Source organism: Panthera onca, chromosome B2, assembly GCF_046562875.1.
Source record: "Panthera onca isolate mPanOnc1 chromosome B2, mPanOnc1 haplotype 2, whole genome shotgun sequence".
Lineage (NCBI taxonomy): Eukaryota > Metazoa > Chordata > Mammalia > Carnivora > Felidae > Panthera > Panthera onca.
Genome location: NC_138343.1, coordinates 47360278 through 47432366, shown reverse-complemented (window position 1 = coordinate 47432366; position 72089 = coordinate 47360278). Strand labels below are relative to the sequence as shown.

Sequence of the window (72089 nt, the reverse complement as noted above, 5' to 3'; positions counted from 1 at the left end):
CTATGACCCTGGGATTCATTTTTCTGATGTTTAATAGAATGAATGAATCTGGTTTCCCTGAGTAACACGTGGCCCCTTCCAGCAGTCTTAGCGTTCCGTGATCTTGTTAGAAATGCAATTGTTAGGCTCCATTCTAGACCTACTAAATCAGAAATGCTGGAGGTGGGGCCTAGCAATTTGTTTTTAACAAGCCCTCTAGGGGATTGTGATGTAGCTAATGTTTAAGAACCATTGTCCTAGAAAATCCCTTGACTCTGGTAGGAGAGGATCAATTAGTGTTCTGTGTTTACAGCATCAGATTCTGGGTATTGTGTAAAACTTCCAGCTTTTCCTCCTGTATATGAAATAATAGATGAGGGCAATATGCAGATTGGATCAGAATATACTTCTAGTTCCATCACAGAATTAAAGACTTTAGACATTAGAATTGTAAAATCAAATGATTTATTATAAAACATTCATAAATCATACTTTAAAACCCGTTATATAGAGTATTTCCCATACTTAGTGAATCCAGAATTTCTTGATCATGTCACATTTAAAAAATTACACATTATATATATAAGTGATGAATCACTAAATTCTACATCTGAAACCAATTTTACCATATATGTTAACTAACTAGAATTTAAATAAAAACTCAAAATAAAAAAATAATTACACATTATATGAATAAAAATAAATCATTTAATCTCCCTGGTTCTCATCTGCAAACAAAAGTGATTTCAACGGAAGCTTATAGCTATAAAATCCTATAGTTTTGACATTCAGTAATTTAATACTAAAAATATTAGAATATTTATCATCATATATAACATATAATAGAGGAATGTATTACTATAACATTTCCACTCTGATGTTTTTAGCAATCCAAACACATTTCCTTTACAAGTCTCTTAAAGTTATGTTTTCATGAGAGTCTGTTTAAGGTAACACAAGCAGGTTTTTCTTTTATGAGAAAAATTTAGTAATAATTCTTGTGACCATGTTCTTTGAACATGGCACAATTCAACCAAGCATACAAATGTTCTTGCTATTGATAAGCCTCAGTAGTTAAAACCACTTCCCTGGAGAATCTATAAATAAAAGCATTCTCTGTTTTGTTATTTGGAAACACTTGACTTGAAAAAGATCTGTTGACATATTTTTTTTTTCCTAAGAAACTCCACCATGAAGATTCATCTCTTTTTCTTTATTCTGCTCTTTTGGGTCACAATTTTACCAGGTAACATGTAAATATTTATGGGCTTATTTATGCTAATTAATTTGCAGAATCATAAGTTGTTGCTTATTAAAAATATGGTAACAACATAGGGTTTAAAAATTTTTATCCTAAATGCAATGTGGTACTCTGGACTGAACCTGAGAATAGGAAAAAAAAAAGACAATCGTGGGGAAATTAGTAATATGTGAATAAAATTTGCAGTTTAGTTGATAGTATTATACCAATGCTCATTTCTTAGCTTTGATAATGTAGCATGATTGAGTGAGATGTTTACCATAATGGGAATTTCACCTCTATTATCCTTGCAACTCTTCTGTAAATCTAAATTGATTTCAAAATAAAAAGTTTTAAAAGATTAAATCAATACCTTAGTCTTATCAGCTTCATTCTGAAACAATTTGTTACTGAAACAATTCTTACTGGAAAAATTGTTCATTAGCATAATCAACTGGTATGGGATAGATGATTCAGTGCTAGACAAAGATCGATTTACCTTTTCCTTCTTTTTAGTCTATGCCAGTATACTACTTCCGATTATCAGAAGCCTTTCTTACTATTCTGTTCTTGTCATACAGGCAAATCATGTCTGTTGTTAGCTTTTCTCTATATATTTCTGGTCGCTGCCTTCTGTCTTTGAGTGCTACAGATCACATGAATGTTGAATGTAATACAAATACACAAGCTATATTTTTCATGAGATTTTTTTTCCACTCTCAAAGGCTACTTCCTCACATCAGGTATGTAACAAGATTCTCTCCTCCTGAGTTAATGTGTAAGTATGAATTTTACAGAAATAGAATAATACATTTTGGGAAAGAAGAGATCATTGAGTCTCAAACTTTCTATTTAAAGACCTTAAGACGTAGCTCAAGTCTACCTAACTGGCATTAAAATTAGGCTCAAAGTCACTCACTCTTAGGAAAAATATCCCTTTCTTGGTACCTGGCTGATTTCTTAAGGCCCAACAGAAATCATAACAGAGGCCTAAGAGAATAAATTAACTTATTCTTTCATTGTGAATACTGTAAAGTCTATCATGACAATCTAAAAATGTATATACTTAATAAACTGATACATTATCATTTAGAGGTTGCAAGTAGATAAAATTCTAAATAGGGGCCAACCATCAATGAAGTAACAAAGAAATACGGTTAATTGTTCATTTAACTAAGAGAATAACTTCCTTTCTTTCCATTCAAAACTTATTAGAAAATGATCTCTGGATCTTCTTTGCCAGCACTAGAAAGGGTGAAAAAGAAATTCTATGCAGATTCATATAGCTTTTAACATGTGATAAATCTTTTTCTTCTTTTAATTTCAAAATAGCTAGCATGATTAGACTGCGATGTCAAGCATTTTTATGTCTTAGGAACTTATTTTTTCTTCCTAACAGCTGTATCAGGTGCTCCTACCAATAATTGAAGTCATTTGTGCATTTATCAACAAACTGAAAAGTCATGTGTCCTGTAGACTTAAAGATTCAAAACCAGTTGGGGAGGGGCGCCTGGGTGGCTCAGTTAGTTGTCTTCATCTCCTTATTTTGGCTCAGGTCATGATCTCATGGTCTTGAGCTCAAGCCCCACATCCAGCTCTGTGCTGGGCATGGAGCCTGCTTAAGATTGTCTCTTCCTCTCCCCCTGTCCCTCCCCTACTTGTGTGTACGCACACGTGCACGTGCACATTCTCATTCTCTCTCTCTCCCTCTCTCTCTCTTTCTCAAAGAAAAAAAAAAGAAAAAAAAAACACCAGTTGGGGATACAGTGGGGAAACAGTAGCATAGATTACACCATCAGTGCATCTCTGTTATTAACTTTTTGCATATTTTTCTTATATTTTCAAAGTAAAGTCATTGACCTTGTTAATCACACATGTACCAAACTTTTAGAAAACTACCCTTACCAGCAACAACAACAAAAAAATTCAAAGTAAAAGAAATATGTCAGGATACATATTTTTCCGTACAAATTTAAGGAAGTATGATAGAAAATCTAGACATGTAGAAAATAATAAAACAATAACAATGCTGTCTTTCAACTTATAGCTCACCAACATGTGGGGGTTGAATTAAACTACACGAACTGAATTGTCATATGTGTGACTCTTTTAGAGTTCTTCAGTTGTTCTTATATCTCACCTGCAAAGTGTAAAAATCCTTACTCAAAATTGAGACAGAAAATTTTCATTCTTTTCTCACTCTGACTGTTATAGATGAAGAGATGTCCAGATAAAAGCTATTGTCTATGCAGGGAAATGTCTGTTGAAGTCATTTAGCTTTCCTCTTCATTTATAGAGGTTATAAATGCACCAAATGTCTAGAAATAAAGTATTGTTTCACTCCCAGGTATTGTTTGACTTTACCTGACAAACTGAAAAAAAAATATGTTATTGCCAATAATCCCTTTTCTTTAAATCTGACATATACTTTGAATGGGATAGTATAGCTTTGTGCGGCAAGAATTGTCATGCTTCCCCTCCCCGCATTTCCAAGGAAGTTAATGGTAGCCTAAAGGATAAAACAGCAGGTGAGTGAAAATAACAAGAAATATGGGTTGAAAAATGTTTAGGAAATGCCTTGTCCATTTCTAGCTTATATATTAAATAAAACTTTATATACTATTTAATGAAACTCCCTAGCATGTTAACATGTTAATAGATGCAGTATGAATGATACATACAAAATGCTTTGTGAGAGTCCTGAAAAAAGAGCTTACTTTCCTGAAAGTGATCCACAGACATATCAGAGAGAAGACAGTATGCAAACAATGTATCTGAGGGTGGAGACAGTTATGTTTGGCTTATCACAGCATCACAAGACAGTAATTTTAATCACTGAAAACAGCGTTTTCAATTAGAGGCAACTTTGCCCCCAAGGAGACATTAGGCAATGTCTGGAGATGTTTTCGGTTGTCACAACAGGTATTATTGGCATGTAGTGGGCAGAGGCCAAGGATGCTGCTAAACATTCTTCAGTGAACAGTATAGCATCCCACAGCAAAGAATTGTCCAACTCAAAAGGTCAATAGTGTTTAGGGGGAGAAAGCCTGCACTAGGGATTGGCTTAGCGTTTAACAAGGGGTGTACCTAATAGTTGAATGAGTGACTGGAGGCTTGCAAAGGTGAATGTCAGTGACCCAAACACACAGGCCTGGGGAATACTTATATTTTGAGCTGAAAATGACAAGAAAGGAGACAATATTTTTAGAAAGGTGAAATAAGACAAAGAATGAATAAGAGAAGGGGTGAGGTCAGTTTAAGGTGGAATATTGATCAACACCATCAAGTGTGACAGCCCTCTTGTCGAATACAATTCAGGTTTCTGTCACTGGCAAATCATACATGGGTTTGATAATAGTAACTTCTCAGAAACTATAGAATAAATAATGACATTTAGAAGTTAGCATTCAATCTGTGCAATGTAACTATTCTGCTGTAAAGTGTGTCATATTCTGCATTGCATCAGTTATAGTGAGAAGAGAGCTAATTTTAATAGAATAGCTAGGTTTTATATCAGCTCTGTATACCAACAATATAGAATATGTAGCTCTGAGTCCATATATTCACTGAGAAGTATCACTACTTACCAACAACTGTTGGAAATGCAGACAGCATGTCTAGGTAGAAAGGCCTGGCCTTTAAGGGGACTGATTGGAACACTAGACCTAATTATGTTTGCAACTAGTGGCAAAGTTTGTTTTCATACCACGAGTTTACAAAAATATTTGAATCTGGCCTTCAGTCAGCCATCTGCAATATTCAGAATTCTCCCACACCAGTTCCCTTTAATCTCACCACATGAGTAAAATGACGTGTCTACGAAAAATGCACCAAAACATACGGTTTATGAAAACAAATGGGCCAGCACATATAGTGAAATATAAACTTAAAATATATTTGGCTTGGAAAGAATCTTACAACCTATCAGACCAATATCTCCCAATTCCCCAAGTACCCCAACTATTTTAAATATAAACTTTAAGTGAAAATCAATTTCTAAATGATACGATAAAACATGTAGTTCAGAGCACTGGTAATATTAAAAATCATGTCATGGCTAACAATGGCCTTACCTCTAGTCATTCCCATTTGTTAAATCAGTGCTGTCATCAGACACGTGTCTAAGTTAAATAATTTCTTTGGGGATGTAAATCCCAAGAGACCCGGGGGAATTGTAAGAATTCAGACGAATTGCTTACGATTACCTGTCTCTCAAGATTTTAGAAAAGTAAAATAAATCTACAATAGAAGTCGCTTGCAGAACTCAAAAAACAGAACGTTGTGTCGAAATAATATTTTTGAAAGCAGAAAAGGGGGGAATTCAAAGGCAGTTGGATAACTGTAGAGCCCAAACCTGAGAGAAGATAAATAATGAGCACTTCTTGGGCTGTTGATTTGGGGAACTATCCTTGAGTTACTTACTGTCCAGTCACTTGTAAGGAAGCAAGCTGGCACACCTAACTTAGGTCCAAGGCACTTTCTAATTTTCAGGATTTACTTGCATCAAGGGACAGTACATGAGCTTAAATTTTCTTCAGTAAGATTTTCCCTGTCATAAATTAGAAGGGGGACATTTTCTTTTGACCTACACAATAATCTTCTACTTCTTGGACCTTCTCCTTTTAAAATATGGGTGTGTCATAGCTAAATTACTAATTTCAGTCATTCTTTCCTTCTTACAGCCAGAAAGAAATATCCCCAGTATGGTAGCTTGGATTTGAGGAGAGAGTGCAGAAAGGGTAATGGCCGATGTAAACTTGAGTGCCAGGAAAATGAAATTAGGATTGCTTACTGCATGCGACCTGCAACCCATTGCTGCTTGCAGAAGTAAAGCTGACAGAAGACAAGAAAGAGATACATGCTCCAAGAAGAGAGGACCAGTGTTACTAAGTCTTCCCAGAGTATACTTCAAGGCTTGTGTATCTCAAAGAATTAAATAAAATTTAACATTGAGCCACTCCCAAGTGGTTCTATGTCACACGTGTACCTGGTGCATTTACACCGCATTTTCTCTTGATCTCTTGGTACCAGAAGTAAGCAGAATTTATTTTATGGGAATCCCCCAAGAACTATCAAAAATTCTAAGTGCTTTGTGTGGGTTGACATAAGTAATGTTGTGAGAAACCCTAGGTCAGAGAAATGGGAGAAACATATTCCTGAAATGGAAGCCTCCAATGGAAATGTGCTGCATTTTCATCATTAAACACTGCTCTATAGATTATCCCATGAACGGATACAAATCCACAGGGCTTGTGAGACTAGGAATTGAGAATGCAGATCCTGCTCATGAGAGAAAGAGCTGAAGTAAGAGAAGGATCAGTATAAGAACAGAAAAGCAGAGGAAATCATAATCAGCTCCAGTTTCTGTCCTTCTTACGTATTTAGTGGAGAAAAATGTGTATCAGGAAATAAGAGAGGGAGTAAAAATGGAAGGGAAGAATTCCTTGAAGGAGAAGAGCCTATATGTAATTAAGTATTTTGACAAAGAAAGGCAGAAACTATGGCTAACTACTCATTTGGGCTCCGCAGTCCTCAGATAATTGTGTCTGAGGAGACACAAAGCAAAAGAAAGGAGAAGAGTGATCTGCAGTCGTGAGCTTTACTCTGTCGGAGTTCCTCTTGCTACTTCCTCTCAAGGGCCACTTTATCTCTCCCACAACACTCGCACCAATACATCTATATCAGACGGTTGGTATTAGAAAATGCACATCACACTTCTTTTATGAGTTTAGGGCTGCAACTTAGTTATTGGTATTCATTCAGAACTATTTTTAAAAACACCATTGATAGCATTACACAGTAATAAAACAGAAGCTTCCCTTCACCAAAAATAAAGCTGAATATATTTTTGTAATTTAACTAAGTAAAATGAAATTTATTGAGTGGATATATGTAAGCCAGACTTGGACGCAGAAGGAGATGAGAAGTTAAAGAATTACAGGCTCATTCTATCTGGATATTTTCCTCCTTCCTTCCTTCCTTCCTTCCTTCCTCCCTCCCTCCCTCCCTCCCTCCCTCCCTCCCTCCTTTCTTTCTTCTTTCTCTTTCTTTCTTTCTTGTTGAAGTATAGTAGACATACAGTATTATATTAGTTTCAGGTGTACAATATAGTGATTCGATAATTCTATATATTACAAAATGCTTGCCACGAGTATAGTTGCCATCTGTCACTTCTACTGATTTTTTTTATTAATGCTTATTTATGTATTTTTAGAGAGAGAGAGAGCACAAGTGGAGAGGGGCAGAAGGGAAGGAGAGGGAGAATCCCAAGCAGGCTCCACACTGCCAGCACTGAGGCCAATGCGAGGCTCAGTCTCATGATCTGGGAGATCTTGACCTGAGCAGAAATCAAGAGTGAATGCTTAACCAACCAAGCCACCCAGGAGCCCCTATTGATGTTTTTATTATGGCATCGCATTACATCTTCTAAATGCAGATTTGAGATGCATTATCTATTATGGTAACATGAACAGAGAAATAATTTTTCTCTATTTAGATAAAGTTTTTGGATTTACTTCCATCATAAGGGACTGTTTACTTTTTCATGTTTCATTTTAATAAAAATATGACTTCCTATTATGAAGCAATTACTAAGCATATGTTGGAGTCTCACATGCATTATCTTTCACATATTTTAATAACTTGAAATACACTTTGACTTCTCAAGTGTGTTCCTTTGTAGTATAAATATCTTCAAAGGTATTTTTACAGTATTTATTTGAACAGGGTTTTTCAACCTGAGAACTATTGTTATTTTGATCCAGACAATTCTTTGTTGTCCAGATCTCCTCTTCATTGTATCTTTAGCAATAGGATGTTTCTTAGTATCCCTAGCCTTTACCCACCAGATACCAATAGCTCCCCTTCCCCTAATTGTGACAAAAATGTCTACCTACATTGTCAATATCCCTTCTGGAGGCAAAATCACCCCAGATTAGAACAACCATCTTATCATTACATACTCATTCTCACAGAAATTTCAAAATTAAAAGTGGAAACAACAACCAAAATCATTACTGTTTCCAGGTAGCACATTTTCTGTGTCTTATGAAAACTATTTGAAATTTTCATGTTATTACATATGCACTAGAGATGATATATTAGTGGCCTGGAAAAAACATAGCCCAACTTTTGAATAATGAATATATGTTGAGAAGATTAATAAAATTAAATTCTTAAAATGAAAGCTCAAGTTACATCTTACCTAACCAGACACAATCATTATATTAAGATCTGTAATGTAGAATCGAGAAGCTTAGTATACTATTAATATGGAACAAATAAGAATTGAGTTTTTATTGGCCATCAAGAAGTGGCAGGCGATAAGAGGTTTCCTGGAAGACACCCAAGACATCTCCCCATATGAACTAGTCTATACTGGTAGACCCTCTATCTTTCAGTGCTTGACAAAGAAAAACAAAACCATCTATATTTCTGAGCTGGTCTTTCCTGCGGTCCAGTGTACATTCAAGCCAGCAGCCTCTTTTCAGCCCAAGGAACGAATGTGACAAACTTGAAGGAGAAATGTAAACCTATGGGCATCAATTAGGAAATTAATATTTTTACCTACAGAAATCTTTTAACTGTTTGTTGTGCATGATATTGATTAAACATTGTAGAAGCCCTTTTGACAAAGTTCTGCATCCAACTCCCTTAAAAAGAAAGATATGTCACTAATTATTCATACTGACCTCAGAGTTTGTTAACAACAACAACAAAAAATAAAGAATAAAAGGTAAATATTTACACATGGGAAGATTTCTGGAAACTTTCTTGCTCATGCATTTTAATTTTCATTGGGTTAATTGACAATACAGATAGATAATCCTAAATTAAACTGCAGTTGACCTTTGAACAACAGGGGTTTGGAGTACATGGATCCACTTCTATGTGGATTTTTTTACATAAATACAATATAGTATTACAAAAGTATTTTCTCTTTTTCATAATTTTTTCAATAGCATTTTCTCTAGCTTACTTTATTGTAAGAATGCACCGTATAAAACATATAACCTACATAATATATATTAATTGACTATTTATATTCTCCATAAGGCTTCTAGTCAACCGTAGGCTATACATAGTTAAATTTTGGGAGAGTCAGAAGTTATATGTGGATTTCCAACTTATGCGGGCGACAGAAGGTCAATGTTTCTAAGTATTGAGTTGTTTGTGGATCAACTGTGGTTAGATCTAGAGCTGGAAGTTTTACATTTTTCTGTCCTTTGGTCCAGAGTGTATTTCCCTTCACTTTTAGTTTTCTTTGAGTCTGGATTAGCAGTGGCCCTGATGAAGGAGGCACCATCAGGTGTTGGGTATTTTTGTTGTAGTCATAGCTCAATACACACCTGAATCAGTTAAAAGCATTCTGTTGAAATGAGGTCTATCATTCTGAAATCCCAGCACGGGGCTAGAGAGGAAGATACCGTGCATTCATACCCACCCCATTTCAGGATTTATTTCACCTTCATATCCTTGGGCAAGAATGAAATGCAATTCCAAATAGTAATTTATTTATTCAGACACTTGACTAATAATGGCTTGCTTCTTCCCAGGTATGATATTATGGGTTTTGGATTTGAAGATAAAATTACAGCTCTTGCCTTTTTTAAAAAAAAAGTTTATTCATTTATTTTGAGAGAGAGAGAGAGAAAGAGAGAGAGAGAGAGAGAGAGAGAGAGAGAGAGAGAGAGAGAGAGAGAATGGGTGGAGAAAGGGCAAAGAGTGAGGGAGAGAGAGGATCCCAAGCGGGCTTTGTGCTGTCAGCACAGAGCCTGACATGGGGCTTAATCCCAGGAACTGTAAGATCATGATTTGAGTGGAAATCAAGAGCCAAATGCTTAACTGACTAGGCCACCAAGGCACCCCTACAGCTCCTATTTTAAGAAACTAATAGTTACCAATAACAAACTGAGTTTTAAGTAATTATTCAAACTTGATAGAGTTCAAAATGAGTAAGACATGGGATGTGCCCCCAACAAAAGCAATGTCAGTTCATAACACTGACAATACATTAGACACTGCATTCCATGCCCCCCTCTCATTTATTTACCAATTCAGTGAATATTCTTTGAGAACCTACTATGTATAGCCATAATGTAATATGATTAGGACACATCAACAAACAAAACAGGCACTATTTCCTATCTTTGTGGAGCTCATATTCCAGAAGTGGAGACAAATACAAGCAGTAAACATAATAAATAAGCATTTTATGCTAGAAGATGATAAATCAGAGTTCAGGGACCCCAAAAAATGAAATTTGAGATAGGATTTTTCAGGAGGCTCTTATTGAGAAGGTGACATTTAAGTAAAAAAAAAAAATGACAGAGGCCAAGAAGCATCATGGGGGCACCCACGAGTTTGTGGGGAATGCTAATGAAGGTGGCTGGAGAAAAGTGGGTTGGGAGGAGAGTCCTGGATGAGTTCGTCAGGGAGGAAGTGTGTTGGAGGATTACCCAGAGTTTTTTAGGAACTAGAAAGGATACTGTCTTCTAAATTATGAGAGAAATCCAGTGGGCTTTCACCTGAGGAAAAACATGATTTAAATTTTATTTAAAAAAAAACCTCTCTGAAACACTTTCATGAGTTAGGAAATATTAACATATATAAGTAATACACTATGGTAGCTCACTTCAGGGTGCTAACAATAAAAACAATGAGTAATGGTAGGGTTCTGGGCAGTTAAAGTCACATTTTATGAGAGATTTTTGCCTTTAAGCTACTTTCTTTTATTTGCTTTTTAAAAAAAATGTCTACTTATTTATTTTGAGATAGAGAGAGAGTGGGAGTGGGGAAGAGGCAGAGAGAGAGAGAGAGAGAGAGAGAGAGAGAGAGAGAATCTCAAGCAAGATCCTTGCTATCAGTGCCAAGCCTCATGTGGGCTTGATCTCACAAACCATGGAGCTGAAATCAAGAGTCACTCAACTGACTGGGCTACCCAGTCAGCTACTTTCTAATCTGCTTTATTCCTATCTTCACCAAACTTTTTGAAAACCAGCTTCAACTCATAATCTCCTTTTATCACCTTTTATATACTTTTTTCCCCAATACATTCACCCATGTCAATTAACTGAAAATCTTCTTGCTAATGTTATCGATGTTTTCCTAAAAGCAAACCCAAAGTCGTATTTTAATTCTTTGTCTTGTGGACTTCTGCCTACTGCTAGAGTTGTTCACTGTTCTGACAATGTTTGACAATTATTTGGCGGTCTCATTTTTTTATATAAACCCCTTTTTTAAAAAAGTTTAGTTATTTATTTTGAGAGAGAGAGAGAGAGAGAGAGAGCAGGAGAAAGAAAGAGAGAGAATCCCAGGCAGGCACCAGAGCCTGACTCAGGGCTTGAATTCACGAACTGTGAGATCATGACCCGAGCCGAAATGAAGAGTTGGACGCTGAATCAACTGAGCCACCCAGGTGCTTCTTGATGGTCTCTTAAATTCAGGGGCCTCTACTGCTGTGTCCCTGAATCCCTTTTCTTCTTATTTGTTTCCCTGAGATTATCTTCTTCAGTGCAATGACTTCTGCTATCAACAAATATTTTTCTCGAATCTCCTTCCCGAATCAAAAGGTTCTTTTATTTATAGTTATGGAACTTATCTGACTGGCCTCCAATTTTTTTTTTTAATCCCAATATGTCCAAAACAGAGCTCATCTTACTCACAAAGGCTAAAGTCTGTGCTCCTCTTTTTATTTTCTGCTTCATTGATTGTTATCATCAACTGCACAGGATTAAGGGCTAACACACTTGTTACTGCTCTACTTCCTGGTATTCTTGCCCCAAATCCAAAAGTTACTTCGTTGGGCTGCTTCAAATTCACAAATATCTCCCCCTTTATTTGAAACCCCATGAACTTAATTATCTTTCTCATTATTTCTTATTTAGAATATTCTAACAATGTTCACCCAGCCTCTCTGCTACAAAATTTTCTCCAATCCCTTCGTTAAAGGGAAGATGGTGCTTAACGTTTCCATAGAGAATATGGAATTCATGAGAATTCTGCTCATCAGAATATTCAACTCATCAGCTGTGGAGGTCTTTTGCCACCTGTGCCCAGTTTTTCCTTCCTTGCGTTTTCTGAAGTCCGTGTCCATATCACTCCAGTCATGCTAAAAGTCACACCATTCTACATATATCTCACAACATCCACGTTTAGAATACATATATTCTAAGTGCTTCCCCTAATGCCTCAAAAATATGCTATTGGCTTCTCAAGGTGCAACTAAAAGTCACATCTTCTGTGAAATGATTGAACATACACTTGTTTGGAGTCCAACATAACTAACTTTGAAGCCTCTCCCACCCCTTTTACTCCCCGTGAAACTCTGTGCAAAGTTCTTTACTTCAATTGTTCTTATGGGTGAAATGAGAATGATCATACCTATCCCAAAGTGAGTAGAGCATTAAATCAGATAATGCACACAACTTATTTAGTAAAGAGCCTAAAATTTAACGAACGCTTAACAAAGCATAGGTTTTCCTAATGGCTGTGGTGGTAGTAATAGTAAAATATACTTTTGCAGTTTACAGCTTTTAATTTTATGCTTGGAGAAGATTTCTATTAATTCCTTAGGATTGTCTTTACAAGTGATATTGTACCATTTTTATGTCATCATTTCCCAACGAACACTGGTTTACTTTTGGGGGCAAGGAGCTTAATTATTGTATTCATTTTTTGCATCTGCATCTAGCATGGGGCCGAGTGCGAATAGCTGCCTACTTAAAGGTGTGTGGTATGAATCGCGAGAGAAGGTATTTTCTTCATTTAATAGCAAAAGTAAAGAAAATCAGTGAATTAATAAAGGTTTCCTCTGAAACCTGACACAAACTTATAAGCAACTCATACCAATGACAATAAAACTTATTATACTACTTGTGGGGCTACAGAATATGTCTATATCTGTTATCTCATTTGCCACACAACCTTCTTAAGTAGACATTACATACATTTTACAGTTGAAGAAATTAGTACAAGGGTTAGGTCATTTGCTCAGTTGACATAGGAAATAATGGATGGAGAGATTGTGATAAAGTCCAGAGAGTCTTTCAGTATAGAACACCAATTAAATATCTATGTCTGATATCATACTATTCACTCAATCATTTTGCCAGTTATTTACACACTTATTGAGTATGTATGTTTCAAGCATTTTACTACATACTGTAATAAATCAGTGAACAAGGCACACAGTGGACCTGACCTAACATAGATTGAAGACTAGAGGTTTTGGGAGCCTGGGTGGCTCAGTCGGTTAAGCATCTTGACTCTTGGTTTCAGCTCAGGTCATGATCTCACAGTTCATGAGCTGGAGCCCCTCATCGGGCTCCCTGCTGGTAGCATGGAGCCTTATTGGGATTCTCTCTCGCTCTGCCCCTCCCTCCCTCTCTCTCTCTCTCAAAGTAAATAAATAAAAAGTAAAAAATTAAAAATTAAAAAAAAAAGGACTGTGTTTACACTATACCAGGGGCATGTATGTTAATAGCACTGTTTCATCTGGGGTCACTTTAAAATGTAAATCCAAATGGAAGATAAAAACAAGTATGAGAATAAGCTGATTTTTGAAAGTTTATTCATCTTTTAACATTATAAGAGAAGTTTACATATTTTATCTCATTATATTTTTTAAAATTCTATTTAAAAACACCTCAATTTATGAGGAAATCAAGATCCAGTGGACAAAATCCTTTGCCCAATCTATCACAGCTAATAAATACAGCATATAGGATTGAAATGTACTATCTGATTCTGAAAGAGAATACTGTTTAAAACATATTTTAGAAACTTCTGACTATGGCCTTGCTCCTACCTTGATTTTAACTTGGACCCAGTAAGAGTAGACATCATCCAAAATACCGCTTCCTACTTCTTTTTTTTTTTTAATTTTGTTTATTTATTTTTGAGGAGAGAGGGAGACAGAGCATGAGCAGGGAAGGGGCAGAGAGAGAGGGAATTTGAAACACAGAATTTGAAACAGGCTCCAGGCTCTGGCTGTCAGCAAAGAGCCCAATGCGGGGTTTGAACTCACCAGCCTTTGAGCTGTGAGATCATGACCTGAGCCACCCAGGTGCCTCCTTATTTCTTTTTCTCTCTCTCTCTCCTTTTTTTTAAATGTTTCCCTTTCTTTCTTTCTTTCTTTCTTTCTTTCTTTCTTTCTTTCTTTCTTTCTTTTTTACAGTTACAGCATCACATCCTCAAACACCAATGTCCAGAGGTCTGTGTCTCATTTTTTTTAATATGAAATTTATTGTCAAATTGGTGAAATAAGTCATACAGAGAAAGACAGATTCCATATGTTTTCACTCCTATGTGGATCCTGAGAAACTTAACAGAAGACCATGGGGGAGGGGAAGGAAAAAAAATGGTTAGAGAGGGAGGGAGCCAAAACATAAGAGACTCCCCTTCCTACTTTCAACTCAGCCTTGCTATATGCATCATGAAGTAAATAGAGAAGTCATCTGCAGAGACGTTATTTGCTAGGAGATGGGGAGATATATGCCAGATATTTTACCCAGGAGGAAGAACACCCACCCCGCCCCAGAGCATGGGAAAAATAACATTTAACAAACTGTGGGGAGGCCATTGAGCTTTTAACCACTGGTTCCCAACAGAGATTTCTCTATCCATGTGTATGCAGGATTTGTTATGGGGCTGGGGTCCACAATAGACATACACCATATTTGTAGCACTTCACTCTTGCCCAGATGATCAGAAACCTGTCCAAACTATATAGCCCTTATCCATCCTGCAACTAGTGTTTACATATGTCTCTTATCAGGAAAATTAGTCATCATAGACTCATTTCTCCAGTGATATTAAAATGTGCAGAGATATTTATAGATAAAAGAGATGCTATGCATCCTTCCTCCGAACAGTCATTCATTTTTATTTTTATGTGGTTATCAATGAGTTTAAGTCACCTCACATAGCTATGCACTCATGGATAATATTTGTATGGCACTGTACAGTTTATAACATATTACATAACCAATTTTCACAAAAACGCGATGAGGTTGTGTTATTTTCTTTTATAATGTTCACATCACAGAGCTGTGACTCTAAAATGACATATTATTTGCAAATAAGTAAGAAGTGATGGAAGCAATTTTGTAACGCAAACCTTTTATTTCCAGATCATGCACTTCTATAGGTGTTTTCATGATTTAAAACATTTATATTCTTTAAAATAATAAGAAATTAAAAACAACAGTAGTATATTTTCATGTTACTAATGATCACTATAAACCGATATTTCTCTTTTCTGAATTTAACATATCTTAAAAGTCAACATGGATGTTGTGGGTTGACAAGATATTAGGGTCTCAGGAATGTTGATTAGCTTAAAAAGTACCTATCCCAGCAAAAGTTTTTAAAAAAAGTAAAATGCAACCATGCATATGTACTTCTCTACTTTTAGTTATATCAAATATGGGTCTGAAGGAACTTTAGATTTCACCAAAATTTACCGGTGACCAGGGGTCTGTCATCATAAATTAGCTTCCCATTCCCAAAGGAAATACATATATTCACATGTCAAAACCTTCCTGACACTCTCTTGCACTTTACACGTAACTTCCTTTCCTTTTCTACTAACTTTATTGACAACAATAAAGTTAGTCCATTTGAAGTATCTTCTACATTCGCTGCATTTGAGCTTTCTGACTAAATCCCAACCAAATGCTTAGAGAATACTAGGTACTCAAACACCTGCCCCATAGAAATGAAACACCATTCTGAATTTCATTTTGGTTTTATGCAGACAATTAGGTTCTATGAGTTAACATTATATAATGTTAATCTAAATTCTATTCAGTTTATTCTCTAAATTTTAATAAAATTATTTTGCTTTGTTTTTCCTGAGACACACATGGAAAATTTAATATTCAAAATATATTTGCAATAGCCATGTTTATTATATTCCATCATGCAGATAGGTGGAAAGACTTATCCAAGATAAGTAAATACTATGATAAAATTGGGGGGGTGGGCAGAAATAAGCCTGACACACAAGTCTCTTTTTTCAAAGGCATTAGTTGCAGTACAATAGAATCATTAAGAAAAATAAAATCCTAAGTAACTAAAATATTTGCTTCCATTTACTATAGTTTAATGTGTGAACCCAAAGCTGTGAGTTTGGAATCTCAGGATATCTTTCTTTTGCATTGTCTTAGATGACACAGCAAACTAAAAGATTAACATGAGGATTCTCTTTTTACTAAATACTAAATGTATATCAAAACTGTGTTTCTGTGTGCACATCTAATATGGTGTTGTTTCCTCAATAAATTATCAGTAAGTATCTCCATGTCTACTGTATTACAATTATCAGGATATACTGGGTAGGAGATAACAAAGAATCAGAAGAAGTCATAACTGTCACATGTGGTTGACATATTGGCCACAAGAATAAAAATATCATGACACATGCTTAAGAAAAATACATGTAATTAAGTACTTAGTTATGTTATTCATTCATTATTACTATAGACTGGTGAAAGGGATATATTCATTTGCTCTAATATAACGAAAGAAGATTTCAATTAAGAGTAAGATCTGGAATGGAGAAGAAAGCATTGAACAAATGATACTGTGAAGAGGCAGTCAGAGTAAGCTTAAAAAATTGAAAAAAAAACATGAAAATAAAAATGATAGGTTTTTAAAGAACTACAAACTAATGAAAGCATGGGAGAGCAAATCTGGTGTTAATAAAATAAGAAAAAAAGATAGGAAGGTGAGTACTGATATGGGCTGAAAGATAAGGACAGTAAGATGTTTGTAGCTCAGTCTCTTTCTGCAACAACTGCTAAATTGTGCTATAACACTACCTGGCATACCAGACTCTCCATCTCCCACATGCATGATCTCATGACCAAAACAGACTTTTTGTCTTCCCTAGGTAACAAGACTCCCAAGTGAAAAATGAGGTTGATGACTTTAGATGTCTTTCTTGATTGCAGCCAGAAGTAACTGAGCCAATGTATAGATTTGAAAGATGCAAAAAATTGAAAGGAATATGTAAAACATTTTGTAATGATCATGAGTATGATTACAGATACTGCATTAAATGGAGAAATCAGTGCTGCATATGAACTCTGGAAAACAGAAGTACTATTGAGCATCGAAGTCTGGAACAGAGATTCATCTTACCGACGCGAGAGTGGGTAGAAAGAAAACGTTTGCAACGTTTAATAGAAGCATTCCCTTTTAAATCTTCAGTACCACTGAAATTCTTTGAATTTCAGATGGATGAATGTATTAATTAAACAGAGGATCAGACTCTAATTGTGCTTATAATCCCATTATGGACATGTTGCCAATCAGATATTCATGCTACTTATCTGAGTTGCTCTGTTTCATTTCTAAATATATGTATAGGACTTTATTGCCAGTTTTACTATGAAAATCATGGTTATCTTCATAGATGCTTTCTTCCACACCAAAAATCTCCGTATGTAGTTTTAAATCTTTCTTAAAAGCAAATGCATGTTTTCTCTCTTTCAAATGTGAACCCTTCCAATCTTGGCTTACTTACTGATTTTTCATATGCATTTAACCAATTCCTATGAGGTGACAATTTGAGATGACACACTTTAGTAGTAGTTCCCTCAGGAAAAAACAAAACAAAACAAAACAAAACAAAACAAAACAGTTCCCTCAGTAGGCCAATGAAATACTATTCATGACACTGAAGAGGGATAAATATTAAGGTTTTTGAGAACAGCTTCCCTCTTATCCATGCAATCATTTAATCAAATGAAATCCCACAAGGAAGCTCAGTAATAACAATTCTTGTTCCAACAATTTAGGACTATGTTTGGCCAGCTCAGTCGGCTGCTCCTAAAGAATATGTCAGATTGAAGGAATCTTTAATTTTGTTGGAGAAGGAACTGGAATGCCACAAGCAATGTAGAGCTGCAGGGCAGCTCAGTAAGTTGATGAATGAACTTGACCAACTGCTCAGAACACCTATCTCCAAGGTCCACCATGAAATCTAGCAGGATTAGTTTTATCTAAAAGGGCGATGTTAGAGAAGTTTAGGTATCAGAAAATTTCACTTTTCAAAAGCAGAGCCCATGACTTTGCAGCTGATACACACATGGGATAACTTGGGGAATATTAGGGTGAGCCTAGGAAAGATAAAGACATTGAAAGGAACGACTGTGTGGTAGCAAAAATGAGGGCTCCCCTGGCCACCCTGAAGATCATATTATTTGCCCTAGAGATCCTCACTGAGCAGAGGGCGGCTTTTGTATTTCCACAAATTGTGCTGCTGTGGGGCATTTAGTGAGAAGGTGGCATTTAGTGTAACAGGAGGTTATTATTGTAACATACACCTTTGTGCTTAACAACTGTTTAGGCTACTCTACCTGACATATTTAAGTTATAATGTATACATATATTCATACATAGTGATACATATTATGACTTCATTTAATCAAGACACAATGGATGTCTGGACTGTTATGTCTAGAAAAATACTATTGTTTTTGTGAAAGTACAGTATTCTTTCTGACTACTAGCTCTTTGAAGATAACACTAAGAATTGAACTTTTCCCATACTTAGTAAGCCCTGAGAGGTGAGAATTTTCTGTCCTTTCATTTTAACAACATATGATATGAAAAGGAATGTTTTTTTATCTTATTTTTTTTTAGAGAGAGAGAGAGCACATGAGTGGGGGAGAGTGGCAGAGGAAGAGAGAGAGAATCTTAAGCAGGCTCCACTCAGCGTGAAGCCTGACATGGCACTTGATCTCATGACCCTGGGATCATGACTTTGTGTGACAATCAAGAGTGGGATGCTCAACTGACTGAGCCTCCTAAGCAACCTAAGAGGGAAAGTATTTTAATTCTTTTCTACTAAGAAATTTTCTACCATGCAATGTTTTTTTTTCTCTCTTTTTTTTTGATAACATTGGTCCATAAGGTCAGAATTCCATGAGGTAACGTAGAAATGTTTATATGACTATTTATACTGCTGAATTGTAGAAATAATTACTTTGTATCTTGAATTATAATACTCTAGACATCAAAGGACCATTAGATTAATACCATAACTACCACTCAGCAACATTTATTTATATTCTACTGTTGCTGGACACTACCTAGTTGGAGAAAATTTTAGATATAATTTTTAGCACCATATACTTCTCCATGGTGATAGCTTACAGATAGAAAAAATTCAATTTACCTGTTCTTTTTCTTTATTATTGCTTTATTATCGGTAGACTAATTTGTACTAATTGGACATTTTCTTCTCCATACTTCAGAAATATCATGTCCACTAGTGACCTGAGTATTATGTGTACTACCCTTCTAAATGTAAGTGAAACTGATTTTGTGAGTACTGAATGTGATACTTTGTAGGAGAGCTACTTCTTAGTAACATTTTTTAATCTAAGAGATATACCTCCAAATTGGTTGTGTTATCAGACATGCCTCTCCTGAACTGTTTAAGTACTGTACATAAATAAAAGTGTTTAAGTAATTTTTTACTTGAATTTTTTATTGTGATTCATGATTTATACTTCTTAATATGTGCCCTAATATACCACCACTTCCTTGAAAATTCTCTGGTATATGTTCAATAAATAGCTGTTAAATGAGTATCCGGAGAAGCACTGATTTTTCTGTCAAATGATCCTGAATTCTATCTTTTTTTTTTTTTTTTACCAGTAACAATATGTAACTGATTCAAGCTCCTTAGGTAAGTTTTCTCATCACGTTGAATCTCATTTTCCTAACCTGTAGTGGGGAGGGTTTCCTCTCTAAGCATCCTCTTATGTTCACCTATTTATGATTCTGTGATTTGTTTTTAATGTTATCCTTAATTGTGTCCATAGTTTTGTCTTTTTCAGATTTGTGATTCCATTTAAAAAATAACTTCTAAGGAAACAACTACACTTTTTTTTCTAAATTATGTAGTTCAGGATAGAAAACCTAGAAATGGACACACAACTATATGGCCAACGACTCTTTGACCAAGCAGGAAAGAATATCCGTTGGATATTCAACAAATAGTGATGGGAAAACTGGACACTGACATGCAGAAGAATGAAACTGGACCACATTCTTACATTTTTATACACAAAAATATATTAAAAATGGATGAAATACCTAGAAGTGAGACAGGAAACTATCAAAATCCTAGAGGAACAGTGGCAGTAACCTCCTTGACCTCGGTCATAGTGACTTCTTACTAGACACTTTATCAGAGGCAAGGGAAACAAAAGCAAACATGAATTATTGAGACCTCATCAAGATAAAAGCTTCTGCACAGCAAAGGAAACAACCAATAAAACTAAAAGGCAACTGACAGAATGGAAGAAAATATTTGCAAATGACATGTCTGATAAAGGGTCAGGTTCCAAAATCTATAAAGAACTTATGAAACTCAACACCGCACCCCCCCCAAAAAAAACCCAAATAATCTAGTTAAGAAATGGGCAGAAGACATGAATAAACATTTTTCCAAAGAAGGCATCCAGATGTCTCACAGACACATGTAAAGATGCTCAACATCACTCATCCTCAGGGAAATGCAAATCAAAACCATGATGAAATATCACGTCACACTTGTCAGAATGGCTAAAATTAACAACAGAGGAAACAACAGGTATTAGTGAGGATGCAGAGAAAGAGGAGCCCTCTTGCACTTTTGGTGGAAATGCAAACTGGTGCAGCTACTCTGGAAAACAGTATGGAGATTCCTCAAAAAGTTAAAACCAGAACTACCCTATGATCCAGCAACTACACTAGTAGGTGTTGATCCAAAGGATACAAAAATACTGATTTGAAGTGACACATGCACCATGATATTTATAGTAGTGTTAACAATAGTCAAATTATGGGAAGATCCCAAATGTCTATTGACTGGTGAATGGAAAAACTGTGGTACATATACACAATGGAATATTACCTAGCCATCAAAAAGAATGAAATCTTGACATTTGCAACAACGTGAATGGAGCTAAAGTGTATTATGCTGAGTGCAATAAGCCAGTCAGAGAAAGACAAATACCATATGTGGAATTTAAGAAATGAAACAGATAAACAGAGGGCAAAAAAAAAAAAAAGAGAGAGAGAGAGAGGCAAACCATAAAACGGACAACTAAAGCGAAAAAACTGAGGGTTGCTGGAGGGAGGTGGGTGGGGGATGAGTTAATTGGGTGATGGGCATTAAGGAGGGCACTTGTGATAAACACTGGGTGTTATATGTAAGTGATGAATCACTAAATTCTACACCAGAAACTAGTGACACTATGTGTTAACTAACTAGAATTTAAATAAAAACTTGAAACTGAAATGAATAAATAAATATAAATTATATAGTTCAGGGATTTGGGAGTCTAATCTAAATCTAAGCTAATCTAAAAAGAGTAGCTATGTAACGAAAAGGAGGGATTCAGTGCTCTAAAGGATGCAGCACCAACAACTGTGGGTCATATATACATACACATATATATGCACACACATATAAGAATGGTATAGGGTGATAAAAAAAAACATATGCTTTGATTCTCTACCCTCACACACACATACACAGATGTAAATACACAAGCCTGCCTAGATTCAGGTCACATTTTGGCAACTATGAATTTTTTTTTAATGTTGTATAAGAAAACCAGTATCTCTTTCTTCCTGATAGCAATTCAGTGGGCATGACTCTCAAAAACTCTATATTTTCATTTCCTCTACTTGCTGATTTTTCCAAATAATGGCCTAGAGAGACTGCACGGTGATCAAAAGTCCTTCACTGCCACAGAAAGCAAAGCATTTTAGTAACTCTCTACCTTTGGCTGCCAGGCTGGGGCTGGTGTCATGCAGGGTGCTTTCACAGAGATCTTCAAAACCAACCATTATACCTTGCACAGTTTCACCATGGTTCTCTTTGAACTTCTGCTTTACCGCAAAGTATTTCTTCACTGCCGTAATGTATATATCAGCCTTAGGATACTCACTGGCAATTTGAGCCTAAATTATTTATTATGAGATGCCAATGTTGTAACATATAATAAGAAATTATATTCTTGGGCATATTAATCATTTTTCTTGGCCTGACAAGTTCTCATTTACATGGGAAGCCAAGCTGTAAGGAATTTTCCTTTGATAAGAAAAGTCCAAAGTTAGACCCCTTTTCTTATCTTTTTCGGGAATGTTTCATGTAAAGGTCCTGGCTTTTAAATAGATCGCCTTTCCACATTCATGCTTGAGACTTCACATCATTGGGCAAAACAATACTTCGAATATTAAAAAAGAAAAAAACCCTCAGAGATTTCTGGTTCTGGTACAAGGGCAGCCAGAGAGGGAATTCAGAACCCTTACTGAATAGCCATAAGTTTTAGACAAAGTGCAATTTTAAAATTGTTATTACTTGTGTTCATCAGAATGAGCTAAATCGATATACCAGACAAAAGAGGAAACCAAAAGCTAGAGCGACAAAGGCCAGAGGTGAGGCAGCCCAATGTAGGGTGGAGGCAGGGAAAGTCCAAGGAACCCAGCAAAGGTCTTGCTCTTCTACAACTAGGTTATGAGAGACATGGTCACAGTTCTATGCAAGGCAGAGAATTGGAAAAAAAAAACAATGTTTATGATAGTGACATGAAATGTTATAGTTGTCACACTGAGGATGTGTAGGAAATGAAGAATGTATAGATACCCCATTTGGGGAACTTGAAAAATGAGTCATTAAGCTGGTCAGGAGAAGAAGAGCCTAGACTTTAGCCGGAGCAGCAGTGGTAGCAATAGAAGCAGTGGGGACAGGTGATCCCCTGATCTGAGAAGATGACAGGTACAAAATCACTGAAACAGCAATGACTGTCAGGGCCATGAACACACAGCAGAGTAGTAAGTCAACTCACAACGTGGTGAAGATTGACGAGCCACTTCAAAGGAGAACATAATTGGACATCAAACAGAATGCAAAAGCCACAGAAGGACCCTGTGGAGGACAGAGGAGACCTGTGGGCTGATGTCCCAAAGTAGAATGTCTATGACTCAGAGACAGGTTATCCAACAAATATCACCCACGTAGTTCCAATTTCCACAAGTAACTATGCTAGCTGGGAAGATAGTTTAAAAAACAAGGGAAATTAAGTTTTTTCAATGAAAACTGGAGATTCAGAGATCAAACACTTAAAACCACTACCCAGCAGACTTCCAGGGAATCAATAACAAACTTAACATCCTTGAAAACCACTAAGCTTTGGATGACACAATGAAGGTTCTCTTTAGTTTTTCTGAAGTATGTTGGGGGAGTTTTCCAGCTGTCGTCCTCCTTGGTAAGCCACAGATTTGATAATCTTCTAAGATTCAGTAAACGAAACTGTGAGCCACATGGATGAACTATAAATATGGATATGTCTCTTTTCCCAAACTCTAGAGAGCTTCATATATATATATATATATATATATATATATATATATATATAATCTCATTGTTTCTTTCTTTAAGAAACCACACCTTCCATGGGAATTTATTTCTAACATTTTCTTCTTTTTGGCACACATTTCTGCATATAAAAATAACAACCAAAAAAAGGGCATTCTTGAAGTTCTATCCAGGTGACTATATATGAACCAAGTAATAGGGCTGATAAAGAATCCAGGATTAATTCAGAAGGACAGGGCTAAATTTGTGACTGAGAACATTAGGATTGAAAGAGTTGGGAGCTAGCTCTAAGATTATTGTCAAACAGTAATCCTTTAACTTTTAATATCTTTAACCTTCACCTGATATAGAAACTTAAATTTAAATCACTATTTTATTTTCACTGGTAATATCTCTCCTCCACTACCAACTCTTGTTAAAGGTTTTCCTTTGCATATTATAAGAAAAAAATCTGAAGAAATCTGTACCCTTCTCTAATTGATTTTTTTTCCCCGCTCTGAACTGCTACTCACCTCACTGACTGGAGGGGAGAGAGTAACTGGAGAATTTCATTTTCCTAAAAACTGTGTAACCAAAGCCCATGTTTATATTTCTGCGCCTGTTTCAACTTCCACTACAATAAAACATACACTGATGATGGATGAAACAATTGTCATTGCACCAGTGTACCTCTGCTCTCCCATTATCACTGCACCCTGCGGAGCTCTCTTCACAGGACACCTGTGTGAGAGAGGACCTGAAGCACAATCCTGCTGAGTGAGTGCCTGCTTAGACATGTGCACAAGGGCCTCCTTACTCAGGGTGCTCCACAGACCAAGGGCATTTATAGCATGAGAGAGCTTGTAAGTAATGGAACATCTCTGCCCTGTCCCATATCTGCTGACATAGAACCTACTTTCCCATGAGAACCCAGGGTATTCACATGCACATTTGAGTTCAAGAGACACAATCCTAACAGCACGCTAGAATTGCATCCATCTACCAGTTAAGCTCTATGTTATTCCGCCCCCTCTCTTCCTCCTTTTTCTTCTCCCTCCCTTGCCCCTGAAGCATTTATTCTCATCTCTCAACTAACCTGCAATTTCTCTGTGGTGGAATCTTTGTTTTTTTGGTTTGTTTTTTTTTCCAGCATGTTAGATGGCAACATTGTTGGAGGATATCCGTGTCCCCTCAAGTGTACAGGTATCATGAGATAAAAGGAAAACTTTCTGCTCTAAACTCCCACATGGCTCTGTATAACATGTTGTCAGATTGTTCCTTAAGGAAGCACAGGGAGTTCAACCCAAGGCAACCAGAAGCGAGGAGGAGAGGACAGACATTTACCAATGATCAGTGATCTGGCAAGAGGTTAAAATGCCAGGCACAGGCTCTCCTTATCTGTGGTCAGATCTTAGAGGTAGGAGTTTCGGCAGGTTCCCAGAGAGGATAACTGAGTAAAACCGTGGGAGGAGTAAAGTGCAGGGAGAACAATGGAGAGGCAGCTGATGAGACCTTCATCTAAGCCACCATCTTTTCCCTCACAGACCACTGAAGTAGTCTCCAAACTTACTTCCCTCTCTACCCTCGCTCCTGCTCCCTTCCAAACAGTTCTATGAGCCAAAGTGAACTCATAAACTCTTAAATGGCTTCCATCAAACATATAATAAAATCCACCATTTCACTGTGGCCTAAAAAAGCCAGATGAGACTGATCGCCTCCCACTCCCTGACCTCCCCTGCTACTGGTCACGCCATCCCTCACCAAGCGCTAGGTCATTGGCCTGCATTTTGTTCCTTACCCACCTTATGCTGTCAGGAATATCTAACTTCGTGTCTCTGCAAGGGACCCCCTTTGTAGGCCACCCTCTTTTCAGGGCAGTAGAATTCATCGTTGACCATTTATTACAGTGTCTCTCTTGATAGTCTCTCTCTCTTAACACTCTTAAATTTGAGAAGAGCAATTCAATCTGAAAATTAAGTCCCAGGTATGGCTGTGACCAGGCTTATCTCGCCTAGTGATTTCTTTGAGTCTTGAGTTGTACCAATGAATAGTAAAAACTCAGTAACTTTTTTTTTAATATACCTTATTGTCAAATTGGCTAACATACAGGGTTTAAAGTGTGTTCTTGGTTTTTGGAGTAGATTCATCACTTACATACAATACCCATCCCAACAAAAGCCCTCCTCAGTGCCCAGTGTTCATCCCAACAAGTGCCCTTCTCAATGCCCACCACCCATTTTCCCCCCTCCCTTGCCCTTTCTCCCATCAACCCTCAGTTTATTCTCTGTATTTAAGAGTCTCTTACAGTTTGCCTTCCTCCCTCTCTGTTTGTAACTATTTTTCCCCTTTCCTTCCCCCACAGTCTTCTGTTAAGTTTCTCCAGATCCACATATGAGTGAAAACATATGATATCTGTCCTTCTCTGACTTATTTCACTCAGGATAATACCTTCCAGTTCCATCCACATTGCTGCAAATGGCATGATTTCATTCTTTCTCATTGCCAAGTAGTATTCCATTGTACATATAAACCACATCTTTATCCATTCATCAGTTGGTAGACATTTAGGCTCTTTCCATAATTTGGCTATTGTTGTAAGTATTGTTATAAACATTGGAGTACACGTGCCCCTATGCATCAGCATTCTTGTATCCCTTGGATAAATTCCTAGTAGTGCTATTGCTGGGTCATAGGGTAGTTCTATTTTTAATTTTTTGAGGGACCTTCACACTATTTTCCAGAGTGGCTGCACCAGTTTGCAGTCCCACCAACAGTGCGAGAGGGTTCCCATTTCCTCACATCCTTGCCAGCATTTGTAGTTTCCTGAGTTGTTAATTTTAGCCACTCTGACCAGTGTGAAGTGGTTTTGATTTGTATTTCCCTGATTATGAGAACTTTGTAACTTTTAAAGTTATTAATAAGTATCTTCTTTGTCAGGTTTGTGCATTATGTCATTTAACATGCAGTAGAAGTCAATAAGTTTGACTTATACTTGATATTAAAACACCATCTTATAGATAAGGAAACTGGATCTCAAAAAAGATCACTTAATAAAAGCATGCTTGAGGTTCAACTCCAGGTTTTGCTAATGTCAGAGAATAGGATCGTTCTCTGAAGATCAGTCAGTCTAGTCGAGGGGTCCTGATGGAGGTGATTTGTCAGGGGTATGGATGACCAGAAGTAGAGAACTGTATACCAGAGAAATACTTTATAAATCTTATTTCTTAATTTCTGAGAGTCTGTGGACCACTTTCCAAGGGATGTGAGCATATGGATGACAGCTTTCTATATTCTTCAGTTTGGTTTCAGCTCCTAAAATGCATTCTTACTGTGTGACCTCATATTAGTTTGCTGTGGAGCACAGTAAAACATAGAGGGTCAGAGAGCAAAGGGAAGAGGCATTAATTTAGGTCAGATCAAGTACTCATATTTGTCATTTATCCTCACTTTACCTATACAGGTGACTATTTTTATTCCAATACCCCTAATAAAGTTAGACTCAGAATGGAAACACCCCTTTGCACAAGGGCCGCATGGCCAGAAAGTAGTAAAGTGTCATCCTCACTGAGGTCTGTCCACAGTATTATGCAGCCTCAACAGAGGGTTTGGACATGCCCACTGAAGGGTCTTCATGTTTTCCTGGGCTTGGTGGGGAGAGAACCATGCTTCATTCTGCATTCCAGAAAGGACGTAAGTAGAGCGAAGGCCATGATGAGACTGATTGTACAAAGGGAAGAGATGATATAGATGAGTTTACTGTGACAAGAGGTGAGTGTGGCAAAATCAGGGGTATGATGGGGCACCTACGTGGCTCAGTTGGTTAAGCGTCCAACTCTTAGTTTTGGCTCAGGTCAGGATTTCACGTTTTCATGAGTTCAAGCCCCACATTAGGATCTGCACTGGCAGCACAGAGCTGCTTGATATTTTCTCTCTCCCTTGTTCTCTGCCCTTCCTCCAGTTGCACTAAACTTAAAAAAATTTTAAGAAATAATAAATCGGTAGCATCAGACCTGCCTAAGCATAGGAAAGGTTTGAGGGGATTCATTTAAAAGTGCAAATTTCTGAACTATACCCCTGAATAACAGAATGAGACTATTCAGGAGTGGTGCCCAAGAATGTGTGTGTGTTTTTTTTTTTTGTTTGTTTTGCTTTGTTTTGTTTTTTGTTTTGTTTTAAATAAGGAGGCCTCGGAGCACCTGGGTGGCTCTGTCGGGTAAGTGTCCGACTTCAGCTCAGGTCATGATCTCACGGTCCCTGAGTTCGAGCCCCGCGTTGGGCTCTGTGCGGACAGCTCAGAGCCTGGAGCCTGCTTTGGATTCTGTGCCTCCCTCTCTCTCTGACCCTCCCCTGTTCATGCTATGTCTTTCTCTGTCTCAAAAATAAATAAACCTTAAACAAAAATTAAAAAAAATAAATAAGGAGGCCTTTATATATATATATATATATATATATATATATATATATAAAATTTATTTATTTATCTAATGTTTTATTTATTTAATTTTGACGGAGAGAGAGAGAGATGGGTAAGGGACAGAGAGAGAGGGGGACAGAGGATTGGAAGCGGGCTCTGTGCTGACAGCAGCGAGACTGATGTGGGTCTCACGAACTGTGAGATCATGACTTGAGCCAAAGTTGGATGCTTAACCAACTGAGCCACCCAGGTGCCCCTTTTCTTTCTTTCCTGTTATTATTCCAATGATTCTAAAAATTATGATGTTCAGAGAACCACTGATTCAGCTAATTCTTCTGCTCTTCCTGGTCATGAATTCACCATTTATTTTTAGTCAGTCAACTACCATTTACTAAAGGTTAATAGCTTTAGTTCCATACTATAAAAGGAGACATAAAGAAATTAAAGAAACTCAGTATTGCCTTTTCAGAGATTTGTTCATTCACAAATTCATTGATTCTAGTGTAGCAGGTAAGAAGACCTTGGGTTCAAGAATCAGACTGCTTTAGAGTCTAATGTCACCAATGGTTAATTATTAGCGCAGGGACTTTAACAGGATACTAAATGAATGCCTCTGAGCCTCGTTTGCCTCATTGTGCAATGATGATAACACAACTACTTCATAAGGTTGTTGTTGTGTTTAACTGAGATAATAAATGTAAAACATTCAGGTATTATATTTAGCAAGTGTTCAACACATATTCACTATTACTTATTGGGCATCTATTAAGAAAGAAACCTTTTGTTAAATGTAAATCATAAAATAGAAAGTGGAGTTGTAAAGGATACCCTTTGTGTATAGTCTACCATTTTTTCCAGAAAATCTCTCTCATGGCTCTCCTTTATACAAGCTGTATGTGGAAGGGTAAATCACAATTAATTTTTCAAGCTTAGGAAGACAGAACATTAGTTTATTTTCCCCTCATCATCTTCCATACCCACAAAAAGGGAAAGAAATGGATAAAAACTCTGTGAATTGGTTTCTCATCTCTTAGGATTAGAAACTGAACTGTGAGGGTGCCTGGATGGCTCAGTCAGCTAAACATCCGACTTCGGATTAGGTCATGATCTCACAGTTTGTGGGTTCGAGCCCCGCATCGGACTCTGGGCTGACAGCTCAGAGCCTGGAGACTGCTTCAGATTCTGTGTCTCCTTCTCTCTGCCCCTCCCCTGCTCATACACTCTCTCTCTCTCTCTCTCAAAAATAAACATTAAAAACAATTTTTTAAAAGAAACTGAACTGTGTATTCTGACATTAACTTTCTCAGAAGTGCCTTTTTCTAATTTTTTTTAGATAAATGATAGACATTGCAATAGCTACTATAATTGTATCTCAATCTCCATTCAGCCAGTATGTATTAAATGACTCTTCTATCCTAAACTTCACTGTATAGCTGTCAAAATCCCTATGCTCATGAAATTTACATTCCAGTGTGAAGTAGCAGTTAATAATAATAAGAGCAGTAATAGTAATAATACTCATACCATACTATAGGAGTAAATAATTAGAAAAGCCATTAATGAACCAAGCTAATTTCAAATAAAGGCAAATGAGGAACACCAAAAAAAATTGGAATAAAGTAAGGGTCACTATTATTAGATTAGACACCAAAAAAGCTTTCAAAATCTCTGATAAGATGACATGAGCAGCAGAGACAAGAATAAGACAAATCAACTGTGATTCTGGGTAAAAGGGCGAAGGACTTGAAAGATGTGATGGAAATGCTTGATAATGAGTCCTGAATATCACATATCAATACATAAAATACACAAACACACACACACACACACACACACACACACACACACACACACACATCAAAAATCCTTCTGAAGAAAGAATAGTACAGTTGAGTGAGTTTAAAGTAACATGTATTCAGTGAGGAGATAAGTCTTCATCTGAGTAAAATTAGAATTGACACAGAGAAGTGGATCATATGCAAAACATGTGAAATGAATATTAATGACTCTTGAATTTATAACCCATAACTTAAAATTCACTCAGATGTAAGAAGATGAGGCAAATAATAACATGTATCACAGTAGATAATCAATACTCTATTTTCAAAATTAAAATGTAAAACTTTGATCACTACACTAATTTCCTTGTAGCAGGATTCTCCCACAGAGAGTCATGACACTGAGGCTTTTCTTTCCAGGAAGCAACTTTATTCCTGCTGGCACTGCTCAGTTGGATTCGCACCCAAAAAACAGAGCTGAATGCCACGTGGTGTAGTTTTTATATGTATTTTCTACTTCTTTGTCTCTCATATATGGTAACACACACAAACATGTAGTCTGATTAAGTGGTCTCATGTTATAAGTTCATGAAGGATGTTGTCATGTATGTGCATAGCCAGGTTATCTTGAGGTTTTTTTTTTTCTTTTTTTTTTTTCTTTTTTTTCCCCTGGGGTGGAGACCCTACCACATCCTTAGTGTGAGATAGCTCACTGATATATAATACCAGAAAGTAATAAGCACATTCTGACAGTTACAGAATGCCGTTGGTCTATAACCATTAAATTCAGTGATGGTCTAATAAACACATATTAAGAGGAGGCATCACTAACAATAAGAAATATATTTTCATTAAGCAAGTATTGCTTAAACACCTTAAGCATTGTTTAAGCAATGGTTACTGGATACAGTTTCAGGTTAATATTTCTAAATCATATATGTGGTCATTTTTTTGAAAGATGATTCTTGAGTAATGGGGTAGTACAAAAAATGTTTGGTGAACTATAAATTTGTCCTCCAGATCAAGACAGAGCATACAAGCCAACAGATACTGGATAACATTATCTCATGAGACCATATATTCTAATAGTTATCTTTAAGGTTGACTGAAAATTTACAGTTTAAGACTCTTAACAATAGAGAACAAACTGATGGTTACCAGAGGAGGGGGGGATGGCTATATAGGCAATGGGGATTAAGGAGTGCACTGGTTGTGATGAACACCAGGTGATATATGCAAGTAATGAATCACTACATTGTACACCTGAAACTATTATTGCACTGTATGTTAACTAACTGGAATTTGAATAAAAACGTAAAAATGAATAAATAAATAAAATTTATACCATTGCCTTTCACAGCCATTTATGGCTTACTATAGAACAATAGCTGCAAGTTGCACCAGAGTTCTGCATGAGAACTTGTTTTTGACTCATCCTCGGTGAGAATTCATAACAGGCCATGGTCTCCTCTACTCCTTAAAATGTCAAGGGAGACTCGGATTTGGTTGGAAAGATAGTTGCTGGGATGAAAGGAAAGACCAGTTTCTGCTATTCTCCAACGTTTCTCTAGATTCTCCTAAAAATAATCTCCCATGAGTGTTTTCTCTACAAAGTTCCTGCATAATAATAATGGTTTAGAGTGTGGGCCCTAAAAGTAGACCATTTTCAATTTCATTCTGACAACTTTACTAGTTAGTGGTTGACTTTGGATAAGTTCCTTAAGTCTCTATGTGCCAGTTTCCTTGTATCTGAAAATGGGGCTAAAGATTATTCCTACTTTCTAGGGCTTTCATGATATTTAAACACACTCTGCTTATCAATTACACAGAAAAGTGCCTTGCACATAATAAGCATTTAATAGATGTTTTCAAAGTGCAGCAGGATCAGACAGGACAGAGAGGCTAAGCTTCTGGGACTCATGGCTTCTCAATGTATGAACCATCAGTAATTAATACAGCTGGCATAAGAGCTTTTTATAGTGGAAAGATGTAGAAAATGTAGCAGAAGATCCAGCCACTGACTAAGCAATCTTGGTTTTTAGTAATTTAATTCTCCTTGTCCTCATCTGTAAAGAGGTTTTATGATTCTTACCAATTTGAAAATTTCCAAAAGTGCCAATCAATCTGCCCACTAGTGTATAAAATTAAGCTTTGAAGCCATCAGTGAAATGAAATATAGAATTTTGGGGGTTGGTGGCAAAATAATTCATGGTGTCTGGTAGTGAAGAACCAAGAATGGAAATGGCATCATAGTTTTCCAATGAAAGAGACCTTAGTGCTGTTGTAGGCTCTTATTTCCTGGAATGTGAAAGCTAAGCCTCAGTGCCAGAGCAACAAATCAAGGCTTTATGCAGAGTGGTATAAAGTGCCAAGTTTTTATTGCAAACTCCTATAGGAAAATAGCATTTCATTTTTATTTTCTTTTGACCTGCTCTCTTCTTAACATCATACACTTTTCTAGCATTCTCAACACATAGGCCTTGGCCTGGAAATGCTCCCTTGGTGAGCGCATATCAACATCAAATCCCTAAAGCCTAGCCACATGCTTTTCACCAAGAACCTACAACTTCAAGGGTCCTGATCTGTGGCTTTGAAACATATAATTATTAGCTTTAATCATCTAACCTTGTAAAAAAAAAAAAAAGTAAAGACATTTTCTCATCTAAGAATCCAAAATTCTTACTTAAGAGAAAGTATGTTGGAGTTACTCATCTTACCGTTTGGTTCATATACCTCAGGTCAATTCTCTCCCCCTTAAAAAAAATAAAATAAAATAAAAATAATAAAATAAAAAAATCATAACCCGTCTGTTATCTTCTCTTTTTCTTAATCACTACTTGCAATCCCATTTTTGTCTTTTTCTCCATACTTTGTCTCTGTCTTTCTCCCTAAAAACAATTTTTTTTTATTAGTAGAAATCTAGAATCTGGATCTGTCTCAAATAAAGACCTACAACATTTATTTTAAGCAATAAATCAATATGTTCTCTCCTATGCATCTAGTTTGGTTCTACTTCTATTACTTCCTTGCTAGAATTGAGACAAGAATCATTCAGATTCTTGTCTTTGTTTTGTGTGATTCACATGTCATTAGGTACAATGGCACATTTCAACAAAGAGAGAAAAGAAGACTATCCAATCTATAAGAGTTTGGCTGATGTCCAGCCTGATAGGAGTGGCTTACTTTAGACGGATGGAATGGACACAGCTATAATGTATGAGCTAGGTCATCTTCTTATTCATGCCATCACTATGCTAATGTGTTTTCATATTTCATTATTTTTTTATTCTATTTTTCACATCTATTAGTTAGTTCTGCTTATATACAATAGGTCCTAGTAAATCTCCGGCAGTTTAAAGTGTCCTTTTTTGAGAAGGAAATCTTGCCATTTGCAACTACATGGATGGAACTGGAGGGTTTTAGGCTAAGTGAAATTAGTCAGAGAAAGACAAATATCATATGACTTCACTCATATGATTACTTTAATAAAAACAGATGAACATAAGGGAAGGGAAGCAAAAATAATACAAAAACAGGGAGGGGGACAAAATATGAGACTCTTAATTATGTAGAACAAACAGTGTTGCTGGAGGAGTTATGGGAGGGGGGATGGGCTAAATGGGTAAGGGGCATTAAGGAATCTGCTCCTGAAATCATTGTTACACTATTGTTGTACTAACTTGGATGTAAATTAAAAAAATAAATGAATTATTAAAAAATAGAAAAACACTAATTGAAGAAAAATAAATAAATAAATAAGTAAATAAATAAATAAATAAATAAGGTGTCTTTTTGGTGTGTTTAGTAAGAAGATATTAAGAAAATAGATTTTCCATGATGTATCCGTAAATATATAAGCACCTTTAGGTAAGAAATGAAGCAGAGAATTAACAAACTAGATTACTTTTAAAACCCAGATTATAGACTATCCTTATAATTTGTTTTTCCCCAATGACAGAGAGAGTTAGAACATAAATCATTAAGTTGTAAGGATATATCTTTTTGGATTTTCACATCCAGCCAAAGTATTTATATGTATATGTAACTTATCTTATAAAGCTCATATTTAATTCTTACCTTAAACCTCTAAATATAACTGGTTTTACCAATCCAGGCTTCAAAGAGAGAATCTTGAGGTTCAGTTAGTGAATATTGGTCTCAAATCTATAGCTAGTAAACAGAAGAGCCAGGAGCCAGGATTATTTCTGTCTCTAAAACCAGGGCTCTTTCAACTTTTAGCACACTGCTTTCCCCTATGAATGACGAAGCCCTATGAATAAGTTACCACATGTAAGGAATTATTATTCTTATAGAATCACTATGGTAATTTTTAATGTAATAGTGCTAAAACTATGTTATAGAACTATTTTCTTTTTATAGAAAAATTGCATCCCAGAAACTGTCTGGGGTAGGCCATGTATACAGAGAATAACTTCACATGATAAACACCCTTTTACTTACTCAGTTATGAGAGTGGAAAAAGTGAGTATAGACGCTGGCATCACATTAGCTTGGAGTCCACCTGTGCTTTACCAGCCACTACGTGTCTGATTTGAAGCACTTACATAAACCCTGTGTGCCTTAACTGGAAAACAAGAAGTTCCTATGTCATAGAATTTGTCATGAAGATTAAGCTACTTACTTAATCTATATAAAATGCTAGAACACTGTATGCCTGGCACATAATAGACACTCAAAAAAGCATGGGACTGAAAATATAGGTAAGGTTGATTATATACTTTCAAATAAAAAATTTAGGGGCACCTCAGTGACTCAGTCAGTTAAGTAGCCAACTCTTGATTTCAGTTCAGGTCATGATCTCACGGTTGTGAGATTGAGCTCCATGTCAGGCTTTGCACTGACAGCACAAAGCCTGCTTGGGATTTTCTCCCTTCCTGTCTCTCTGCCCCTCCCCTGCTCTCTCTGTGTCTCTCAAAATAAAAAAAAAAATAAACATTTAAAAAAATTAAAATGACTTTCACCCTACTATTTCTTGTATAACTGAAAATGAGTTCACATTTGGCTCGTTGAGGTCATAACAGATCTAAGTCCACTATTCTGTTTGTTGCTATTACACAATACATGAATATGTGCTCAATCTTGAAAGGCAGCATTAATCAGAATGGTAATCACTCTGAGAAGGCTATAAAAACAAGAGTTCATCTATCTTTTATCAAAGAATAGCACAACCCTCAGACATTTTGACGTCTACCTCAACTTCACCGAAGTAACAATCAACAATGAAGATACTTTGTATTTTCCTGACCTTTGTCTTCACTGTGTCCTGTGGTCCATCAGGTAATATTTGCTAATAGGGAAAAGGAGGGAAGAACAAAATGCTTTTTTATAAATGCTTTACTCTGGCAAGAAAAGAAAAAAAAAAAAAAACAAGTAAATTGTTAGGAGATTCCACATGAACTTAAAATGCAATTGACTCTCTTTTGCATGAAAGAAGAAATGAGTGGAACTGACAGTTGAGAGGATAAAGGCAAAAAAAAAAAAAAAGAAAAAAGAAAAAAGAAAGAAAAGAAAGAAAAGAAAAGAAAAAGAAAAAAGAAAAAAGAAAAATTCCCAAGATGTAGAATTAAGAATTAAATGTTTGTTATTTTGTTTGATGAGACTATGACTTCTTACACGCTTCCTACTGCCTTCTCTTTTTAAATGTAATTTAATGAACTAATACTATAGCTGTTGTCAAATTAAGCTTTCTACAACTGGTCCAGTAACTTGTGGGAGAGAGGGGATGTTTTAGGTGGATGGCTATTTAGAACACAAAACAGGTAGACTATTTTTTCCACATCCTTTTCACTTTACTCTTGAGGAAGCATGCGCAGATTAGATATTTAATGATATTCTATTTTTTTAAAAGCTAGGCAAAAGAAATATTGTTGGATAAATATTCATATTGTAAAAATGTGTAGGGGATAAAATCTATCTTTTTAATACAGTTGTCTGGACATGATTTTAGAAACAAGATGGTTTCATTCTATACTTGAAACAGCTTTATTTATCTATCCAGCTATCTATGCAAGGGGATTAAATTTGTATTTATGATCATAGATACTTTTTCTTAGTTTCACAGAAAAAAACAAAAGAAGATGTAGACAGAAAAAGAGAATGTTACCTTGTCCGTGGTGCCTGCAAGACTTCATGCAACAGTTGGGAATACATATATAATTACTGCAATACTGAGCCCTGCTGTGTTGTACGGGACTACCAAAAGCCAGTCACTAAACACATCACTACTAGTTCATACAGAGTAAATGATAAGTCCACTATACCACACAAAATTAAATTGTAACACCACTATTAATAAAAATGAACTTTCTTACTTTTTTGAATCTATTTTCACGTGAGTGTCTTTTGGCTTTCTGGATTACACAACTATATCATGGCAGCTAGTAAGTTCAATGTTAGGTTAGTACAAGAGGAATAAAGAGGGGTAGCCTGTTTTTTAAAACTGGCTGAAGTTCTTCTCTATCCACATGACAAATGCCTTGCATCTTTCATACTTCTATTTATCTCTGGCGTGTTTATTTACCCTGTGCAGTAGCCTAGTTATTTCCCATGATCTTTTAGGTGTCAGTCATCAGTCATGATTTATGCTACTTTTTCATAATTGCAGCAAAAATGTGCTTGAGTCTCTAGACACAAAGTCATAAATACCTTAACACATAAAAAGGCAGTATTAGTAGTATAATTATGAGTAAGAACAATCAAACAAAACTCAATAGGGAGTAAAATGTGATGAGAATAAAAGGAAGTTAAAAACATTGTTTAAAGCATTTTTTTTTCTTACCATAAAGTGTTAAAAAAAATTTGGAAGAATACAAAAATGTCTGAAGAAAACAAAGAAAAACCGTTTCTAATTCTAGAGCTAACCTTGTATCATAATTAATTCTGAACATAGGCAGCCATTTCAAGGTCTTCTCTTCTGGTTCTTAAGAATTTTCTCTAACTTCTGCATCTTATAATTCGTATTTAATACTTCTATCCTGTCCCCATCTTCAGTGAACTCATTGTATTTCTGGTTTTCCACTTTCCACATTAATTCTACCATAATATTGAATTAATGTTGACATGACTTTCTTATGAATTGTAAAGATTTCCATCAACAAATACTTGATGTGTAGAATTTAAAGTCTCCACTGAGTGTATTTTTTTACCCATAGCTATAGCACATACCTGGAAAAATATAAAAATTTAGGTGAGAATTCTGATTTAAAGAAAATGAAAGAAGTCCAATGAACTTGGGGATTAAGACGAGAGGATAATTCCGAGTTTTCTTACTTGGAGAAACTGCCGAACAATGTGATCATTCATTAGGAAACAGAGCTAAAGACATAGATTTGGAAAGGAACATTTATGACATGTTGAGCTTAGACTTTTTGGCCATATACAGGTGTGAAGTTTGGGAAAGAAAAATGTGCTTCAAATATAGATTTCAGGAGCCATTAACTGAAGCAATGAGATAAAATCACCCAAAAGACGATTACAGATTGATAAGAAGAAGCAGAAAAAAAGCCAAAATCCTAAAGAATAGCATTTAAAGGAATTGCATAAAATCCAATAAACATTAAATTGGATTGGATGGAGTTGGATTCCATAAGAGAGTAAGAAGGAGAAGCTAGCCAATGAGAACTCACTCCCAGCCTTCATATCTTCCCAGATGAGGTCTCAGATAGAGAAGAAAAGAGGTCACACATACCTACTATGCTCTGTGTTAACTTTTGATCCACAGAATCAATGAACATAATAAAATGGTTTCTGTTTTAAACCACAAAGTTTCAGGGTAGCACAGTAATACTAACTAAAAGTGTGTATAACTTCTAAACTATAAACGTTTTTAAAAAAGAAAAAAGAAAAAATACATAATGAAGCATAGACAAGATTTCTGAAATGATGAGATAAAAAGATTCAGAATTCTTTCCCTTCATAAAGCAGCAAAACCGTGACAAGAAATCAATTTTTCGAGAGCTATCCAAATTAACCACAGATTTGCAAAAATCCAAGAAGCATTTATTTATTTAAAAAAACAAAAACCAAACCAAACCAAACAAAAACAAAAACCACCACAGGGGCACCTGGGTGGCTCAGTTGGCTAAGCAGCCAACTTCGGCTCAGGTCATGATCTTGCAGTTCTTGGGTTCGAGCCCCGTGTTGGGCTCTGTGCTGACAGCTCAGAGCCTGGAGCCTGCTTCAGATTCTGTGTCTCCTTCTCTCTCTACTCTTCCCCCGCTCATGCTCTGTAACTTTCTGTCTCTTAAACATCAATAAACGTTAAAAAACTTAAAAAGAAACCAACCCAAACAAAAACAAAACAAAACATTCTGAATCTCAATAAAAACAGCTAACTTTGTGGCAGTTAAACTGTCCCATTCATTACTTTCCAACTTTCCTCAGCTCCACAAGTAGCCTTGACAATCTGCAGCCTTCTTATCAACGTAGCTGTGAATATATAGAGTATCTACAACTCAATAATAAAAACACTCTAATCCAATTATAAAATGGACAGCGGAGTTGAATAGACATTTCTCCAAAGTATATCCAAAGAGGATATACAAATGTTCAACAGGCATATGGAAAGGTGTTTAACCTTAATAGCCATCAAGGAAATGGAAATCAGCACCACAATGAGTTACCACTTCCCACCGGTTAAAAGAGGTATAAGGAACATAAAACACATAAACAAATGTTGGGTATGATATGAAGAAATTGGAACTCTCATACACTGCTAGTGCGGATGTAAATTGGCACAAACAGTTGGGAAAATATTCCGCCAGTTCCTGAAACAGTTAAGGCTGGAGTTTACATTTGATTCTGCAATCCTACTCTCAGATATATATGCAAGAGAAATTAAAAATGTCAATAGAAAAACTTGCACACAAATGTTCATGGCAGCATTATTCATAACAGCCAAAGGTGAAAACAACCCAAATATTTATAAACTGATAGATAGATAAACTTGTGTAGAAAACCCATACAATGGAATATTATTTTGGCAAAAAATGGAATGAAGTATGAAGTCGTGCTATAACATGATAAAGGTCAGAAGACCTTTCCTGAGAAATATACAACATTCTTTCAGTAACAGTAGTGTATGCAAGACAGAAATTTGGATCTACAAAAAGGAATAAACTGACCATGGAATTTGTACATTTGTGGGTAAATGTAAAATATTCTTTCCCTCAGTATTTAATCTCTGTTAAAGATAATTTACTGCTTAAAAGAAAAGTAATAATATATTGTGCAGTTGATTGCATTGCACAAAGAATGAGAATAGCCCACATTATGAATTATGGGAAAGAGGAAATATTAGTATAGAATTGTAAGACTTACATTATAATGAAAGTTAGAAAGCTATATTATAAACTTTGAAGAAGAACAAAAATATATGTAACCAATGGGGTAGATAAAATGTAATCATAAAACATATACAGATAAAGAAAGGGAAAGGGAACAAAGTCAGGGAGAAAAAACAGAAAACAAATAACAAGGTGGCAGTTTTTTGTTTGTTTGCCTTAAAGTTTATTTTTGAGAGGGAAGAGAAGGGAAGAGAGAGAAGGGGAGAAAGAAAATCCCTGGCAGTCTCTGTGCTTAGAGTAGGGTTGTTTGAGCAGGGTTCATACTCATGAAATGTGAGATCATGACCTGAGCTGAAATCAAGAGCTGGACACTCAAGTGACTGAGTCACCCAGGTGCCCCAACAATGTGGCAATTTTAAACAAAACCATATTATAATTTCAATAAGTGTGCACATTAAATGTAAACATGACAATTAAAGGACAGCGAATATAAGACAGGATATTACATTGATTTTTTTCTGCATAACAAATTACTGCAAGAGGTAAAACCTTAAAACCTTTATTATCTCATAGACTCTATGAGTAGGATTCCAGAAACAGCTTAGCATGGTGCTGCTGTCCCAAGATCTTTGTTGAGATTGCACTGAAGCAGATAACTATAGCTATAGACATCTCAATACTTCGCGGGGGTCAAAGGATCTGCTTTGTGAAATCATTATTTCACAAGATGCAAACAAATAAATGTCATAACCATTTATGATAAAAAGTCTTGGCAACCATAAATAGAAGGGAACAGTCCCAACCTGAAAAAGACATCTATGAAACACCTACAGCTATCATCATTCTTATGGTCAAAGATGGGATTGAATGCATTTCCTCTAAAATCAAGGACAAGGTAAGAATAATCACTTTCACCACCTGAATTCCAAGTTGTAAGAGAATCTTAGAAAGTACAACAGGAAAAATAAACAAAGGCATGTAGATTATAAATTAAAAACAAACAAACTTATTTTCACTTGACATGATTCTATACAGTAAATGTCTATACAGTAAATCTAAGGAATCTAAAAATGAAGGTAAACTAATAAGTAATACCTTTGATACAGAAAAATATAAAAATTACATTGCTGTAAACTAGAAATACATACGTGACCTAAAGACACCTGCAGATTGAAAGTAAGGAGATGCAGAACCATTTATCATGCTAATGGATGTCAAAAGAAAGCTGGAGTAGCCATATCTATGTCTACATTTTAAAACAAAGACTGTAACAAAAGAGGAAGAAGGGCATTATATCATAATTAAGGAATCAATCCACCAAGAAGATCTAATCATTGTAAATATTTATTCCTTCAATTTGGAGCACCCAAATATATAAATCAATTACTCACAAACATAAAGAAACTCATTAATAATAATACCGTAATAGTAGGGGACTTTAACACCCCACTTATAACAATGGGACAGATCCTCTAAACAGAAAATCAACAAGGAAACAAAGGCTTTAAATAACACACTGGACAGGATGAACTTAACAGATATATTCAGAATACTTCATCTTCAAGCAGAAGAATACACATTCTTCTCAAGTGCACATGAAACAATCTCCAGAATAGATCACATCCTGGGTCACAAGTCAGCCCTAAACAAGTACAAAAAGATTGATATTTTCATACCATGCATATTTTCAGACCACAACACTATGAAACTTGAAACAAACCACAAGAAAAGTTTGGAAAAACCATATGTATTTGTAGATTAAAGACATCCTACTAAAAAATGAATGGGTTTTGAACTTGCTTGCACTGTGCAAACACCCAAAGCTCTGCTTCTGTGGATCCATCCCTCTGATGGGTCTGCCTCCCTCCTGGTGCTTCAGGGCCCCTCCCACAGGGGATCACGATAGCAAAGAGAGCTAAGCCTACCCCTCCTGCCCCTGTGCACCTTGCGGATCCACCCCGTCTAATACGTACATGGCCAGATCCCATCAAAGCAGCACCACAAGCCTGGCAGTGTGCAAGCAGCTCAGACAGGGGCCACACCACTCCACAGTGAGTCCTGCCCCTGGGAGAGGGGAAGATAAGGTACACACCAGTCTGACTGTCGCCCCAGTGGTGGGCTGGGGGCAGACATCGGGTCTGACTTCAGCCTTGCCCACCAACACAAGTTACTCCGGACAGCACAGGGGAAGTGCCCTGCAGTTTGGAGCCACCGCAGGAACTACCCAAGTTGACGAAATGGAAGAATTCTCCTCAAAAGAAACTCCAGGAAGTAGTTACAGCTAACGAATTGACCAAAAACGATTTAAGCAATATAATGGAACAAGAATTTAGAATAATAGTCATAAAATTAATCGCTGGGCTTGAGAAAAGCATTGAGGACCTTAGAGAATATATTGCTACAGAGATCAAGGGACCAAGAAATAGTCAAGAGGAGCTAAAAAAATGCTATAAATGAGGTGCAAAATAAAATGGAGGCAGCCATAGCACAGATTGAAGAGGCAGAGGAGAGAATAGGTGAATTAGAAGATAAAATTATGGAAAAAGAGGAAGCTGAGAAAAAGAGAGATAAAAAAAATCCAGGAGTATTAGGGGAGAATTAGAGAACTAAGTGATGCACTCAAACAGAACAATATCCATTTCATAGGAATTCCAGAAGAAGAAGAGAGAGAAAGGGGCTGAAGGTGTACTTGAACAAATCATAGCTGAGAACTTCCCTGATCTGTGGAAGGAAAAAGGCATTGAAATCCAAGAGGCACAGAGAACTCCCTTCAGACGTAACATGAATCTATCTTCTGCACAACGTAACACAGTGAAACTGGCAAATTACAAGGATAAAGAGAAAATTCTGAAAGCAGCTAGGGATAAACATGCTCTAACATATAAAGGGAGACTGATAAGACTCATGACGGATCTGTCTACTGAAACTTGGCAGACCAGAAAGGAATGGCAGGAAATCCTCAATGTGATGAACAGAAAAAATATGCAGCCGAGAATCCTTTATCCAGCATCTGTCATTCAGAATAGAAGGAGAGATAAAGGTCTTCCCAAACAAACAAAAACTGAAGGAATTCATCACCACTAAACCAGCTCTACGAGAGATCCTAAGGGGAATTCTGTGAGTGAAATGTTGCAAGGACAAAAAAGTACCAGAGACATTACCATAAGCATGAAATCTACAGACATCACAATGACTCTAAAATCATATCTTTTAATAATAACACTGAATGTAAATGGACTAAATGCTCCAACCAACAGACATAGGGTATCAGAATGGATAAAAAAACAAGACCCATCTATTTGCTGTCTACGAGAGACTCGTTTTAGACCTGAGGATACTTTCAGATTGAAAGTGAGGGGATGGAAAGCTATCTATCATGCTACTGGAAGTCGAAAGAGAGTTGGAGTAGCCACACTTATATCAGACAAACTAGACTTTAAATTAAAGGCTATAACAAGAGATGAATAAGGGCATTATATAATAATTACAGGGTCTATGCATCAGGAAGAGATAACAATTATAAATGTCTATGCACCAAATACGGAAGCTCCCAAATATACAAAACAATTAATCACAAACATAAACAACCTTATTGATAAGAATGTGATAATTGCAGGGGACTTTAATACCCCACTTACAACAATGGATAGATCATCTACACACAGGATCAATAAAGAAACAAGGGTCCTGAATGATACATTGGATCAGATGGACTTGACAGATATATTTAGAACTCTGCATCCCAAAGCAACAGAATATACTTTCTTCTCAAGTGCATATGGAACATTCTCCAAGATAGATCACATACTGGGTCACAAAACAGCCCTTCATAAGTATAAAAGAATTTAGATCATACCATACACACTTCCAGACCACAATGCCATGAAACTTGAAATCAACCACAGAAAAAAGTCTGGAAAACCCTCCAAAAGCATGGAGATTAAAGAACACTCTACTAAAGAATGAATGGGTCAACCAGGCAATTAGGGAAGAAATTAAAAAATATATGGAAACAAATGAAAATACAACAATCCAAACGCTTTGAGATGCAGCAAAGGCAGTCCTGTGAGGAAAATACATTGCAATCAATGAAACAAGAAACAAGAAACAAGAAACAAGAAAAATCCCAAATACAAAATCTAACAGCATACCTAAAGGAAATAGAAGCAGAACAGCAAAGACACCCCAAACCGAGCAGAAGAAGAGAAATAATAAAGATCAGAGCAGAAATAAACAACATAGAATCTAAAAAAAAAAAACAAAAACAAAACAAAAAACAAAACAAAACAACAAAAAAAACTGTAGAGCAGATCAATGAAACCAAGAGTTAGTTTTTTTGAAAAAATAAACAAAATTGATAAACCTCTAGCCAGGCTTCTCAAAAAGAAAAGGGAGAGGGCCCAAATAGATAAAATCATGAATGAAAACAGGGTTATTACAACCAATCCCTCAGAAATACAAGCAATTATCAGGGAATACTATGAAAAATTATATGCCAACAAACTGGACAACCTGGAAGAAATGGACAAATTCCTAAGCACCCTCACAGTTCCAAAGCTCAAACAGGAAGAAATAGAAAACTTGAACAGACCCATAACCAGCGAAGAAATTGAATCAGTTAGCAAAAATCTTCCAACAAATGAGTCCAGGACCAGATGGCTTCCCTAGGAAATTCTACCGGACATTTAAAGCAGAGATAATACTTATCCTTCTCAAGCTGTTCCAAAAAATAGAAGGGAAGGAAAACTTCCAGACTCATTCTATGAAGCCAGCATTACTTTGATTCCCAAACCTGAGAGAGATACAGCAAAAAAAAAAAAAAGAGAACTACAGGCCAATATCTCTGATGAATATGGATGCAAAAATTCTCTACAAGATACTAGCAGGTCGAATTCAACACCATATAAAAAGAATTATTCACCATGGTCAAGTGGGATTCATTCCTGGGCTTCAGGGCTGGTTCAACATTCGCAAATCAATCAATGTGACACATCACACTAAGAAAAGAAAAGAAAAGAAAAGAAAAAAAAGAAAAGAAAAGAAAAGAAAAGAAAAGAAAAGAAAAGAAAAAAGAACAATATGATCCTGTCAATTGATGCATAAAAAGCATTTGACAAAATTCAACATACTTTCTTAGTAAAAACCCTCAAGAAAGTCGGGATAGAAGGAATACACTTAAGCATCATAAAAGCCATTTATGAAAAGCTCACAGCTAATATCATCCTCAATGGGGAAAAACTGAGAGCTTTCCCACTGAGATCAGGAACACCACAGGGATATCCACTCTTACTGCTATTGTTTAACATAGTGTTGGAAGTTCTAGCATCAACAATCAGACAACAAAAGGAAATCAAAGGCATCAAAATTGGCAAAGATGAAGTCAAGCTTTCACTTTTTGCAGATGACATGATATTATACATGGAAAACCTGATAGACTCCACCAAAAGTCTGCTAGAACTGATACATGAATTCAGCAAAGTCGCAGGATACAAAATTAATGTACAGAAATTAGTTGCATTCTTATACACTAACAATGAAGCAACAGAAAGACAAATAAAGAAACTGATCCCATTCACAACTGCACCAAGAATCATAAAATACCTAGGAATAAACCTAACCAAAGATGTAAAAGATCTGTATGCTGAAAACTATAGAAAGCTTATGAAGGAAATTGAAGAAGATATAAAGAAATGGAAAAACATTCCATGCTCATGGATTGGAAGAATAAATATTGTTAAAATGTCAATACTACCCAAAGCTATCTACACATTCAATGCAATCCCAATCAAAATTGCACCAGCATTTTTCTCGAAGCTAGAACAAGCAAACCTAAAATTTGTATGGAATCACAAAAGACCCCAAATAGCCAAAGTAATGTTGAAAAAGAACCAAAGCGGAAGGCAATACAATCCCAGACTTTAACCTCTTCTACAAAGCTGTAATCATCAAGACAGCATGGTATTGGCACAAAAACAGACACCTAGACCAATAGAATAGAATAGAGACTCCAGAATTGGACCCACAAACATATGGCCAACTAATCTTTGACAAAGCAGGGAAGAACACCCAAAGGAAAAAAGACAGTCCCTTTAACAAATGGTGCTGGGAGAACGGGCCAGCAACATGCAAAAGAATGAAACTAGACCACTTTCTTACACCACTCACAAAAATAAACTCAAAATGGATAAAGGACCTGAATGTGAGACAGGAAACCATTAAAACCCTAGAGGAGAAAGCAGGAAAAAACCTCTCTGACCTCACCCGCAACAATTTCTTACTTGACACATCTCCAAAGGCAAGGGAATTAAAAGGGAATTTATGAAGATAAAAAGCTTCTGCACTGCAAAGGAAACAATCAACAAAATTAAAAGGCAACCGATGGAATCGGAAAAGATATTTGCAAATGACATATCAAAGGGCTAGTATCCAAAATCTATAAAGAACTCACCAAACTCCACACCTGAAAAACAAATAATCTAGTGAAGAAATGGGCAGAAAACATGAATAGACACTTCTCTAAAGAAGACATCCAGATAGATGGCCAGCCAACAGACACATGAAAAGATGCTCAACGTCACTCTTCATCAGGGAAATACAAATCAAAACCACACTGAAATACCACCTCACACCAGTCAGAGTGGCGAAAATGAACAAATCAGGAGACTATAGATGCTGGAGAGGATGTGGAGAAATGGGAACCCTCTTGCACTGTTGGTGGGAATGCAAACTGGCACAGAACTCTGGAAAACAGTGTGGAGGTTCCTCAAAAAATGAAAAATAGATCTACCCTATGACCCAGTAATAGCACTGCTAGGAATTTACCCAAGGGATACAGGAGTGCTTATGCATAAGGGCACTTGTACCCCAACATTTATAGCAGCACTTTCAACAATAGTCAAATTGGGAAGAGCCAAATGTCCATCAACTGATGAATGGATAAAGAAATTGTGGTTTATATACACAATGGAATACTACTTGGCAATGAGAAAGAATGAAATATGGCCTTTTGTAGTAACCTGGATGGAACTGGAGAGTGTTATGCTAGGTGAAATAAATCTTACAGAGAAAGACAGATACCACATGTTTTCACTCTTATGTAGATCCTGAGAAACTTAATAGAAGACCATGGGGGAGGGGAAGGAAAAAAAAAGTTAGAGAGGGAGAGAGCCAAACCATAAGAGACTCTTGAAAACTGAGAATAAACTAAGGGTTGATGGGGTGGGGGGCACTGGGAAGGAGGGGTGAGTGGGTGATGGGTATTGAGGAGGGCACCTGTTGGGATGAGCACTGGGTGTTGTATGGAAACCAATTTGACAATAAATTTCATATTAAAAAAAAAGAATGAATGGGTTAACCAAGATTTTAAAGAGGAAATTAAAAAGTACATGGAAACCAATGAAAATGAAAACACGACAGTCCAAAATCTTTGGGATGCAGCAAAGTGATCATAAGAGGGATCATAAGTAGCAATCCAAGCCTTCCTAAAGAAGGAAGAAAGGTCTCAAATACACAAGCTAGGCTTACATCTAAAGGAGCTGGAAATTGAACAGAAAATAAAGCCCCAAAACAACTAAAAAAGGGAAATAATAAACATTAGAGCAGAAATCAATGATAGCAAAAAAGAAAAAAAAAGAATAGATCAATGAAACAAGGACAAGGAGCAGGTTCTTTGAAAGAATTAACAAAACTGATAGCCCCTAACCAGAATAATCAAAAAGAGAAAGGAAAAGACCCAAATAAATAAAATCATGAAGGAAAGAGTAGAAATCACAGCCAACACCACAGAAATACAAAACAATAATAAGAGAATATTATGAACAATTATATGCCCAAAAATTGGGCAATCTGGAAGAAATGGATACATTCCTAGAAACACATAAACTACCAAAACTGAAACAAGAAGAAATAGAAAATTTGAACAGATCCATAACCAGTAAAGAAATGGAATCAGTAATGAAAATTCTCCCAGCCAACAAGAGTCTAGGGCTAGCTGGCTTCCCAGGGGAATTCTTCCAAACATGGAAGAGTTAATATCCGTTCTTTTTAAGCTGTTCCAAAACATAGAAATGGAAGGAAAACTTCCATACTCATTCTATGAGGCCAGCATTACCAGACAAAGAACCCACTAAAAAGGAGAATTACAGACCAGTTTCCCTGATGAACATGGATGCAAAAATCCTCAACAAGATAATAGCAAATTGAATCCAAAAATACATTAAATGAATTATTCACCAGTATCAAATGGGATGTATTCCTGGGCTGCAGGGGTGGTTCAATATCCGCAAATCAATCAATGTGATACATCACATTAATAAAAGAAAGGATAAGAACCACATGACCCTCTCAATAGAAGCAGGAAAAGCATTTGACAAAATACAGCATCCTTTCTTGATAAAAACGCTCAAGAAAGTAAGGATAGAAGGAGTATACCTCAACATCATAAAGGTTATATACAAAAGACTCAACAGCTAATATCACCCTCAATGGGGAAAAACTGACAGCTTGCCTCCTAAAGTCAGGAACATGACAGGGATGTCCACTCTCACCACTATTGTTCAACATAGTACTGGAAGTCCTAGCCTCAGCAATCAGAAAACAAAAGTAAATAAAAGATATCAAAATCTGAAAGGAAGAAGTCAAACTTTCATTCTTCCCAGACAACATGATACTCTATGTGGAAAACCTGAAAGAGCCCACCAAAAAACTGCTAGAACTCATACATGAATTTAGGAAAGTCACGGGATATAAAATCCACATATAGAAATCAGTTGCATTTGTATATACCAGTAAAGAAGCAACAGAAAGAGAAATCAAGGAATCAATCCCATTTACAATTGCACCAAAACCTGTAAAATACCTGGGAATAACCTAACCAAAGAGGTAAAATATCTGTATGCTGAAAACTATAGAAAGCTTATGAATGAAATTGAAGAAGATACAAAGAAATGGAAAAACATTCCATGCTCACAAATTGAAAGAATAAATATTGTTAAAATGTTGATACTGCCCAAAGCAATCTGCACGTTCAGTGTAATTCCTATCAAAATAACACCAGCATTCTTCACATAGCCAAACAAACAATTCCAACATTTGTATGGAACCACAAAAGACCCTGAATAGCTAAAGCAATGTTGAAAAAGAAAACCACAGCTGGAGGCATCACAATCCCATCATGTAATCCTGCATTACAAAGCCATAATCATTAAGACAGTGTGGTATTGGCACAAAAACAGACACATAGACCAATGGAACAGAATAGAGAACCCAGAAATGGACTGACAAATGTATGGCCAACTCATCTTTGACAAAGCAGTAAAGAATATCCAATGGAAAAAGACAGTCTTTTTCAGCAAATGGTGTTAGGAAAACTGGACAGCAACACACAGAAGAACGAGCCTGGGCTACTTTCTTACACCATATACAAAAACAAACTCAAAATGGATGAAAGACCTAAATGTAAGAAAAGAAACCATCAAAATCCTAGAAGAGAAAACAGGCAACAACCTCGTTGACCTTGGCTACAGCAACTTCCTACTAGACATGTCTCTTGAGCCAAGGGACATAAAAGCAAAAATGAACTATTGGGACCTTATCAAGATAAAAAACCTTCTGCACTATAAAGGAAACAATCAACAAAACTAAAAGGCAACTGACAGGATGGGAGAAGATATTTCCAACTTACGTATCAGATAAAGGGTTAGTATCAAAAATCTATAGAGAACTTGTCAAACTCAACACCCAAAAAACAAATGATCTAGTGAAGAAATGGGCAAAAGACATGAATAGACACATTTACAAAGAAGACATCCAGATGGCTAACAGACACAAGAAAAGATGCTCAATATCACTCATCATCAGGGAAATACAAATCAAAACCTTAATGAACTACCACCTCACACTTGTCAGAACGGCTAAAAATAACAACTCAGAAAAGAACAGATATTGGCAAGGATGCAGAAAAAGACGAACATTTTTGCACTGTTGGTGGGAATGCAAACTGGTATGGCCACTCTGGAAAACAGTACAGAGGTTACTCAGAAAATAAACAATAGAGCTAATCTATGACCCAGCAATTATACTACTAGGTATTTATCCAAAGATTACAAAAATGCTGATTTGAAGGGGAACCTTGCACCCCAATGTTTACAGCAGCACTATCAACAGTAGCCAAAATATGGAAAGAGGCCAAATGTCCATTAACTGATGAATGGATAAGGAAGATGTGAGATAAATATAATGGAATATTACTAGGCAATCAAAAAGAATGGAATCTTGCCATTTACAACAATGTGGATGGAACTAGAATGTATTATGCTAAGTGAACTAAGTCTGTTGGAGAAAGACAACTATATGATTTCACTCATGTGGAATTTAAGAAACACAATGGATGAACATAGGGGAAGAGAAGGAAAATTAAGATAAAAACATAGAGAAAAGCAAACCATAAGTGACTATTAACTATAGAGAACAAACTGAGGGTTGCTGGAAGGATGTGGGTGGGAGATAGGCTACATGAGTGATGTCATTAAAGAGGGCACTTTTTGGGATGAACACTGGGTATCATATGTAAGTGATTAATACAAAATTCTTCTCCTGAAACCATTATTACACTATATATTAACTAACTTGGATTTGAATAATAAAAAAAAACTAACCCAAATATTTTAAGAAAAAAAAGAAAGGATTCGAAAATACTACATATGAAAGTATTCAAAACAAAGAGAGAATATATGCATTACTTCCCTATACATTGACAAATACATTGTTGAGAGGAATTGAAGAAGTAAACAATGAAAGGTGGGAATACAAACTGGTGCAGCCACTCTGAAAAACAGTATGGAGTTTCTTCAAAAAGTTACAAATAGAACTACCCTACAACCCAGCAATTATACTACTAGGTATTCAACCAAAGCATACAAAAATATAGATTCTAAAGGATACATGCACCCTGATGTTTATAACCACATTATCAACAATAGCCAATCTGTCCATCAACTGTTGAATGGATAAAGATGTGGAATGTGCATGTGTGTGTATATATGTGTGTATATATGTATATATGTGTGGAATGGAATATTGGAATGGAATATTACCCAGTCATCAGAAAGAATGAAATCTTGTCATTTGCAATGATTTGAATGGAGCTAGAGTGTATTATGCTAAATGAAATAGGTCAGTCAGAGTAGACAAATACCATATGATTTTACTCATATGTGGAATTTAAGAAACAGTACAGATGAACCTTAGGGTTTGGGAAAAGAAGAAGAGAGGGAGGCAAACCATAAGTGACTCTTCACTATAGAGAACAAACTGAGGATTGCTGGAGGGAGGTTGGTGGGGGGATGGGCTAAATGGGTGATGGGTATTAATGAGGGAATTTGTTATGATGAGCCCTGGGTGTTATATGTAAGTGATGAATCACTAAATTCTACTCCTGAAACTGATATTATACTAGTTAACTAACTAGTTAAATGTTTAAATGAAAACTTAAGAAAAAAGAGAGAAGTAAATAATGAAGAGATATATATTGATCAGGCATTGGACATGTTAAAATGCCAAATTTCATCATATGGGACTACAGATTCAATAAAATCTCAACCAAAATACCAGCTGGCTTTTAAAATAGGTATTGACAATCTTACTTAAAAATTTGTGTGAAAATTTACCAGACCAAAAATAACCAGGAATTGAAGATTGAGAACTAAGTTGTAGAGATGACACTACTTGATTTCAAGTTTTACTATAAAGATTCAAAAAGAGAATTTGGTATTGACATAGAGGAGAGAATGAATCAGAATGAATCAGAATGTAAAATGTTGAAACAAACTCAATATATGTAATCAACTGATTTTTTACAAAGATGCCAAAGAAATTCATCTGGATTATATCTACTCTAATAAAAACATTCCTACATATTGGAGATTCAGTGTCAAACAAGAGAAATACAGTTCTTCCCTAATGGAGTTTTTAGTTTTGTTTAAATAAAACCATGACCAATAAAGAAATCATGTGGAGAAATCTAAGATTTTTAGTATAGGAATTTGTGTCCCAGTAAAAAGGAACTTTTTCCCCCCAAGACATTGAGAGTTCTAACCCCTTCTGCTCACTTTAAAGGAACCTTTCCAATCTATATCCACAAGGTATTGTATTTCTTCATCCTAGAACTGGTTTTACAACAATATGTAAAAGCTATGGCATGACTAACTAAGATAACAACACCAAACAGACCTCTAGATACTGAGAAAATGTTCAAGGAAAAAAGAATAACGCAAATAAAAAAACTCTTTTAAATATATTTGGAGAGGTATTCAAAAAGATCTTACATCAACAAAACAAAAATACAGCTTCTATGGCAAAAGAACAGAGAAACAGATAAGGGCACTTACATCTTAAATATGATTGCTAAAAAAAAAAAAAATAGTAACACCAAAAAGTGAAAGGTATTTAAATCATAAAATGGCAACATAAGTAGACATAAAAATAAGATAGTAAAGACAAAACTAGAGAGGGATATTTCAACATTTGACCAAAAGAAATCCCCTAAAGCGAGAAAATAAATATACAAATAAGGAGAGAAAGTGTTCATCAGAGGAAAAAAATATAAAAAGAGAAGAGAACAATTCCTAGATTTGAAGATACAGGCTCACTGGTTTTAGATCTAACTCATAAAAAAAGAAGTTCACACCAGGAAATGTGTGACTATAAAATCTGGGTTACAAATTATAAAGATAATGTCCTAAAACGTGTCATGAAAGAACAAAAAATCAAACCATTTAAAAGGAGTTAACCTAATTTTGGATTTCTCATCAGGGAGACTGTATAATAGAAGTGGCTAATGACTTCACATGATTTTGAACATAGATTTTACATCCAAATAATCAGATATGAGGGCAGAATAAAAATATTTCCTTGCATGGAAATTCCTGCATTTCCTATCTTTTTTTTTTTTAAAAGAACATTTCCGGATGGAGAAAAAAACAAAAAAGAATACAGGAGATGCAAATAACAGTAGATTCAGTGCAGTTAAACAGGTTCAGAAACTCTTAGAACAAAGAAGGCACAGGAAGAGCCTATCATACTGGGACAAACTTGAGGATGAGGACTGATCATTATTTATATCTTTTATTCACATCTAAAAGAAAACTATAGGAAAAAAAATTTTTTCCAAAGTGTCAGAACCAAAAGTTAAACAATGAAAACTAAAATACGTGAAAACATTTGAGAAAAAAAATGAGAAAGAGAGATAATAATAAAAGAAAACAAGAAGAAAAATAGTAAAATAATGGTAATAATTCACTTAACTTTGAAACCAACAACATTTGTCTTTGGTTAGCACAGTGTTGCCACATTAGGTGCATTAAAAAGGCAATAAAATCCATACTACTTATTGTAACACAGTATTTCAATATAAAGCTTAAGTGCCTCTATTCAGAGTGCAAACATTATCCCAGACAAAGGTAAAAGGCAATGTATAACAACAGGTGAATGAGATGTGCAAAGTAGGGAGGAAGGTTGGAGGAAATGGCAAGGGAACTAATATCCTTATTTTAAATAGAGAAAGTTGAATGTTGTGGCTAACGTTGGTGGGAAAAAAGTGTTTAAATATTTGAAGATAAACTAAAGAACTTTCAAAAATTAATATAACTTTCAAATATTTGAGGAACAGAACAGCACAGGAGTGTAAGTGATCTGAATCCACATTTTTCTTGGGGGAAACCAAAAGATACATTCTGTAGTTGGCAGGCAAGGACAAAGTATTAAGCTGGGTCCTAATTCTTATGTTAATAAGAAGATCTAAAATAAGGAGATTGAATAGGAAATTATTTCTATTCATTACAAGATCTTTTTTTTTTCAATCCTTATTGTGTACCTATATTACTATGATAAAAAAAAAAAACTTAAAATGAATGGAGACTAATTGGGCTTTTCTAGGAAAAAGCAGAGCTCCCTAAATATTCAAGTTGCATCTGAAAAGAATATAGTGAAAATTAATGACAAAAGTGAGGCCTCCTATCTGTTATTTGGTAAATTAATAGTTTAGGGAAATCAATGGGATAACTGAATATAAGTCAGAATTTGGGATATATGGACATATTGATGATATTGTATACCGAATTAGAGACTAGAATGTATTTTGAAAAGTAATCAGGAGTTTAACCAACATGGTAATGTTCAGTTGTTTACATCTGAAATGGAAGATATTTCTCTTAAACCCACTCCATGCATGCCCTTTATGTTGATGTTTAACTGATCACCATCGATACAAGGATGTCATGTGTACAGGCTGCTTCCACATAGAGATTCCTCTCTAAAGATCAATAATCTCAAGTATTCTCAATTTGGGTAATTCTACCCACAGCCCTAGTCAATGGTGCAAAGACAAGTACACCAAATTAAAACAATTTCCGGACAAAGAGTCTTTCTTCCGTTAGAAAACTATAAATAGTAAATGTCTTTTGGCTTTTTGGAAAGCTAGTCTCTAGATTTTGTTACCAAATCTTTCAGCAACTTCTTTCTGCAGAATGAAGATCTTTTACTATTTCCTCCATTTTCTGTGTTATGTGACCTTCATTCTACCAGGTAAAATAGATGTTTGTTTATATGTAACATAGAGCTTACAGCTAAAAATAGAAACACCAGATTATGAAATAGAAAATGCAGTTTCTTAACAATCTTGTCAATTCAAGAAGTCTCTTGATTATGTTGAATTTCAGTTTACTCATATAGAATAGTGTTATACTAATGTACTCAACTCAATTTGAAAATTAATATGTAGATAAAATGAAATGATTCCGGTAGATCCTTTGGCCTTGATTTCTTTTAGATATTATCATTATTTTTTTAAATATAATTTTAAAAATGTATTTGCAAACTTCAGAAGTGAAGGCTTCATAATAAATTGGGCCCAGGGAAGGTGAATGATTGAGAATAACAGAATATATCTCTTGTGGTATTAATAACAGAATCTACAAATTGATCCAGGATCCAGTCTCAGAATACTCTGGGTAATGAAGCACAGCAGGAATAAAATGTCAAATAAAGGCATAGTACTGCAAAAAAATCCTTGTTGGTTAGTTAATGCATTAGTACAGAAATTAAGCAATGGCTTTATTTTTTAAAATGTTTATTTATTTATTTTGAGGGAGAGAGAGAGAGAGAGAGAGGGAGCAAGCATGAGTGGGAAAGGGACTGAAAGAGAAGGAGAGAGATAATATCCCAAGCAGCTTTGCACTGTCAGTGCAGAGCCTGATGCAGGACTTTAACTCACCAACAATGAGATCCTGACCTGAACTGAAAACAAGAGTCAGCTGCTCAACTGACTGAGCTACCCAGGCACTCCAGCATTGGCTTAATGGATCAATTAAAAATAAATAATCAAAATACGTAGTGCAATAAAGTGCTTCATGGTGATTATATGATTTTCTTGAGAGGTGTATCCTCTGAGGTAATCCAGGCTCTCTAACAACGAAGATGTAAATTGATATGCAGAAGTATTTGTATTTGGACCTAGAAAGTTGGAACTTCAAGGTACAACACATAACAGAAAGAGAATTTAATTCAAACTTAGAAGATTTTTTATATTTGAAAGTTTATTTATTTATTTTGAGAGAGAGAGCTGGGAAGGGGCAGAGACAGGAGAGGGGGAGAAAGAATCCCAAGCAGTCTCCACACTGTCAGCACAGAGCCCAATGAGGGGCTTGAACCCACAAACCAAGGGATCATGACCTGAGCCCAAATCAAGAGTCAGATGCTTAACTGACTGAGCCATCCCAGTGCCTCAAACTTAGAAGATTTAGATTTTATTATTAGCTTCCTACTTAATAGCTTGTGAACCTTGCCACTCAGAGAATTTAAGTGATTTACCAAAGTTTTTAACAATAAAACAGAAAATGTAAGCAGAATCAATAACAATCACAATTTTTTTTAGAATAAAATGTCTGCTGTAAAATGTACTTGTTAATTGTATGTACCTCAAAAGACTGCAGTTAGGATTTAGTGCAATAATGCACCAGTAACTAGTCCTACAAACTGAAAATTAGTCTATCAATTTGGGTACTATTATAATTATTATGGCTGTTGCTATTATACTTATTATTGGTAATGAAAGGGGACTGAGGAAGTAAGGACCTCAAATATGATTAGGGAGGATGTTGAGGTGCATGGGGCTAGCGTGTCAAGCAATAACCACGTAACAATGAGTGGCTAGTAATCTGAGCACAGTGCTGGACACTAAGGAAACAGAAATAAAAGAAAGACTCAGTAATTCTCTAGGCATACTTAAAAATATAGTTGATTAAATTCAGATAAGTCAATAAATTGCTTGATTTAGAAGATTTATATAAGTATGCTTTAAATAGCAAGAATGGTGGGATTATGGCCTAGCAATTGTAGAGGTTTGGGAAAATGTCCTGAATTCTCTGATGAAGAGCTTTGAAATTAGGGATAAGACTCTTGCATTTAGACTCTGGAAGATGAGAGAAAAAAAGGGCAGATAATTAAATACGAGTGTCTAGAATGTGCCAAACCCCATTTCATAACTTCTCATGTAGATATCTAATCTGACCTTCCAGATAACATTGTCAGATACCTATTATTGCCTCTTTTTAAGAAGAGGAAAATTACATCAGAGGTTTTCAAGGTCACACTTATTATACTATATGTGGTAAGTAGAATATAAATACTGGAGTGCAAGATCCTAGCATATTTGTTCCTTATATTTCATCAGGTTTTCTATAGAAGGCACTGAGGATAATGTAAAAGCTGAATAGATTATTTGGTGAAAAGCAGTGAGGTCACATGGGAATTTAGCTGGACTTCAGATGTAAAGGGTTTGGATGTACAGGATCTATACCATCAAACTCAACATTTGCTGAGCTTTGCAGAAAGCTTTAAATAATGCAATGAAGACCTTGTGGTCTAGGAATATGACCACAAACTTTCCTTTACTTTTTGATCATTCAAACAGATACTAAATTATAACGTCTACTGAAATGGACAGAATGCTATATATTTGGCCCTTGCTAAACTAAAAAATAGGGAAAGTAATACAAGGTTTCAGAGAGAGTGGCTTTGAAAGAGTTCATTGAGTAATAGTACCAATTGCACAATGGTGTGGTTTGGCTATTGGTAAAACCTTCAAGTCTCTAAAGAAGCTGTAAAAAGTGTTCAATCTAAGTGGATACTTTGTGAAGATGTAAGATGAGTGTTTGATCCAAGCAGAGTGATACCATGCTGGAAAGTGAATTACAGAAAATTGATAGAGAACAATGCTGACGATGGTTAAAACAGAATGAACAGTATTTTAAGCAGTGTTTTAGTACAAGAGTAATATAATCCACAGAGATAGTGAAAACAGCGTACTATAGTGATTTATAGAGTGAGTTTGCCATCAAATAGATCAGAGTTTATGTTAAGGACCTGAGGCTCCTTTGTGATTGCGGAGAAGCTTTAATTCTTTTAACTGTACAATGGATGGTAAGATCATTAATTTTATAAGGTTTTGCAAAGATTCAGAAATAATGTAAGAAAAATATTTACCACTTTGAATATCATATTGCAGTATTTCGAGAAATGGAAAAAAAAGAAGTAAAAAACAAAAAAGGGGGAGAGGAAATAGTTGAGGAGAAGAAATACAAGATGGTTTCCCTGTATAGCCAGTTGTTAAGATGTGTCAAAATGGATCTTGAATGGCAGAAACATGGTGGCCTTGGAAACTTTATGATATATTGCATGGTGAATGGGAAGCTGAGTCTAAAATAGTGGAGGAGAGACATTCACCTGTGTTGAAATGTTTGTGAGAAGACAGTATCAGTCCCAGTGCTCTAGAGTATATTACAATTATTATTATTTTTTATTTTTTAAATGCTAACGATTATTTATTTTTGAGAGAGAGACAGAGAGACAGAATGTAAGCAAGGGAGGGGGAGAGAGAGGGGGAGTCACAGAATCTGAAGCAGGCTCCAGGCTCTGAGCTGACAGCACAGAGCCTGACTTGGGGCTCAAACTCACGTGAAACTGCAAGATCATGACCTGAGCTGAAGTCAGATGCTTAACCAACTGAGCCACCCAGTTGCCCCTAGAGTTTATTAAATTTAAAATCAAGTTGATTTGGTTACTTGAGAATTATGATAAAATGTTGGAAGAAAAGTGGAGCTCGTTAAAATAAATAACCTTCTTCAATTGGCTAGGATTTCACAGATAACTAAATATCTTCCCCACTAATCCAGAAAGCTGATGTGTGACAAATACCATGTTAATGCTTCCTTTGTGGCAATGATTAGTTTAATTAATTAATTTACATTAGTTAAGGTAATTTGCAAATTGGTCATAATTTCTTTCTATATTTTTACCCACCTGACTTAAAGAATTATACTTTCTTGAATAAGCCAAGGAACAAATCAAACACAAATATTAATACATTAGAACGTTTATGACTTTCATATGAGGGTACTATTAACTGATATGAAGTCTCTTCAATAGTAGAGATCCAGGCACTAACCATAAGAAAAGATTTAAGTAACTCTTGCCAAACTAACAATATTTGAGGAATACAAAAGAAAACAAGGATTTAATTCTAAGACCTGAATACAGCTGGGTAAGAGATGGGGAACAGAAAGTGATATAAAATACCCACTTACCTAACTTTGAGTTAAGACATCAAAGTCCAGGGAATTGACAAATAATTCAACATAAAGAGGCTAAAATTATTTTATTTAAATTTGTTTAAGGTAAAATTTTTCCTACATTCAGGTGAAGTCTGGAAACCCATTTGTTAAACATATGTACAGTATATTAACAAGTATTTATTACTAATGATTATTTGTATGTGTACACATATTCATCTTAATAGAATTCCATTTTGTCATTCTGTAGTCAACCTCCAATATTCACATCTTCAGGTTCCTCTACAATCATAAAATAATTAAGGGTCCTAGAGGCAGCCAAGTCTACCATGAGTATCTAGTTTGAGACAATATCCGGTATGTCAGTTTCCAACTTTTTTTTTAATGTTTATTTATTTTTGACAGAGAGAGAGAGAGAGAGAGCACGAGTTGGGGAGGGGCAGAGACAGGGAGACACAGAATCTGAAGCAGGCTCCAGGCTCTGTGCTGACAGCTCAGATGCAGGGCTAGAACTCACAGATAGCAAGATCATGACCTGAGCCAAAGTCAGACATGCAACTGACTGAGCCACCCAGGAGCCCCAGTTTCCAACTTTTTTTGTAGAGGCCATGGATTAAATATTTAAAATGTTGAAAGCTGGGTTAAGCATGTATTAGTTTTGCAGCAAACGTCGGCAATTTATTTGGTCACTGAAAGCCTGAGGTTGTTTGTTTGTTTGTTTGTTTTTTATTTGAGAGAGAGAGAGCAGGGTAAGAGGGGCATGTTCTGGAGCCAGACAGGGTCTCGATCTCATGACCCTGGGATCATGACTTGAGCCTAAATCAAGAGTTGGACGCTCAGCCAACTGAGCCATCCAGGTGACCCAAAAGCCTCAGGTTTCGTATCTGAACAGCATCTACCTCAAAGTTTTAGAGTAATTAAATGAGATCACATGTAAAACATACTTAAAAAAATACCTGACACATAGTAGGTTTCAATGAATGAAAACTATTTGTGTTATTATTAGTTTTTGAACCTAAACATATCATATTCTCTTTCAACTCTAGGATGAGAATCATACTACTTTGTCTGCCTGTTTCATGTCCTTTTTATACTGCTTGTGTTCACTTGAATAACCCTTACTAATTTTTTAGGGTCTACATTTTCATATCACTTTTTTATGATACAACAACCATGACAAAAGCAAACACTTAACCTGTTCACACATTGGACCCAATATATTTCTCTATTATGGTACTTAATTAACCTCTCTCTCTCTTCTTCTCTCTCTCTCTTTTTTTTTTTTTCATGCCCGTGTATTTATCTCTTTGCCTCAGTGTTTTGCTTTACCTCCAGAAAGAGCACACTGCCTGGTTTAAAAGTTGTAGTTAACAATGATTTAGCTTCAACTATAGTCTTTTGTTCACCATTAATTAATAACAGTTCTTAATCTGTGAGAAACTATTATGTTCCAAGCACTGTTGTAAACTTGTTTACATGTTAACTCATCATGTTTCACAAAGACTCTGTGAATGAGGTACCTTTGTCTCCATTTTAGAGATGATGCAACTAAGGCTCTTAGAGCTTACCCAAAGTTACACAGCTAACAAATACCAGCATTCAAATTCAAGCTTACAGTCCATGGCAGCCAACTCATCTTCACTCCGCAGTTATAAAGAACTATCCATATGCACCATACAAAGATTTTGAAAAACAAGAATAGTGGTTTGTTTGCTCTACCTGTTGTTACAACACACTATAAAATTATAGTCTGTTTCACATAGCAACTTGATGTTAAAGCACACTATAAAATTATAACAATTTTTTCATATAACCTCTCCTATGTACTGAGGGGGATAGATGGACAAAAAGAAAAAATACCATAAAACAATTGGTTAAAGGCATTACAGAGTAAACTGGTCAATTAAAAGTTACAGTGAAGAGATTGTGTTGAGATCAACCTCTGAAACAGCTCTTCTCCCTAGAAGCATCTATCTATTCTTAAAAAGGCAAGAAAGAAGTTGAAGAGCAGAAATCTGATAGCCTTGTGCTACCTTTGGGGCAAAAATTATAACTCAGTCTGTGAAGGAAGGAGAACTATAGAAATGCTGGTATGTTTTGGCTGAGGAACCCAAAAAACTACAAGCTAGGTCTAAGTTAACAGGATATTAGTCCAACTGTCCAGTCATCCCAGGAACGAATGCCCAGTTTTACATTATCTTAAGTTCCATAAATGGTTTAAGATTATCCAGGAAGGTTGGCTGGTAGCCATGGAACAATACGAAATGGAACAATAATAAGTCATTTCTGAAGAAAGATAATATTCTAGACCTCAAGGTATTTTCTTGATTTTTCATTAAAAATGTATGGCACCCAGGGGTGCCTGGGTGGCTCAGTTGGTTAAACAGCCAGCTCTTGATTTTGGCTCAGGTCATGATTTCACAGTTCGTGGGTTCGATCTCCATGTCCGACTCTATGCTGACAGGGCAGAGCCTGCTTGGGATTCTCTCTCTCCCTCTCTCTCTGACCCCGCTGCTTGCTCTCTCTCTCTCTCTCTCTCTCTCTCTCTCTCTCTCTCAAAATAAATAAATAAACTTAAAAACAATGTATGTGACAAAAGTAATCAGGAACAAGTGAAAACAGGACTATCCTATCAAAAATCAGTTCTGATGCTTCATCAGCACAAGAGAACAGATGAACAAGGGATCCAGATGATGAAGTTACCAGACCCAGACTTTAAAATAACTGTGTTTTTGTTTAAATAAATAAAAACAAAGTAAAAACTTGGCATAGAAGTGAACACTATAACAAAGAATAAAAATAAAATTCCCGAACTGAGAAATATAAAGCAAAATGAAATACGTAATGAATGTGTTGAATAGTAGTTTACACATAATTGGAGAGATATTTAATGATGATGAAAGATGAACCAGAAGAAAATATCCTAAATGAAACAAGAGGTTGAAAATAGGGGGAAAAAAAGTGAGGGAGGGAGGGAAAGATGAAGGAAAGTAGGAAGGAAGGCAGGGAGAAAATAAAGAAGGAAGGTTGGAAGGAAGAAAGAAAAAGCATAGTTAACTGCAAAAACAAAAACAAAACCCTAAAACAATAAAGTAAAGCAAAATTTGAAGAAAACAACAGATCACTTTCAAAGGATCATATGTTAAATTGGAAGCTGACTTCTCAAAAAAGACAATAGGGAAAGAAGTCAAAAGACAATGCAGTGAAGTCTTCAGAGTCCTGAAAGAAAATAACTGCAATCTAGAATCCTGTATCAAATGAAAATACTGTTCAGGAGTGAAGGTAACATAAGGTTATTTTCAGTCCAATAAAAACAGATTTCAAAATCAGAACTCCTATATTAAGGGAATTCTTAAAAGCACTATTTTGCCAGAAAGAGAATGATTTTCTGTATGGAACTTAGAAACACAGAAAAACAAATTTTTTTTTAATAAGACTTTGATAATTTGAAACTTCTAGCATAAACAGTAAAATAATAATAAAAGATAATATAACTACACATAGTAAATGAGAAGATGGAATTATAAAAAGTAACCAATAAATACAAAAGACAGAAAAAATAGCAGAATATATTTTACCCATTATATTACTATTATAAATATTAATGTGCAGTTAAAAAATAAAAGTGAATCTTTTGAATATAGTGAGTATAGTTTTAAATATAGTGAATAGTTTACATGAGAAATAGCTAATATATGAGAAAATAGAAATTATAAAAATCTAGGGGCACCTGGGTGGCTCAGTGACTAAGGTCCGACTCTCCATTTTGGCTCAGGTCATGATTTCACAGTTTTGTGAGTTCGAGCCCCATGTTGAGCTCTGTGCTGGCAGTGCAGAACCTGCTTGGGATTCTCTTTCTCTCCCTTTCTCTTTGACCCTCCCCTGCTCACACTGTCTCTGTCTCCAAAAAAATAAATAAATAAAATTATAAAATCTAAAGGATAGGAAAAGATGTAAAAACCCAACAAAAGCATGGTGAAGTAGCTATATTAATATTATATAAAGTAGACAGTAAGAAAAAAATGCATTCCTAGAGACATTCATGGTAATAAAAGATTCAATTCAACAGGATAATATTGCAACCATAAATTTAATGCAACAAATGACTTCGGCTTGAAATATGTAAGAAAAAAGATAGAAATACAAAAAACAGAGAACATTAGAACAATGGGCGATAATAACACACTTTCCTCAGTTACACGGAACAAAGGGAAAAATGGGGTCATCTGGGTGACTCAATCTGTTAAGTGTCCCGCTTCAGCTCAGGTCATGATCTCATGGTTCGTGGGTTCCAGCCCCACATCAGGCTCTGTGCTGACAGCTCAGAGCTTGGAGCCTGCTTGGGATTCTGTGTCTCCCTCTCTCTCTCCCCCTCCCCTGCTCATGCTCTGTCTATGTCTTCAAAAATGAATGGACATTAAAAAAATTTTTTTAAGAGAAAAGCAACAACATAAATGTAAGAATAAAGAAGATATAAACATGAAGACTAACAAAACTTGACCTAATTCAAATAAGAAATATCAATGAGTACTAGAGATATTTTATCTAATGGTAATAAAAATGAGATAACACAAAGCTCATGGAATAAAGCAACAGTAGTGTTTACAGGAAATTTATACCATTATATTCATATATCTAAAAAGAATTAATTTTAAAAATGGAAATGAAATTTAATTCAAGAAGTTAGAAACAGAAAATCAAATTAAACCCAAAGTTATGAGGATATAATAAGACATCAGCAGACACTAGACAAAATCATAAAAGCTAACTTTTGTTTTCGGAAAGACTAGTAAAATTAATAAAGCTTTAAAAATGAATAAGTCATAAGACTGTACAGCAAGGTGAGATCGTAGTTATAGTATTGTATATTGCAAAGTTGTTAAGAAAAAAAAGAAAGTTGCTAAGAAGAGTAGAACTTAAAAATTCTCTTAAAAAGAAATCAATAAAGCTTTACCAAAACTGAAAAAAAAAGAAAGGAGGCAAAAATGAACTTTATCAGAGATATTAATGCATTGCTACAGGTAACAAAATTATATTGTAACGATATTATGGACAACTCTATGATAATGCATTCAAAAATTTATTTGTAATGGCTAATTTCTGAAGAATACAACAAAATTAATCTGACCAAAAAAAGAAAAAGAAAATATAAATACTTCTAAACTCATTAATGGAATAGAGCCCATAATAATTAAACTTCCTACAAAGAAAATATTTGATACACATGGCTTCACCGTTGAATTCTACCAAACTTTAAAAAAGAAATGTAACTGATTATACACGAACTATTTCAGAGAATATAAAATGAAGGGATTCTTCTAACTCATTTTGTGGGATACACATTACCTGGTGTAAAACTGATAAGGACATCCTGAGAAAGAAAATTAAAGGCCAACTTCACTCATGAATATGGATGCAGAAATCTTTTAAAAAATAACTAGAATCAAAACCCAGCAATATCAGAAAAGTTGCTTGAAATTCATGGATTGCAAGATTAGTATAGAATTCTAAAATCAATGTCACCACATGAACAGATTACAGGAGAAAATATATGATCAGGTCAATAAATACAGATAATTATACAAAATAATATACAAAAACCACTACATTATAATAAATTTGAAACAACTAATTACATAAAACATAGATGAATCTCAAAAACAAATCTTCAGCAAAGGAAATCAGACATGAAGATGTATATACTATGCCATTGCATTCACATAAAGTTTTAAAATCGTCAAACTTAGACAAAATATTATGTCAAGATAATGGTTTATTTTGAAAATGAAAGAGTAGAATGGAATATGATTGACAGGGAGCACAAAGTGATGACACCAATGTTCTACTTTCTGATCTGGATGATGTTTACATAAGGGCTTAATTTTCAATAACACTCTTCATTGAGTATTTGTGTTTGGGCACTGTTCTGCAAGTTTTATTTTACTTTTTTCTTAATTTATATATAAAGAAATAAAATACAATAAATCACGTTTTTTCTATATATATCTTGATTAGCTTATTTGTTTTTGTTCCAAGTATCGACATCTGCTTACCAAATAGAATAAATAGTTCAAAATAGGCCTAGAGTTTGTGAGAATTTAGAGTACAGCAGCACTAAGAATATCATGAAAATCATCTCAAGGCATGAAGAGAATATTTCAAAAAACAATAGGGGATAATTATTAATGATTTAGGAGAAACGAAGTTAACTACATTTCTGATAATTATTATTGATTTAAAGAGAAAATACTATAATAAATAAAATAGAAAAATGAAAAGATTTCATGCAAGAATATCTTATAGTGAAGGTGGAATACTACATTAACTGCTCTGTATATTTCTGTACGTTTAATTATAAGAGTCTTACATTTTAAAAAATGAGCATGCATTGTCTTATAATAAAACTGTTGTTATCTAAAAACACAATTAACAAAATAAAAACAACGATAGAAAAAAATTGTTTTGCAAATAATGGGTAAAAATTATTACCCTTAAAATATAAAGAGCTCTTGGTAATTCTTCAAAAAGACAAAACAATTCTTAATGAGTGTGTGACTAATAACAGAGAATAAAGTTATGAAGCAAAAATTGATAGAACTAATAAGTGATTATAGTAAGATTATAGGATACAAGGTTAACATATAAAGTCAATTGCTTTCCTATACACAACAATGAACACGTGGAATTTGAAATTAAAAACAATACCATTTATTAACACCCCCGCCAAAATGAAATACTTAGGTATAAGTCTAATAAAATATGTAATGATCTATATGAGGAAAATTATAAAACTATAATAAATGGAATCAAAGAATTAGATGAATAGAGGAAAAAAATCATGTTTATGGATAGGAAGACTCAACACTTTCAAGACATCAGTTCTTTCCAACTTGAAAGTTTCCAACTTTCCAGTGTAGGTTCATCCTTGCTAAAAAATGTACCCTTCTGGTGAACGATGTTGATAATGGGGAAGATTATGCATATATGGGGGCAGGGAGTACATAGGAAATCTCTGTGCCTTCCTCTCAATTTTGTTATAAATCTAAAACTGCTCTAAAAAATAAAGTCTTTAAAATTTTTTAAAAAGAACTCATATGAATTCTTTTTAAAAAAATTATATAACAACATAACAAGAAAAGTATATGAACAATTAAAAAAGAAAAAGTGTTCAAAACAAATACCAGTAGCATAAAAACTAAAATTGCAGTGGATACCATTTTATTTGGGGGAAAATTTTACATATATTGTTGGTGTGGATCTAACTCTTCCACAATTATCTTAAATATGTCTCATGTGAATATTAAAATATGTACTAAAATTTTGCTTCTTATCATAATCCTAAAATATTAAAAATTTAAATATGACCTAATTGAAAAAAATTGGATGAATTGTCATATGTTTCCACGGAATATTATGTTGTTCTAAAAATTTTAAATCTTGTTGAGGAGAATAATATATAACATAAAAATGTAATATAGATTAATTTAAAACATATTTAAGTATTATATATATATGTGAATGTATAATATTTTAGTGTTTTCTTATTTTTTGACATTTTTCTTTTGTTGCAGTGTACACATAGTACTTCTTTGTAATCAGAAATAATATGTTCTTAAATAAGAGATCAGTAATTTCAGTTACTCTTCTTTTACTATAGCCACATGTACCTTGGTGGATCCTAATCGTTGCTCACAAAATTTTGGTTACTGTAGAAGACGCTGCTTTAAATATGAAAAGCAAATTGATATATGTCTCTCACCAAGTAAAATTTGCTGCATTGAGAGGTTGTTTGAAGAAGACTAATCTTGAAGATGTACCTGTGACCAAAGAAGTTCATACACCAGTGCAGAGAGGTATAGGAATATAATTAGAATTTCTGTAATAAATAAACACATAAGCCAATATTGATATCTTCCTCTCTAGATGTTAATTACATATTCCGTGGAATGAGGTAGGACCTTTCTTATTTTCTCTAAGCTAAAGGTTTATGATAGAGATATATCTGGTGTTAATTTTCTAACAAATATGGATACAAGTTTTATACAACCACTTTTGATCTGTCACGAGTCACCTAAACTTATACAATTGAACATTTACCAACTTAACCATGACCTTAGTAGAAATCTGATTCATGAAAATTAATACCCATAGACTTATCAATTGTCTAAACGTCATCATCATGTTATTGACATTGAGGAACAGAAAACCTAAGCACAAAATGAATGCTTAAGCCACAGTAGAGTACGGTGATACTCATTGGCCATTCCTTTATTCTCTCCAAGTTCTGGTCATTCACAAAGGCATATTCATTGAATACTATGTAATACTAATACTATTTAACTGCGTTCCAATACAATGTGAACTTTGGCTAGAATCTAGACTTATAAAACCTTAACTGGGCATTTTTGTACTTAGTCCTGAATGGGGTGGGAAAATGCATAAAATCTGTTATTTCATCCACAATGTAATTACTAGACAGCACAAATAGTCTCTGTAATGATAAAAGTTGGGGATAAAAACATGTCAACCCTTTATCAATATTTTACCAAGTTCCCAGACATATTTAGGGGACAACTAGGTAATAGAGTGTCTTAAAATGCCTCTTAAAGCATGAATCAACTATCTCTAAAAAGCCAACTAAAATAAAGACAAAGTAATATCCAAATAATTGAGCACGTGGAAGTCTTTGAAAACCATTGCTAGAGCAATCACAGGAGAGTGCAAGAGGCAAAAACCTGGTTCAAGAGAGAATGAGAAGATGGAAATTTAAGAGAAAATATAGAAAATTATTTTAAAGAGTTTGGAAATAAATTGAACAAAGGAAAAGAACTGATAGCTAGAGACCAAAATGGGGTCAGGAGTTTTTTTTTTCCTCAATATTTATGATTGGAAAAAAAATTTTCAACAATACAGAAGACTCTAGTGGAGATCAACAAAATGAAGAGACAATTTATAGAATGAGAGAAAATATTTGCAAACCATCTATATCAGGGGTTAATATGCAAAATATTTAAGAAATTATGCAGCTCAATTTCAAAAAACAACTTGATTTAAAAATGGGCAGAAGCAATGAATAGATCGTCTCTCAAAGAAGACATGCAAATGGCCAACAGATACATGAAAACTTGCTCAACATCATTCATCTTCAGGGAAATTCAAATAAAAACCACAATGAGAAATCTATCACCTTACACCCTTTGAAGTGACTAGTATTAAAAAGGCAAGTGACAACAAGTCCTGGCAAGGGGAAAAGAGAGCCCTGTGCACTGCTAATGGATATGGAAATTGGTATAGATACCATGAAAAACAATGCAGAGGTTCCCCAAGAAATTAAAAGTAGAACTACCATATGACCCAGCAATTCCACTCCTGGGTCTATATCCAAAGTGAATAAAAATAGGATCTCAAAGAGGTATCTGCACTCCCATGTTCATTGCAACATTATTCACAATAGCTAAGATATAGAAACAACTTATGTATTTATCTATGAATAAAAGGATAAAGAAGATGGATAAAGACTGTGTGTGTGTGTGTGTGTGTGTGTGTCAGACCTTTGCTGGGGGCTGAGGATCCTGTGTGATCCTTATACCATAGCAGGGAGCGAAGGCATTGAACACTAACATGTAGCAGAAGCAGGAAAGCTAGGGACTGAGAAACTGGAGAAGGAAGTTGGTGAATCATGGGGTTCCTACCTGAGTAGGAGATCGAGTGGGGACAAAGATAGTCTCTGGGACAAAAGGAAGCCTGAAAGATGAAGAGAAGTGAGCCCAATGTTGTGGCTGCACAAGAGAAAGTGGCAAGGAGAGGGGAAAGGCACATTCAATGCCACAGAGTTGAGGAAGTACACAAGAACCTGAAAATTACAGCAAATCTGGAATAAGAAAAGCAACTGGAAGTGGCTTGAGGCTAGACTGGGAGGACTTGAGGACCGCGAGAAAGAAGCTAGGTGTTCTCTAAAGGGCAATAGAAAACCATGGAGGGCTGATCATGCCATATACATACATATATATATATATATATATATATATATATATATATATATATACACACACACACACACACACACGCACACACACACACACACACACACACAATGCAATATTATTCAGCCATGAGAAAGAAGGAAATCTAGACATTTGCAACAACATGGATGGATCATGAGGGCATTGTGCTAAGTGAGATAAGTCAGACAGAGAAAGACAAACACTGTATCATCTCACTTGTATGTAGAATCTAAAAAATCCAAACTAATAGAAACAGAATCGTGGTTGTCAGGGGCTGGGAGGTGGGAGAAATGGGAGATGTTTGTCAAAATGTACAAACTTCCAGCTATAAGATGAATAAATTCTGGGTTCCAGTGTACAGTATGGTGACTACAGTTAACAAAACTGTATTATATACTTGCAAGTTGCTAAAACAGTAGTAGATACTGAATGGTCTCACCACCAAAAAAAAATAAATAAATAAGACAAACAGTAACTATAGATGGATAGAGGTCTAACCTAATCACTTCACAATATATATGTGTATCAAATCATCACATTTTATACCTTCGCTTGTACACTATTATTTTTCAAACATATCTCAGTAAATCTGGGAAAAGAAATATCAAGTTGATGTGAGATGGAAGCAATACTGGCTGAATATGTTCCTGCTACTATTAAGCCTAGACATCTAGATGGCCGGTTCTATGCTTTCACACCTTTTATTTTTCTTTTGATGTTTACATATTATTATGATGGAGAGACAGACAGAGTGTGAGCGGGGGAGGGGCAGAGAGAGGGAGACAGAATCTGAAGCAGGCTCCAGGCTCCAAGCTGCCAGCTTGCTTGGGGCTTGAATCTACAAACTGCAAGATCATGACCTGGGCAGAAGTCAGATGTCTAACCGACTGAAACACTCAGGCACCCCTATGCTTTCACATCTTTTATCTTCTTGGTGTCTTGTCAATTCTTCCATGTGCAAAAGAAGGTTTCTTCCATGGTCCCATATCACTGTTTTACCTGTATAGTCTATATGAAATCTGTACAATAGAAATATGATATGAGCCACATACACAAGCCATATATGTAACTAAATTTTCCAGTGATTACATTGGAAAAAAACTAGTGAAATTACTTTTATCCCAATATATCTAAAATATCTTTAAATTTTTTTAACGTTTATTTATTTTTGAGATAGAGAGACAGAGCATGATTGGGGGAGGGGCAGAGAGAGAGAGGGAAACACAGAATCCAAAGCAGCTCCAGGGTCTGAGCTGTCAGCACAGAGCCCAATGCGGGGCTCAAACTCATCAACTGCAAGATCATGACCTGAGCCGAAGTCGGAGGCTTAACCGACTGAGCCACCCAGGCGCCCCTAAAATATCTTTAAAGATATAATCAATATAGGGCGCCTGGGTGGCTCAGACAGTTGAGTGTCTGACTCTTGATTTCGGCTTAGGTCATAATGCCGAGGTAGTGGAATCAAGCCCCACGCATGGAGCCTACTTAAGACTCTCTCTCCCTCAGCTGCTCTCCCCCACTTGTGCATTCTCTCTATCCATCTCTGTAAAATAAACAAATAATAAAAATAAATAAAAAGATAATAAATATGAAAAATAATGAAATATTTTATTTTTTTTTTTGTATTAAGAACTCAAAATCCAGTGTCCATTTTTACACTGATCGCACATTTAAGTTGGAACTAATTACATTTTAAATTCTCCCTGGCCTCATTGTGGGAAGTGGCTACTCTATGGGCAGTGTAGTTCTCAATCTCCTCCCTTGCTGATTTCTACTGAACTTGCTAGGTTGCTTTTTTCTTTCATTCACTCAACAGAAGTGTTGGACACTAATTGTGTTTTAGAGTGACAGCTCCTTTTGATTTTTCTCAATGGAGTCTTCATAGTGGTGTAACAGAAGGAAGACACAAATGGCTTTGAAAGTGTAGAGATTTCAATTTGCCACTCAAGAGCTGTGCTAAATTGGATAAGCTATTTGGTTTCCAAGGACTTCAGCTTTGTTAGCTGTAAAAATATGAAAAACCATATTCTCTGCCGAGTTCTGTAGAAAGGGGAATTATAAATGTACTACATTCTAAGTTTGTTAAAAAGTCCTCTGCAGATGCTCTGACATGTAACATTGCTCAAAAGTACGAGTCTCCCCTCTGTACTTTTAAACATGAATTTGTATTCACTGTTCAGAACCCCACATAAAAATCCTTCCAGTTTTACAACATTTAATTCATCTTAGGTTGGAAAATTCCTTTATAGTTGAAACCTACAATTCCTTGTCCCACATTCTTTACCAGTGTAACCACATCCCTTTAACATCATGCATCATAGCTGTTACTCTTGATATGATTTTTCAAAGTATTTAGAAAAAAAATTTGTTATATTCAATTGTATTTTATATGTCATTATTTTCATATTATATGTGATTCATTTGAGATTTCCTAAATCTTTGTGACTTAAAGATCTCCTTTTTGGTTTGTGTGAATTATTTCTTCATATAGTTTGACAGGACATTTTCCTCCATCATTGTTGTAATTTTCCTTCATCATCCAGCACTCTATCCATAGATGTTCTCCAAGGTTTAGTTTTTGGTTCTCTGTGCTTTCTTTAGTTCGGTTCATAACCCCCCACCCCCAATCCTACTTCCTCTAATGCTCTCCACGATCTTTTTGTAGCTTCCTTTGGAAAATTTCTACTTGAAAATTCTGCTTTCAATCCAAACTCAAAATATCTAAAAGAATTTTGAGAATATAGGAGAATGAGCAGGAGTCTTTTAGTATTTATCTAATGCCATGCAATCACCCCAAACTTAGTGGCTTAAAAACAAATAATCATCAATTATATCATGTGGATCAGCAGAATCAATCTGCCTGTCAAGACCTTTTGCTTAACCAGAACCTCACATGGGGGACCTAGGATGACTTTTAGGTCTGAAACCCAGAGCTCCCTAAGACATCTGTTCAATACTAGACATTGTGGGGGAACCTGGAGAGTCAAGAGACTGCCTAAAGAAAGAAACAGAACCAGAGCCAACTCAGGTCCAGCCAGGGTGTAGGGGCTCTCATTCAGATGGCTCTGCCAGCTTTGAATGGTCAGGGAACACAGAGAAATTCTAGGAAGCTACTCCAAAGTACAGACATAGTGAGGCAGTGTGCCCTGTATAGCAGGGTCCAGGGAAAGGTCTTTCCTTGATGGAGTATCAGTGTGATACTACATGCTAATGCAATGGAATGTGATAGAAAAAACTTGTTATCTGTTATGTTTATACCTATCTTCACCATATTTGGTATCACCATTAAATACATTTTCTTATTCTTTCTTTACATTCTGTACAATCGCTACTTACTTGCAGGGGAGCATCTGAGACCTTAAGAAAAGCAAGGAGCATCTTTTTGAAACCTGCTTTCCCCTCTCACCCCACATCACTTTTAAACTGCCTAGAAAGACTGGAAACACAAAGTAGTCAAGAGGTAGTCTAAATATCCCCTGGTGCATGTGGTGGACATGTTATGGATACATAGATATTCATAGAAATTTATAAAAGGCTTCGATTTATCTTGATATGCCCAAGTTCACAAACTACTGGAGATATTACAAATGATTCTCTTTCTACAGACATTCATTTCCTTGTAATGACTTCATAGTTCATCATGGCATGAAACTGTCATGAGTTTATTTTTAATAATTTCCCTAGTTATGCTCAATTATTCCAATTTCTCATTGTTGCATTGGACACCTGTGCACAATTTCATGCACAATTTTATGCACACTATAAGCAGAAGGAATGGGAAGTTTTGGAATTCATGGGCCAAAGTGTATGTGAATTTTTAATATTTATACACAGCCAGGCTTTCCTACCTGTTTTTCCACAATGGGCCCACAACTCATGATTGCTCTTTAAAAAACAACAAAAACAAAAAAGCAGTATGCAATGGTCTACAAATATTCATAACTGTCTTCATTTATATCTTCTTAAATCCTAAGGAGTTAACTTTTTTGGAAATATTTATCATATTTATATTATTCTCCTGTGACGTCCTTTTTCATAACCATATCTCAGTTTTCTTTAAATTTTTTTAATGTTTATTTATTTTTGAGAGAAGGAGACAAAGCGTGAGCAGGGGAGGGGCAGAGAGAGAGGGAGACACAGAATCCAAAGCAGGCTCCAGACTCTGAGCTGGCACACAGTCCGACACGGGGTTCGAACTCACAAACCGTAGGATCATGACCTAAGACGAAGTCGGATGCTTAACTGACTGAGCCACCCAGGCGCCCCCCCAATCTCTTAGTTTTCTTTAGTGCTATTCATATTTTTTAAATAATTTTGCAGCTGTTATTAATGTCCATATTTATATCAAACCTTTGGCTATAATATGTGGCAAATATTTTT

The 72089-nt window shown here is 35.5% G+C and overlaps 4 protein-coding genes across 4 annotated transcripts; all 4 read left to right on the top strand.

Annotated features, from left to right (window-relative positions):
- The first annotated feature begins 1170 nt into the window (after positions 1-1170).
- Positions 1171-6050, top strand: LOC132666433 (beta-defensin 110). Its single transcript, XM_060614513.1, has 2 exons — positions 1171-1225; positions 5902-6050. The coding sequence occupies exons 1-2, from the start codon at positions 1171-1173 to the stop codon at positions 6048-6050; spliced, it is 204 nt and encodes a 67-aa protein (XP_060470496.1).
- A 6862-nt stretch (positions 6051-12912) lies between these two features.
- Positions 12913-17307, top strand: LOC132667939 (beta-defensin 110-like). Its single transcript, XM_060617192.1, has 2 exons — positions 12913-12972; positions 17176-17307. The coding sequence occupies exons 1-2, from the start codon at positions 12913-12915 to the stop codon at positions 17305-17307; spliced, it is 192 nt and encodes a 63-aa protein (XP_060473175.1).
- Positions 17308-35017: 17710 nt separating this feature from the next.
- DEFB113 (defensin beta 113) lies at positions 35018-36078 on the top strand. Its single transcript, XM_060617191.1, has 2 exons — positions 35018-35075; positions 35852-36078. The coding sequence occupies exons 1-2, from the start codon at positions 35018-35020 to the stop codon at positions 36076-36078; spliced, it is 285 nt and encodes a 94-aa protein (XP_060473174.1).
- Positions 36079-36168: 90 nt separating this feature from the next.
- DEFB114 (defensin beta 114) lies at positions 36169-65508 on the top strand. Its single transcript, XM_060617190.1, has 2 exons — positions 36169-36178; positions 65327-65508. Exons 1-2 carry the CDS (start codon positions 36169-36171, stop codon positions 65506-65508), a joined length of 192 nt encoding a protein of 63 aa, XP_060473173.1.
- The last annotated feature ends 6581 nt before the right edge of the window (positions 65509-72089 follow it).

Bases quoted from the DNA above. Each gene is read 5' to 3' on its own strand.
- DEFB113 (XM_060617191.1), top strand. From the start codon at position 35,018: ATGAAGATACTTTGTATTTTCCTGACCTTTGTCTTCACTGTGTCCTGT. The intron at 35,076-35,851 runs GTAATATTTGCT...ACTTTTTCTTAG, and splicing joins TGTGTCCTGTGGTCCATCAG to TTTCACAGAAAAAAACAAAA.
- LOC132667939 (XM_060617192.1), top strand. From the start codon at position 12,913: ATGGGGCCGAGTGCGAATAGCTGCCTACTTAAAGGTGTGTGGTATGAA. The intron at 12,973-17,175 runs GTATTTTCTTCA...TCTTGATTGCAG, and splicing joins GGTATGAATCGCGAGAGAAG to CCAGAAGTAACTGAGCCAAT.
- LOC132666433 (XM_060614513.1), top strand. From the start codon at position 1,171: ATGAAGATTCATCTCTTTTTCTTTATTCTGCTCTTTTGGGTCACAATT. The intron at 1,226-5,901 runs GTAACATGTAAA...TCCTTCTTACAG, and splicing joins TTGGGTCACAATTTTACCAG to CCAGAAAGAAATATCCCCAG.